This window comes from Helianthus annuus, chromosome 14 (assembly GCF_002127325.2).
Source record: "Helianthus annuus cultivar XRQ/B chromosome 14, HanXRQr2.0-SUNRISE, whole genome shotgun sequence".
NCBI classification, from domain to species: Eukaryota; Viridiplantae; Streptophyta; class Magnoliopsida; order Asterales; family Asteraceae; genus Helianthus; species Helianthus annuus.
In genome coordinates this window covers 155372278-155444366 of record NC_035446.2, presented here as the reverse complement: position 1 = coordinate 155444366, position 72089 = coordinate 155372278, and the positions used below count along the sequence as shown (strand labels likewise).

General features: G+C 40.3%; 4 protein-coding genes and 3 long non-coding RNA genes across 25 annotated transcripts; 5 read left to right on the top strand and 2 right to left on the bottom strand.

Moving 5' to 3' along the window:
• Positions 1–27: 27 nt before the first annotated feature.
• LOC110907633 lies at positions 28–705 on the bottom strand. The gene has a single exon (XM_022152585.1). It carries the CDS (start codon positions 703–705, stop codon positions 28–30), a length of 678 nt encoding a protein of 225 aa, XP_022008277.1.
• Positions 706–5114: 4409 nt separating this feature from the next.
• On the top strand, positions 5115–8672 carry LOC110904488. 5 transcript variants are annotated; one of them, XR_002572553.2, is made up of 5 exons: positions 5115–5545; positions 6329–7143; positions 7316–7623; positions 7905–7970; positions 8134–8672. It is a non-coding gene; the product is annotated as an uncharacterized LOC110904488 (long non-coding RNA). The 5 variants fall into 5 exon arrangements; XR_002572551.2 differs by having other exon boundaries at positions 5115–5570; XR_004879695.1 differs by having other exon boundaries at positions 5116–5545; positions 6965–7143.
• An 8895-nt stretch (positions 8673–17567) lies between these two features.
• LOC110907632 (2S seed storage protein-like) lies at positions 17568–18848 on the top strand. The gene has a single exon (XM_022152584.2). It carries the CDS (start codon positions 17600–17602, stop codon positions 18824–18826), a length of 1227 nt encoding a protein of 408 aa, XP_022008276.2. The 5' UTR covers positions 17568–17599; the 3' UTR covers positions 18827–18848.
• An 11287-nt stretch (positions 18849–30135) lies between these two features.
• On the top strand, positions 30136–30687 carry LOC110907631 (2S albumin-like). The gene is made up of 2 exons (XM_022152583.1): positions 30136–30402; positions 30523–30687. Exons 1-2 carry the CDS (start codon positions 30136–30138, stop codon positions 30685–30687), a joined length of 432 nt encoding a protein of 143 aa, XP_022008275.1.
• Positions 30688–38674: 7987 nt separating this feature from the next.
• On the bottom strand, positions 38675–42897 carry LOC118486738. Of its 15 annotated transcripts, XR_004879694.1 has the most exons (13): positions 42652–42897; positions 42231–42321; positions 42087–42148; positions 41720–41958; positions 41573–41637; positions 41373–41461; positions 40329–40488; positions 40172–40238; positions 39649–39743; positions 39502–39574; positions 39328–39381; positions 39100–39171; positions 38675–38917 (listed from the first exon to the last, which is right to left on the bottom strand). It is a non-coding gene; the product is annotated as an uncharacterized LOC118486738 (long non-coding RNA). The 15 variants fall into 15 exon arrangements; XR_004879689.1 differs by having other exon boundaries at positions 39100–39381; positions 39649–39693; positions 42652–42895; XR_004879692.1 differs by having other exon boundaries at positions 39100–39381; positions 39649–39693; positions 40351–40488; positions 42652–42895.
• Positions 42898–48473: 5576 nt separating this feature from the next.
• On the top strand, positions 48474–51238 carry LOC110904487. The gene is made up of 3 exons (XR_004879679.1): positions 48474–48558; positions 50462–50741; positions 50823–51238. It is a non-coding gene; the product is annotated as an uncharacterized LOC110904487 (long non-coding RNA).
• An 8460-nt stretch (positions 51239–59698) lies between these two features.
• Positions 59699–62542, top strand: LOC118486587. The gene is made up of 5 exons (XM_035983130.1): positions 59699–60526; positions 60596–60772; positions 61028–61222; positions 61291–61629; positions 62538–62542. The coding sequence occupies exons 1-5, from the start codon at positions 59779–59781 to the stop codon at positions 62540–62542; spliced, it is 1464 nt and encodes a 487-aa protein (XP_035839023.1). The 5' UTR covers positions 59699–59778.
• Positions 62543–72089: the final 9547 nt, after the last annotated feature.

Genomic DNA, 72089 nt, shown 5'->3' with positions numbered 1-72089 from the left:
AAACTAGCATAAAAAAAAATTACACAATCAAAGATTATATTTTTTTTCAATCCGCTCCTTTTGAGCCAACGCCATTTTCAAAGCTTTTCCCGTTAAGTGGTCATGCGGTTTGGAGTAGAACTCAAAGTCGTGAGCCCATTGTCGATCCCGCATAATCTCCGTAACTTCCCGATTCTCCTCCAAACGTTTGTTACCGAGTTCGTGTATGTCTTGAAGTCGCTTGTTTATCTCCGAAAATGCGTTACTCATATCCGTTCCCATAGACATCGACGACGACTCGGGTTTTTTCGCCCGGCTTTTTCTTCCGGGCGGTCTTGGTAGCTCCTCCACCGGCTCGTCATCCGGAATATCCTCGTTCAAGCCGATGTTTCGAGCGTCGGAGGTTGGCGTTTCGGGTTCACCCGACTCGTTTGTTTTGGACCTCTTTGATGGCCGTGTATTTCCCGAACGACCACTAGGAGTAGATACGACGGCCCATTTGGGGCTATGGCGAAGGATTTGCCAACACTTCATGTACGGGAAATGGCCATTAGCGTTCGTATACTCGACCAATGCCTCTTGCGTAATGTCTTCATCGCTACTTCCACTTTTCCACCCGGAATACAAGCGTTGGTACACGGTTTGAAAGTTTGTGCACTTCTTGTTTATATCGGTCCACTTCCCCGATATAGAGTCCGGTAGGCGGTATTCCTCTCCTCTACCCATGAGCTCGAAAAAGAGTTCTCTTATTCGGTTTCAAAATACGGTTTTACTTTGATTGTTTGCTACAAACAAAACAATATAAAATGTTAGTTCAAAATTTAAAAAATAAAAACTGAAAATAATAAAAAACAGAAAAAAAAAAATAAAAAACAGAAAGTAATTAAAAAACAGAAAATAATAAAACAGAAAATAATAAAACAGAAAATAAATAAAAACCTGAAAATAAAAAGAAAACAGAAAAAAAAAATTAAAAACAGAAAATAAAAAACCGAAAATAAAAAAAAACAGAAAAAAATATAAAAACAGAAAAAAAATAAACATACCTATGACCGGGTCCTCCGAAACATCGATGAAAGCGCGGGTTAACGCATACTCCTCTTCGGGCTCCCACGTTTGCACATTTTTTTTTCGTTCGGGTATTGGTTTCCACTTTCTTTTTATGTGCCCGTTTTGCTTTTTCTTTTCCTTTTTGCGTCTCCGGTTGCGTATCCGGTACCTCGGGTTGCGTCTCCGGAACAACATCGGGTTCGTCTAGTGGGGAGCCGAACGCTTGAGCCGACCCAAACGCTTGAGACGACCCCATCCCATCCATGTTTTGACTTGGGTTCCACCCGTAGAGATTAGGGTCCCATGATAGCGGTTGGTTCAAAAGATTCATGAACCCGGGACTTTGTTGATTGTAATCGAGAAAACCGGAGCCGAAAGGGTTGGGTCTAGTGGGAACCGGTGCCACGGGACCAGTGGCGGATCCAGGGGTGTTTTGGGGGTTCCCGGGAACCTCCTCGGTTTGGAAAAAAATGAAAAAAACAGTGGAAATTTTGTATGATTTAAAAAAAATAGTGAGAATTAGTGAAAATATACCAAAAAGAACCTGGTGGAAAAAAATCTTGGATTCGCCACTGCACGGGACGAGTAGGATTGCCACTTTGGTTTGGGTCCGCACTAGATCGGGGAGGAATGAAGCCCCGGTTGAATGGATTCATTGTATAAAATATTTAAGAATTGTATAAAATATTGAGAGAGATGAGAATGTTTGAATGTGTATGGTAAAAAAATAATGAGATGAGAATGATTTTAAAGGAAAGTTTAAAAAGAAATTGAATTTTTTTTTTATTAAATTCGACCGTTTGTAACGGTCAAAAAAATTAAAACAATTGTTCATCACGCCGCTATAATGTTCGCGCTGGCCAAAAAATTTCAAACATGGCGCCCGGGGGGGGGGGGGGGCGCTGTTCGCGGCGCCATAATGGCGCTATGGCCCCTTCTCGCGCCCCACTACACATTGCCTAAGCAGTAGTTGCAAAAGCTTTTTTAAAGTTGTACAAAAAAGTTTATTTTTCAAAAAAGAATCCGTACTAAAATATCCAAATACACATTATTATTATTATTATTATTATTATTATTATTATTGTTATTATTATTATAACTAATTTTAATAAATAATTACTTTTGAGAGGTTGGAGGCTTGACAAAGGTGAAATCAATTAAATAAGTTCTGGGTGAAATTCTTTTTATCATGACAAAACACAACAGAATATAACTAGGAGGGCAATGATTATACCTTTTGAATTAAAGGGACCCTTTAAATCCTGGTTTATAATGATAAACATGATTGTGGTATGATATCTTTTCAAAGGCAATTGCATTCCTTTCCGTTTGTCCTGACCCTTTTATGCAGAGATTTATAAAATACAAGTTTACTTACTAGTAAATAATTTCCAAAACACCATTTTACTAAGTATTCTCCATTAATGTCCTCTAAAAGTGGTCATGCATGTTAGGCTATCGGGTGCGCCTTTCACATATCACACCTGAAAAACTGCCACTTCAATGTCTCATCAATTTTAACACCCCTCACATGGTAGTGGAAATCATTGTCACATAATCACACATCACATATTAAAAACTGTATTTCATGCAAATATGTAATTAAAAAAAATAAAGTAGACGGGTGGTTACTGTGATTAATTGGTCCATAGTTTTTCAAAGGTATATGGATGGTTTCTATGGTTTGCATTTTGCAACACATTTAGTATCAAACTTTTGCTAAAAGTACATGGATGGTACATGTGGTTTACATTTTGTAACGTATTTAGTCCTTGACTTGGACCTGCTGAAACCTTTAGATTTGTTAGCTGAGGACTAAATGTATTATAAAGTGCAAACTATAGGGACCATCCGTTTACTTTTAAAAAGGCATGGACAAAATCTAAAATTTTGGTTAACCACAAGGACCATCCATGTACTTTACTCTAAAAAATAGGAAATTGTTTTTATTGTACTCACAAGGTGCACGATTTCGTCTATGGCTAGTTGAAGTCATTGTTTTTACATTTATAATAACGCAAACATAAAATACAAAAATATATAGTCCTTATCATCGTTGGGTAGTCGAAGTGTGTAAATATGTTCCACCAAAGTTACCGATCAAAGCATGTGGTTAAGCTATTACGAGACCTAAACATATATTATTCTCCTTTATATTAGGCCGTGGGGTATGGGGCGGGAGTTTGGGCGTGGGTTGGGGTAAAACGCCCAAGTCACTACCTCGGGTGGGCGGGAGTTTTGGCGTGGCCCCTTGGGGCTTGGGTTTCAAGCCGGGCGTGGGGCGGGGGAGCAAGGTGACATGGCGGTTTGTGAATGGCCCAAAGAAAAGAGCCGTTGGGCTAGCTGTTGGCCAACGGCTATAATTAAAAAAAAAATTCTTCCATTTTTTCACTATAAAAAATCACATTTTACTTCCATTTTTACCACATTCAACCACATCTTCTATACATTTTCAATTCTCCTTCTACAAAACGAAAAAATGTATCCTTACAACTGTCCTTTTGACCCGAGCAACCCGTATGGATTCCAAGAAAATAATCCTAGCCCACCACCCACTCGTCCAATAGATCGTCCGTTTTTCATACACTCTCCTACGCCCGAATTAGCAAGTTATGCATCGTATATCGGGAATCGTATATATACTAACTTCCCACAAACCGAAGATTCAATACCTACCCCGTTTTCACAATCGCCATCGACCTTTCACTAACCTCCATCGACCTTTCACTAAACGAGTCCGTTCCCGAAACTCAACCACCCAAGGAGGGTCCTTCCGCATCGAAACCCATAAAAAAAAGAAGTCATAAGAAAAAAACCGAGGAGGATAAAGTAGTTGAAACCGCCAAACGAAAACAACAAAAATGGAGCTACGCTGAAGAACTTGAATTGGCGAGGGCTTGGTGTGAACAATCTCAACATTCAACTTTAGGTATTATTAACCTTAGTTTGTATTAATGGAATGGTTATTTTTTATATGAGTTTGTAATATATTAATATTTTTTTTATTAAAATAGGAAATTCGCAACATCAAACCGCCTTGTGGGAATGCGTTAGTAGGAAATTCCACGAAGAAATGGATAGGGAGACTTATCGTGAAAACGATAGCTTATCCTCAAAGTGGACCGAAATAAGCACCCAACTTACAAAATTTAGTGGGTGTTTAAATAAAGCAAAGCAAAACCCTAAAAGTGGTGAAACCGAAGCCGACATTTTGACAAATGCACTGGTCGGATACAAATCAAATGTGAAGACCGACTTCCGTTTCATGCATTGTTGGGAGATTTGTAAATTTCATCCAAAGTGGGCGACTATCCCCATTGGTAGCGAAACTAACTCGTCCTCCAAAAGGTCAAGAGCCTCATCCCAAGCCCAATCTGATGCACGAGATCAAGAGTTTGAGAACCTTTTGGATGATTCGTCAAGCCCAAACCGGCCTGAGCATGGAAAAAATGCCTCAAGAAGGCGTGCTAAAAAACAAACGGCGTCGCCTTCAGCCGGGAGTTCTGGCTCGCGTAGGGGAATATACAGCAACCAGTTGGATGACATTTCATGCAAGTTGGATACATTCAACGTATTCCAATAACAAAGGGCCGAAATACGAAGGAGCAAAGAAGCTAGAGATGCCCTGAAACAAAGACGTGATGATTTGAAAATTCTATCCCAGCCGATTGATCACCTACAGGGTGACGAGTTAGAAATAGTCTTGGCGTTGAGAGAAGAGATAAAAAACAAATATAAAAGTTAGGAATTTTTTTTTGTAATCTTCTTTTTTTGTAATTTTCTTTATTTAAAATTATTAAAAAAATTAAATTTGTGTTATTGGGTCAGCCCAGCCGGTTAGCCCACAAGCCCACCAAACCCACGCCCACCAAACCCCCGCCCACCATACCGTGTGTTCTTGTGGGTTTAGCAAGTCTGCCACCCCGTTCCACATGTCATCCAATACCCAACCTAAGCCCCAACCCCCGTCCCACCATATCCTATGTTCTTAATAAACTAAAGCTTTGAACAGTAAAAGGTTACTTTTGGTATTTCACAGTGTTTGGCATGTGCTGAGACTAGGTTATTGGACCACATGGTCTTAAGCAACAAACACATGTGAAGAGGTCTATTTGCAGAGAAGAGAGAGAGCGTGCGAGAAAGAGAGACGAGCGACGCCAGTGGTTCCGGCGCCACCTTCCACCGACGACTATTCCGGCGACGCAACCTCACTTTTTGTTAAACTACAGTTGTAGAGGAGTGACGGCGGCGGTGCTAGGGATTGACGCAGAGAGGACGGTGGTGATGTTATTGGGCCATCAAGCGGCGGCGGTGTTGTTCTCACAACCAAAGTTGTTGTTTCGATAACACATAAATTACTTTTCAATTTGATTACATTCTCTCTTTTTCAAACCCTGTACAAAATGTATGATGGTGGTGTCGACAACGGTTGTGTCGGCGAAGGGAAACATCGGCGGTAGATGGTGTATTGGAAGACTATTGGAGATTAGGGCTCATTTGATCTGAATGGAGGGAGGTAGCTTCTGTTTTACACTTTTCTGGTAATATCTGTTTGATTTCTTTGTTGCTAAGTTGTTATTTAGTGTTTTCGTAGTAATTTAGCAGAATTAGCTGCTTTGTTTCATTGGGTTATATCGAATTGGTGATGTAGTGACATCTTGCATGTTTTGATTTGTTATAAGTTTTGTTCAATTGTAGTTTATGGTGATTCGGTGGTTCATTTATAGTTGAGTTGAGCTAATTAAGAACCCTATGTATTTTCGTTGGCCGTAAAGGTGTATTCTTGGTTTAAAAAACAATAGGCGCTACAAAAGCGACTAGGTCTAAAATTGAGGCGCAAAGCGCAAAAGCGGTGGGCTTTTCGTACCCGAGGCGTAAGGTGTTTATATAAATTTTTTATATATCCCATAGGTTTTTAGCTTCCTTTAACCAAAATAAAGCTACAAATAAGGCTTTTATACTATTTTACTTGCATGTACAAGTCAAAAGACCTAGGGTACAACATTTTTCTGCAGTAAAATGCCACAGATACATGAGGCGCACGCCTTAGGCTAAAAAGCCCCCCAAAAAAACCCCTAAAATATTCGCCTTTTGGGAGCTTCTTATAATTGCACAAGGCGCTGAGCGAAAAAGCCCCTTAAGCTGCGCCTCAGGCGCGCTTTTTAAAACCAAGGGTGTATTCTTCTTCCACTAGCGCCTTAGTACATATTTTAGTTTTGCTATGTCGTTTTTTTATTTTCGTTTCATATTATAAAATCATTGGTTTGAAAATTAACCATTATGTGGATTTTCTTTTTAGGCATGCGTCAAGTACCCGACAACAAGCCATGTGTGGCATAGGGGTCGCTTCTCGCCTAGGCGAGAAGCGCAAAAAAAGCGAGGGACTGAGGAAAAAAAAAGCGCAATCAAATAAAAACATTAAAAAACAAAGTTATGAACCGAAAAAAGGCCAAATCCTCAAATTCCAAAAGTTTTCAAATATCATAAACCTTAAAATAAAACCCACATTATTACGAATCACCAAAATATCCCAAAACCAAAACTGTTAAGACTTGAAAACAATAAAGTTCAGATTCCAAAAGTAGATAAAATTCAAGACCATCGCCTGTAGCATAGTTCCCATGGATCAATATGTAACTGAATGATGAAAGAATAAATAATTCTTTAACAGAATCACATACCTGTAGTATTTTTTTACCGCCAGAAAAAACAGAACTGTGAATGCTGTGGCTGTGTATACGAGTTATCTATTATATTAAGATAATATATCTCTTAAGTTTTTGAAATTTAAAATATCTTTAAAAAATATATACATATTTGATGAGATATGATTCTAAAATATTTAAAATTAGCTGTAAATAAAATCTAGTTTGTTTTTAAAGATAGGGTTTTTTTTAAAAAAAAAAAAAAAAAAGAACGTTGCTTTTTTATCTAGGAGACAAAAGCGGTCCAAGGTCGCCTTGCTCGCCCAGATCGCCTAGGCGCACTGGGCGATCGCTTTTAACAACAGAGGTATTGTCAAAGTGCTTTACTATGGAAATGAGTATGGATTAGGAAGCTTATGACGTACTTAAATCAATTCCGACGGTGACGAATAAAGCTACAACGCTCCTTGTAAGTGTTATGATCAATGATCAATGTTGTTATGGATTCTATAGTTTAAGGATCATGTTGTTATGAAATTGACTATCTGATTGTTAATTGTGATACATATAGATCATGATATATGAGAACATGTGATTTGTGAATGAGTTATGCTATAGTGTGTCATCTTTGGTTGTTTTAGGTTTGTCTAAGTCAAAAGAGCAGAGGTTTGGAATGGTATTTTTTAGTGTCCTTGACAAGAAGTATGGGAATGGAGGTATTGGAAGACTACTGGAAAGGATTGAGTGGTTCACCATAGGTCTCGATAGGTTGGGAAGAAGAAAAGTTTAGTGTATGATAGCGGTTGTGCCCCAAAAAGTGAGAGGACAAACTGGGATATGCATGAATACTGGCTCATCGATCAGGAGCTTCAAAATACTGGAATTATGCAGTTTTGTCATTTGTCGTTGTCTATTTTCTTTTGGAATACAATTTGTTATGATCTCATTTGTAAGTTCCTTACTTTTTTATTCAGCAACTACCACTACATAATATATTTAGTTTTCAACACCCAAGGTTCAAATTTTTGATGTTACTTACAAAAATGTTGTTGGGGACTTGTGGTATGTAAGGGTAATGGTAATAAGAAAAGGCGTGATAAGTTTTAGATTATACACACATAACCAAAAACTATTAAACGGGTCATCTTCGTTGAACGAGTTAAATGATCAGTTTTATATGATGAGTCATCTTCATTGAACAAAAATGCATATTCTTTGTTGATGTGGCAGGCAATCATCTGGGTTCAATGAAAGAGATTAAAGGTGGGTTCAGTTGCTGTTGAAATAAATATGCAGGTAATCATCATCTGGGTTCACTTGATTGTTATAATATATTGGTGTTAAAGATGTGTTTTTGGAATCTAGATTAGGGAATGGTTGATGGGTTTTTTGTTATTTCACTTGCACATGAAAGAAAAAAACTGTTACTAATTGATGCTTGCATATTTCAATCTGGCAGACGGCAGGTGAATTAGAAAAAGATGCCAAAAAGCCATGGCGAAAATTATCCTTCCCTCACAGGACCTCTGCCAGACTTGACTTAATGGGCTGCTGCTATCCCTTGTAGATTAAGCTTTGCATTTTTCGGATGTTAAAGCCTCCGTTGTGTACATGTTCTATTTGTTTTAACACGCCGCAACGCGACGGCAAGAATACTAGTTTTTTAAAAAAGTTAACGAGTATAAAGTAATTACCGAAAAATCAAATGAGGTGCTAACTTAAATATTGATTAAAAAAATCGAAAAATATCAACTTTTTGTTGTCTTCGTCGAATATCCCACACCACCGCCTCATGACCTGCGTACTTCACGCGTGTTCACACATTTAAGGCTTTGTGTTCCACGCAGGGGCGGATCTATAGGGTGGTAAGGGGTTGCCCGGGATACCCCTCAACTTTCTTCGCGAGGTGCAATTTTTCTTTTATTATCCGTTTTATTTATCTGGGATACCCCTAAGCAAATGTGCAGGATACCCCTGAGTATAAATGAAAAAAAAAAAGAAATGAAATTTTAGATCTGACGGAAATGAAAACTTCCAGTACGGGACTTGCAGGCGGCATCTTGAAGAAGAAGATGAAGTTTTATTATTAATATAATATAATATAATAATAAAATAATATGCATTGGGAATGAAAAGGCATATTCTGCAAAGATGAGAAGTTAATATCATTTAGTTTATTTAGTTGATTGTAAACTACTTTTTTGTTGTTGTTTATTTATTATTTTACATGTTCATTAATACTTTTGTTTTTTTAATAGTTTTACTATACAGACGTATTTATACCTAAATAATACATAATTTTAACTATATCTTATCTTAAAACATCATATTATAATTTATAAATATTATTACTAACTATTTAATATTTTTATTCAACTCGTTTAATACACAGATCTATAACCTAGGGAAAGGGTAAAATTTAAGTTGTGAGAACCATTAGAACTAAGCTTTCCAAAAGGTTTTTTGACAAAAAAAAATTTCTCAAAAATCTTAAAAAAATCACTTGTTCCAACAAAAAAAATGTTGCATACGAAATTTACATTAGGTGTAAAAAAAATTTCATCGCCGTAACAAAATTTACATTAGGCATAAACAAAACTTACATTAGACGACGTTACTACTAACTCGACAATTTTTTTGTTCTGTTTTTTTTTTTTTTTTTTTTTTTGCTTTTACAGATGTGTTTTTAATATTTTCATATACGTTTGTGCAAAAAAAATTGTGACCCAACTCACACGAGAAGTAGGATTTCTCATGATTCTCACAACTCGTGGTGGTTCTTAATTGAACCGAAGCCTATATATATATAATCTAAGGGACCAATTTTATTAGCCGCACAGACCCCTTTAGGGGCCATCGAATTCTTAGGAATGGGTCTAGATAAAAAAAAATTGGGATACCCCTGGATATTTCTTCTAGTTCCGCCACTGGTTCCACGCATGGTCCAAATACGATGAAAGTTACGTGGACTTCCACATAGTACAATCAATATAGGAGTAGGCGAGTAGCTATGCTCTACGATTAATATGGAAGTAGTTAAGCCTTTGATTATAGACTTCGATGTAGGAGCATCGGTTTAATTGAACCCGAACCAACACCCGATGGTGACCCGTTAGAGTTGGTTGGAAAGTGGTTTTTATTCGAAGGAGATTAAAATGTTATCTTTATTTATATTTTGGTTTTAGCATTTTGAAATTGTTTCCTTTTTATTATAGTTTCCTATGATATTGACCGTGATCAACATGATTCTATCACTCAGGTTAACCGTGATCGTATATATTCGTTGAAAGAGGGAATAAGATTGGAAACCGTGATCCATGGGAACTTCAGATCAAAGGACTTCTGACAACGAGAAACACAAGAGATCAAACGACTCAGGTCACGAATACGAGATTTGGAGTTGTAACGAGAGATGCACAAGACGCAAAAGCAATTGTAGTGGCTTCGTCTTGGACATAAGTGATGACGGAGAGGAAGCAATGTGGTAGGTTCATGTGACTAACTAGTTTTTGGCCCGCCTATGTTGCGGGGCACTAAGCCGAATATTTCTCTCTAATGACATGTACGTCTGTGTTTCGGTTACTTGTACATACTACTCATAACACGATCTAAAAAAATTACATCGAGCCAACCAATTAAAACAAAACACTACCATACTTTTGCTAAAAAAACTAAAACGATGGAAACACTACCATACATCGAGCCGCCTGACACGAATAAAAATTATATCGACTCAACTAATTAAAACAAAACACTACCATAATTTTGTAAAAAAAAAAAAAACAAAATACTACCATAGTTTTGTCAAAAAAAAAAAAAAAATAAATAAATAAATAAAACAATGGCATGACTATAATTTTACACTAGGGGCAAAATTGTAATCTAACAGGGAAAAAACAAACACGATGGCAAAAACTGTAAATTTAAACTGAGGGCAAAATCGTAATTTTGCCGAGAGAAAAAAAACAAAACCAATGACAAAATTGTAAATTTAAATGGGGGCAAAATCGTAGTTTGACTAGACCAATGGGGAAGTGTGAGACGGCTGCCTGACACTAATCCCCTCCGTAATTTTTGTAGTACGTATAACTGTTTTTTATGTTTTTAATTTGGATCTTAAATATCTCAATTTTTTTTGTTTGTAAATGTAGTTAAATTAGCTGTAAGTTTCAAACGGTTTGGATTTTGTTTTTATGTTTTTATTTTAATGCAGCTTTTTGTATAAATCTACTATTTCTATGTATCTAATGAATTATTATGTTTATTGTGGTATGTCCCAAACATCAACCTGAGCTCCTAAATTCATTTTTTGGTTTTTTGAGCCCCTGAGCTTATGAATTTATAACAGTTTGAGTCCCTGCCGTCAGTGTTCCGTCAGTTTGACCGTTTGACAAGTGTGAAAAGTCCTTTTTGCCCTTGACCCTTAACATCTACACTTAATAGCAATGGCAGATCAGTTCCATCATCTTCCTCACACTTCTCAACAAGATCTCCCAACTCCCAACACCTTCATCTTCATCGATAACAATCCATCGTCTCCCAACTCCTAACACCTTCATCTTCCATCATCAGTTCCATCATCTTCATCTTCATCGATAACAATCCATCATCTTCCTCACACCTTCATCTTCCATCATCAGTTCCATCATCTTCATCTTCATTGATAACAATCCAAGGTAAAATCGACACTATGTTTTGTGTGAAAATATTGTTTGTATTGGTTTTGTTTGATTCTTGTGGGTTTTTGTCTCGGGAATCAAAACAGAGGGTTATCTTCATACGGGTTAGATAACCGATAACAGAATGAATACGGTACTAAATTCATTATACGGTTTGATTCTTGTGGGTTTAGGGTTTAGGGTATCAAAACAAAGGTTTTGAATGTGTTTTGGTTTTGATTCTTGTGGGTTTAGGGTATCAAAACAGAGGTTTTGAATGTGTTTTGGTTTTGATTCTTGTGGGTTTAGGGTTTAGGGTATCAACTGAGTATATTGTTCAAAATGCATCAAAACAGAGGTTTTGAATGTGTTTTGGTTTTGATTCTTGTAGGTTTAGGGTATCAACTGAGTATATTGTTCAAAATGCATCAAAACAGAGGTTTTCAATGTGTTTTGGTTTTGATTCTTGTGTGTTCATCATATTGATTTTTGGTTTGATTCGATGATTTGGGTTCCTCATATTAAGAACTGATCGGATCATTTTCAGATTGATGTGTTCCTCATATTGATTTTTGGTTTGCTTCGAATGTGTTCCTCATTTGAATGTGTTTTGTTATACAGAATGGTTGCGGATGTAAAGATACGCAAAACACCAACTACGAAGGCGAGAACACTTGACAACCTCCTAGAAGATGGTGCGGTGCACATAAGGAAGTGATTGATATGAATGAATATAACCCCAGTGTAGCTCTTCGATTTTCCTTGAAATTCCAGAGCTCGCTAATTACATATCTACCACTTGGGTTATATTCATTCATATGAATGAATATAACCCCGGTGGCAGATATGTAATTACCTACACTGGGGTTATATTCATTCATATCTGCTACATTTCGAAGTGCACCTGTCAGTAAAGATCCACAATTACTTGTCCCCGACGATTATACCCTCCGCCCTAAGTAGTTTTGCCTTCGAATTAAAATCAACAAATTTACACTCTGCCCCTTATATCTTCCTAATTTTTAAGATGCATTTCTTGTGAATACTAGATATATGGATCAAGTTATTCTACAAAGGCTTCTAATTGTAAGAAGTGTAAGAAGGATTTATAAAGTGACAAGTGTCCAATAAGCTAAAACTAAACCCACTACATCACCACCAAAAACCTAAACACCCACCCCCCCCCCCCCCCCAAAATACTAACCCCCCCCCCGGCAAAAAAAAAAAAAAAAAAAAACTATACCTCACAAAAAAAACCCCCAAAAAACCTAACCCCCTCCCCCCCACCCCCCAAAAACCTAAAAACAAATCTAAAAAAACTAAATACCCACCCCCACCACCACCACCCAAAAACCTAAACCCCCACCCCCTCGGCAAAAAAAAAAAAAAAAAAAAAAAAAAAATTGGGTGGGTGATGTGGGGGGGGGGTTGGTGGTGGTGGATGTTTAAGGGGTTATTTTTATTATTTTTTTTTGTAGTGATTTTTTTGTGTAGTGGGTTTATTAGGTTATTGGACACTTGTCGCTCTGTAAATCCTTCTTACACTTCTTACAATTAGGATCCTTTGTATTTGATCCTAATCCCTAGATATATATATTAACTAAACTTCAAATTCATTAAAAACAAATGTTGTGGGTATTATACGAACTTGAGATAAATCATAATTATAATAATGGCTCCTTTATTTATTTGAAATCTTTAATCATAGAAATTATTACTGAATAAAAATAAAACAAAATAAGCGGGTGCAGCGGCTGCGCGATGCAGCGGCGGCAGGTATACGGGCTGCGCGACGAAGCGGCAACGAGTGCAGTGGCGAAAGGAGCCTTTAGCGACGAGTAGCATTAGCAGTGAGCAATAGCATTTTAGCGACGGGGTATTAGTGCCGATTCTTTAGCGGTGACTGGTCGCCGCTAATACTATTAGTGGCGAAAAACAACACTATTAGCAGCTACTAGAGCGAGTCTCCGCTATTGCTCCTTAATTTTCCTTGTAGTGCTTTGTTGGACATGAGTGTAACATTATTGTGGTTTCACAACCCACTCGGCCACTCCAAGCTCATGAAGAAAGCTCAGCTATCTCTAATCTAGAATAAGAATTAGCAAAAGATATCATTGTCACTTTATTTAGTGTAGTGAAAAAGCGAAAGGTGAATGTGAAAAGATGGACGAGTTAGACAAACTTATAGATTGATAAATTATTGCAATAGTACTCGTACCGTTTTCGTAATCACAATGAACACATTAAGGGAGAGAGGGGAGAAAACTTATTCAAGCATTTAAACTACATAGGTCCAAAGTGAACCAAACCAAACCAAAAACAACAATATAGATAGTAACCCTAGAAACAAACCGAATGTAGCAGCTCCTGTCCCATTTCAGTCTTGGCTAACCTTTTTAGTTGTCGGTCTCCTCAACCGATTTTCTCACACTCCTAATCATGACTTCATGAGCCAAGAAAAAAACTCGAGCTCAATTTATTTGAAAATCACGATGGGAACTTTGATACTTTATACAATATATACTCTAATACGCATACTATGATACTAAGGGGACTAGGGGTGGAATCACTAGTGATGGATTCCATCACTCCCACTATCCAATCAACTAATGCCATGTCATCAATCCAATTTCCATCACAAGTGATAGAAATGTAGGAGGGATGGAATCACTAGTGATGGAATTCTATCACTCCCTCCCAATTTTTTTAATTTTTATTTTTAAATTAGAAATTAACAATAAAACACTAAAATTAAAAATTTCATTAATTTTAAAACATACTACTTCAATTTCACATACTAGAAACATACAATTTGTAAAAAAAAAAAAAAAAAAAAAAAAAAAAAACCTACTACTCGAATTTAACATACTAGAAACATACAATTTAAAAAAAAAAAAACCTACTCCTCGTCCGAATCCGGAAACTCCAAACCTAGAGAACCTACTAGTTCGATTAAATCGTATCTCAACCGAAGGTGAGTTTCTTCGTTACGCAATTGTAAATTGATATCTTGTGGAACTTGAACTTGTGTAGGAGGATCCGGTACCCAATCCGGGGATATTGCACGTCCGTCGTGTTTGATCAACATATTGTGCAATATGATACACGCATACACTATGCTATGTATTGCTTTCTTGGTCATCGAACGAACCGGTCGGTGTAGTATACCCCATCTACCCTTTAAAACACCAAACGCCCTCTCAACATCTTTTCTTGCCGATTCTTGCAATTTTTTGAACGCCTTTTCTTTAGCCTCGACGGGAAATGAGGGAGCTTTCACAAAAACAGACCAAGACGGGTAGATACCATCCACAAGATAAAAGCATCGTCTGTAATGTCGACCGTTAACATAGAAAGGAGAGGAAGGTGCGGTACCATCCGTTACGCTTTGGAACAACGGCGACGTGTGCAACACATTGATGTCGTTGTTTGAACCTGGAACACCGAAGTACGAATGCCAAATCCATAAATCATTCGACGCCACCGCTTCTAGTATGATGGTTGGTCTTTTGATGTCTCCCCTCACATACGCCCCTCGCAACTCTCTTGGACAATTTTTCCACTCGATATGTGTACAATCGATGCTACCGAGCATCCCGGGAAAATGTCATCTAGCCTCGTGTGCGGCATAAATACGTGAGATGTCGTGGCTCGTCGGTTTTCGTAAAAACTCGTTATAATACAACTTAATGACCGCATTGCAAAAAAATTGCAAACACTCACGTGAAGTTCTTTCAGACATAGCTAGGTATTCATCATATTGATCGGGTGAGTTACCTGTCGCTAGTTGGCGAATGGCGGACGTGCATTTTTGAATCGGCGTGAAACTTGGTTTGCCCCTCGCATCGTAACCTTCTTGAAACCATCCCTCGCTTGCCTCGATGTCTCCAACAATCTTTAAAAATAATTCTTTGGGTAAACGAAAACGATCTCTAAACGTTTCGGAATTGTATAGCGGGTTTTCCACAAAATAATCGTTCATCAAAACTTCGTTGGCACGTATACGATCACGGCCGACCATCTTCTTCTTTGGGCGGGACGACTCGGCATCAAGCTCGTTATACACCGACACAAAATAGTTTAGTGTGTCGTTGTCGGAAGACGACTCGGAATCGGTATCGCTAGACATCGGAAACGTCGAATCGGTAGGGAATTCCATTTGAGAAAGATATAAAAAATGTGTGAAGTGGGTTTAAATTGGTTAAAAGATAGAGTTTGGTGTGTGAAAAAATGGTTAAAATGTGGATATATATATAAAAAAAATGGATTATTATTATTATTATTTTTTTTTATTAAAGTTACCGTTCAAACCCAACGGTCATCATGCAACGGTCGAATTTTTAAGTTTTCAACGCGTTGTACACATTACGCGTTAAAGTTATTACGCGTTAAAGATGGGGCGGCGGCGGTGTGCTGCTTGGCCATCACGCGTGATGGGGGGTCTATAACGGACCGCCCCGTCCCCTCTAAGATCCTCGTGATACTATGACACTCTATACGCATATTTCAATATTTCAATTACGCAATTTCACACGATTACAAGTTTCAATATGTCAACGCATACTACATTACACGGTTACACGCAAACTCGATACTCGGGATACTCGATTACAAGCAATTACAATTACATATTTCAAGCATTACATATGCATTTCAAGTATTTCATACGTACTCGCTACGCATCTCATACGTTATTGCATACACAACGCTTACACATCATGCATACATGCTTAACATATTTAAACTAACTAAGATAACCCGAAAATATCACACAAACATGTTACACACAAACTGGAAATCACATCGTGCAAGACAACCCAATTCGTGCGAACTAGACTGGTTCAGGGTGCCTCGCACAAAACACATTCCATTCGCACAGACACGCCTGATTCGAACGAAACGCCCTTTTCACCCTGATTCCACATCGCCTATAAATAGCGCACTCATTCTCACCTCATAACTCTTGCTACCCACTTCGCACAAAACACTCCCTACTCCAAACCCGTGTTTTCTAATTAAGATTTCATCTTTTCACACCAATTCTACTACGTTTCACAATGATTTCCACAAGTTTTCATCTACTTCATCTCTTTTACTTTAAACCTCATCTATTTTATCTCTTTTCATAATACCAAAACTTCTTCATTTTCATCTTTAGATCAAAACTTAATAGCATTTTGGGTTTAGCCTTGGCTTCCCGAATCAGGAATCTGGTTATTTCAAGCTCCTAATGTGTTTAATCCAAAGTGGTTTTTGATTTAAAGGTCAATGGGTACGGATGAGTTGGGGGTGGGTTGGGTCTTTAATTATATTTTTTTGTCTAGACTTTAGTTATGACGTGGATATTGTAAGGATGTTTTATGGGATGAAATCAATGATTTGGAAAAGTTTATGAGGATGTTTGTGGGTGTTGTTAAATGTTAATTAGATGACTAGCCAATAATAGAAGACACATTTTTAAACATTTTTGGGTATTCTACGGATACATAACCGAAGTAGTACACCGGCCTCTTACCTCACAATAATGTCATAACAAATCCAGTACCATCAACTTTTTCCTCTCTCCTAGCATTGTTTACTTTTAGTGCTGGTGATCCAATAGTAAAAGCAATAGCAGTCCAATAATTCAATTATAGTGGGCCAAAATGTGTGGTGTGAGGCGATATTTATATCCGTTTATTTTGGATTCTTTTAAAACAATCAATACGTTATAAATGATTAGGGGACCTGGGGTGGAAAACAAATCCCACGTGATGGAATTATATAACGAGTTATGAGTTCCCAAACACCATCACCACCACTCAAATGTACACCACATCAATTTTAAAACACGTGGTATTTTTGATGGGTGATGGGGTATGGGTGGTGAGGGAAATTGTTGTGTGTGGTGGTGAGTGATGGCCATTTCCACTAAAAAGGTTGTGGGTGATGCAATAATGTTTGATGACATAGCGGAACTTGATTGGAAGTTGTGAGTGAGTGATGAGTGATGAGTGATGACCACCCTTACCCCTTACAACTGTTATTGATAGGAAGCCAATATTTTCAATAATTCACCATAAAGTTGTGGGGTATCTCGGGGATACCCGTAGATCCGCACTGTTCGACTTGTTGCTTTCATGCACACGTTACACATATTTGGCCATACAATTCACCACTTAGCTAACCTTCCTGCAAATCGAGCAGTTACACTATAAATTAAGCAACTTCCCCTTGTTTGAGTAAGGCAGTTTTATCGGTTACTACTACTACTACTACTACAACACAATGGCAAAACTTGAAGTTGTTGCAGTACTCGCTATGGTGGTGATGGTAGCATTTGTTGAGGTTGCTAGCTACCGAACCATCATCACCACTGTCACCGAGAAGGTTAATGATGGTTGTTACACTTATGACGACCACACTACTTGTTGTGTATTTGGGGACTTCTCTTATTGCTTCCCGACCCTGAAAAAGCTGAGCCACTGCCAGATGCACCTCCTCGATAACAAGCCCATGGTGGAACAACAACGCCTTAACCTGTGCTGCAACCAGCTTAAGGAAGTGGAGGAGGATTCTCAGTGTGAGGCGATCAAACAGGTGGTGAAACAAGTTCCGAAGCAGCAGCATGGCGGACAGCTACTGCAGGTGTTGAAGAAGGCTCAGATGCTCCCCAACCAATGCAACATCAAATGCTCAGTCGGAACCGAGCAGGTTAATGATGGTTGTTACGCTTATGATGACCACACTACTTGTTGTGTATTTGGGGACTTCTCTTATTGCTTCCCGACCCTGAAAAAGTTGAGCCACTGCCAGATGCACCTCCTCGATAACAAGCCCATGGTGGAACAACAAAGCCTTAACCTGTGCTGCAACCAGCTTAAGGAAGTGGAGGAGGATTCTCAGTGTGAGGCGATCAAACAGGTGGTGAAACAAGTTCCGAAGCAGCAGCATGGCGGAAAGCTACTACAGGTGTTGAAGAAGGCTCAGATGCTCCCCAACCAATGCAACATCAAATGCTCAGTCGGAACCGAGCAGGTTAATGATGGTTGTTACGCTTATGACGACCACACTACTTGTTGTGCATTTGGGGACTTCTCTTATTGCTTCCCGACCCTGAAAAAGTTGAGCCACTGCCAGATGCACCTCCTCGATAACAAGCCCATGGTGGAACAACAACGCCTTAACCTGTGCTGCAACCAGCTTAAGGAAGTGGAGGAGGATTCTCAGTGTGAGGCGATCAAACAGGTGGTGAAACAAGTTCCGAAGCAACAGCATGGCGGACAGCTACTGCAGGTGTTGAAGAAGGCTCAGATGCTCCCCAACCAATGCAAAATCAAATGCTCAGTCGGAACCGAGCAGGTTAATGATGGTTGTTACGCTTATGACGACCACACTACTTGTTGTGTATTTGGGGACTTCTCTTATTGCTTCCCGACCCTGAAAAAGCTGAGCCACTGCCAGATGTGTAACACCCCGTGTTTTCCAAAAGTCAAAGTCAAAGTCAAGTGTTGACTGTTATTGGAATTAAAGATTAGTAAGGTTAATTTCATTTTAGTTTCATTTTGATTTCCGTATTATTTGGAGTAAGTGTTGTATAATCAAACTAACCGACCGACAATCGAACTGTGAATCAACGACCGACTGTGAAGGATAGGAAGTAACAACGCAATAAAGCTAGTCAATCAATAATCAAACTAATCGAATCAATCATCCAACTCAAGTGTGTGGATTTTAATGCTCTTATACGTGCATGTGTGCCTTATGTGTTACTTGTGCATGTTTGCTTTTATGTTAAAGTGTGTGTGGTGAATCGATCAAATCAATCAAGACTCAAGGTGAATCAAACTCAATGGAAATCGAACTCGAAATGGTTGTAAGGATGCTTGTATGTTAGATATAGTAGTTGGGACTAAAAGTAATTTGATTAGGAATTCTATCATGCTCAAATCATCGTTCATCGAAGTCGAAATATCAAAAATCGTCGCGAAACACTCAAAAACCAGGCAAGCCGATCGAACAGGGCAACCTGATCGAACAGGCTAGCCGATCGAACAGGACCGTTCGATCGGACAGCTGCTCGATCAGGAATGCTGTTCGATCAGCTGACCTTTCCTCTTTTGGAAGCCTATAAATAGGGCTGTCCTTGTCAAACTTTCCACTTTTGGAAAAGCTCTGACCGACCAGCCTCTTCTTCTCACTAAATCCAAGATTTCTCTCAAACCGGTAAGTATTTCACTCTAATCTTTGTACGTTCGTGTTCATTAATCGATTCTCCATCTTTCTATCTTTCAAAATCTGAATTTCATCCATGAAATCACCAAGATCTAGGTGTTCTTGAGTGATGTCATCATGGTATTCTTGGTGTTCATCAAGAACTTCATGTTCTTGACTTCATTCAACCATGAATAAGCTAGATCTAACCGATTTCCACATCAATAACCTAAAATCTTCCATAGATCTTAACATTTCACGGTGAAAAAGGATTGGAAGATGGGTTTTCATCTATCTTTCAACTCTTTTACACTCAAAAAGGTGAAAACGAGACTTGAACCGACTTACAATCAATCTAAACAAACACATGGTTCAAGATTCGGGTTCTACCACGAGATATACCGATTCCGGGTTAAATGTTAAACTTAGGTTCCAAACCGTTTCTGACCGAGTTTGGGTGATTCCTGCTCGAGTCAGTAGACTAAGTAGGGACTTCAGTTTCGTGGTTCAACTCGTAGTCAAAATATCTCCAAATCACACCAAGTAACGGGAATAACCAAGTGTTAGGTGATAAGTTAACCAAATCGAGAAGCTGGCCGAACGGCTAGGCTGTTCGATCGAACAGCCCAACCGAACGACTATGCCAGCCGATCGACTAGGCTAACCGATCGACCAGCACTTAGACTCACCAACTCACAAAGTGTAGTATTGACGAGGTACTGTTCGATCGACTAAGCCACTCGATTGTAAACATTACTGCTCGGATCATGAGATACTATACTTTAAAAACCCTTGGACTTTTGAAATGCCACCCGATCGAGCATGCTAACCGATCGAGTGACATCTTGCCAAATCTGAATTTACTAACCGATCGGTTGGGCTAACCGATCGAACTGCTGTTCGATCGACCAACTTGAAAGGTAGTACAAACCATCATACACAAACACATCCTTCACATCAAAGGAAGAAACAATCCACTTGAAGGAACCAACCGATCGAGCCAGCCAACCGATCGAATGGATGTTCGAACGGACTTACAAACCAATCGAACAGCCCACTCGATCGAACTGCTGTCCGATCGAATGGCCTACTCGATCCAAGTACATTGTTTACTTTTCCGCGTTACTCATCGTTGTGTTATCGAACTATTCAGGCTAACCTATTCTCAGTGCTCCCTTCAATCCACATCAATCACTGTGAGTATACTCGATCCCTTTTTGCTTTCAGCACTTTTGGGTGTTACATACGTAATCTATCAAATTCACAAACAACACAAACTATTTGAACGCTAACCTACTTGCATGTATTACTTGTCTAAATGATTGCTGTTTATTATGTTTACACGTGGAGTGCTATCTGCCTGCTTTAGCAACGTAGTACTATAGTTTGGACTCAGCACCCGTTCACACGGGGGTTGCTAAGGACAATTACTTGCATGGATTACGGTGGTAATCATGTATTGCGAACTGTCTCGGACAGTCAACCCGAAGTCATTGGTATCGATGGTCCCATGTTGATAATTTACATGCATCGTTTGCCCTTGTGTACGTGCTTGGTTATGCGTAAACTATTCGAACTCTATATGCTATATCAAACTTGTGTACTCACCTTTACATTATATGTATTGACTTTTATTTTAACGTATGTGACAGGTGTTTAAGCTACTAGCGTGCTAGGGAAGCGAGGCAATAATAAGCTTCTAGGAGTCTGTGACCTTAGGACAGTGCCCACGTACCTGTTCCAGGGCCATAATTATCTGTAGATCTTGCACTGGCACCTGTAGTCAGTAAGATCCCCAGTAGTCGTCTAGAAGACTTAAAACAATATTTACTTTTGGTCTGTAATAATTAAGAATCCGAGTTGTCGGAACAGTTCCCATATTGTTTAGTTGATTTCTATGATAACTTGTTATTATTTGGGACACGGTATGGGACGTGTTATATAACTGAATTGTATGATAGTTGTTGTGGAAACTTCTGAACAATCTGTTTCGCTCAGTGCCACGCCCCGATGATTCCGCCATCGGTTGGGGTGTGACAGATTGGTATCAGAGCCATAACTATAGGGAATTAGGTTAGACACGATCTAGTCCGGATCGCTGTCTTAGAGGCCTAGACTATAGTTAGGAACCAAGAGACCAAGTTTATGTGCTTATTTTATGTTGTTTCCTTCTATTCTATCATTACATCCGAACTCCGAGCCAAATTTTTGTAATTTGGACAGGATTAGGAGTGAAACCCGCAAATTCCTGCCTAAGTTACGAATTCTTGCCAATTAATTTTGTGCGATTTTCTATCAACAAACGGGGGAGAGTTATACCAAATTCGGGGTTGAAGCCCATAAATTGATAAGAAACTTCCTCTAAATTTTCTTAAAACAGGGAAGAAATTGCTAAGCTAGGGGTGAAACCCTAACCTTGGCAGTTATTCCGACTTTATTTCATCTCGCCAAGACAATTGACGGACTCCAACGACCTGAACTCACGAGTATGGCCTAGAATACGCATGCGTAATGCCCAAGAATCGAGGCAGAAACATGTCCCCTAGAGTCGAAAGTGACGACAAGTCAACTGTGAATAGTTAAATTGCCATGGTTAGTCAAAGTCTAGTAGCCACAGACAATCCATTTTCCGATTTTGGAGTACTGCTTCGTCGACTTTCTGTGATTTACCTGTTTACGTGTTTTAAGATTTGTTGGTTACTCCATTTGTTATCAATCTGCGTGACCTTTGTTGCTATCCTATCTCGATTCAAATCCCTGTGGATGCGATCTAAGCGAAACCAGTATGCTATGCTACGCAATACGACTAAGTTAGACGATACAATGTGATGCTATCCGGTATGCGAAACGAACGACACTCGACATGTGGATATAGGTTTCTGTTTTCTGACTGCTTCTGTGATAAAATTTCATACGTGTTTAGGAAATTAAGTGCTCTATTTGCTTAATTGCTTCTGTGCTTTAGTTGCTTCTGTGCTTATGTGTCTCTGTGATTATGTGTTTATGTGTTTATATGTGTTACGTGACGTGAGATGCGACGTGATTCTAAGCTTTAGTAAACTAAGACGTGCGAGATTCGAATTCGTTGTGTTGAGCCCTATGGCGATGTCAATTGCAGACCATGTCGTCATCATCAAGGCCTCGTCAACGTCTTACTCGTCGGGAGAAGAGAGATCGTCGTCTTGCTGCTATCCTCTCTAAAACAGTAGCAAAGGCTGTGAGTGAAGTATTCGAGAACGCAAGCAAGTCATCTGAGGAATCCCGAACCCTCACGCCCAAAGACTCCAACAAAGCTACTTTTAGCTTCAAACAATTCAAGGCATGTGGGCCAAAAGAGTTTACCGGTGAAGATGGCCCTACGGCTCTGTTTCATTGGTTTGACTCTGTGGAAGTTACCCTTCGTCAAAGCGGATGCCCAGATCACCTCCGTACTCTCAATGCTACCGGTGTCTTCCAGTCACGAGCTTTGGACTGGTGGACCGCAGAAAGGAACAAGCGCGGAAACGACGCTGCATACGAGCTGACGTGGAAGGAGTTGAAATCGATCATGATGGACGAGTTCTGTCCTCCCCACGAACGCCAAAAGTTGGAGGATGAGTTCTGGAGTATCAAGCAGAAGGAGGGAGACAATGCTGGTCTCACCGCTCGTTTCAAGCAATTGAGTATCATATGTCCCGACCAGGTCAAGACTTCTGACATGACCATCAAGAAATACATCCGTGCTCTTCCGGATTGTGTCGCAGATTTTGTTCACGCCGCCAAACCCGCAACGATCGAGGAAACCTACCTACTCGCTGCTGAGATTAACGACAAGCGAGTTAAGGCTGGTGTCTGGGATAAGCCATCCAAATCGTTGCATCAAGTTACTACTGCATCAACCGACAACCCTACTGCTCAAGCCTCCAAGTCCTCAAGGAGAAGAAAGAAGAAGAGTTGCGCTGCCGCAACCACTGCTACTCCACTACAGTCTGTACCCGCGCAGCAGCAACAGCCACAGCGTTCAGCGCCAGTGATCAATGCGCCGCCAGCAAAGCGTGCGTACACCGGCCCCCACCCACTCTGTGCTACATGTTCCTACCATCACCCGGTGGGTGTGGCCTGCCGATTCTGTGCCCACTGCAACGTTTACGGGCATTTCACTGCGAGTTGCCGCTATGGTCCCCGTCAAGCCCAAGCTCAGGCCGCTGTCAACCAGGCTTTACTCCCTGCTCCTCAAACTCCTCAAGCTGCACAGGCCCCAGCAAACAATGTTCGGACCTGCTTTGCATGTGGTGACCCTAACCACTTCGCGAACCGGTGCCCGAACAGGGTGGTGAAACAAGAAGCTCAACAACCCCAACAACAACAACAACAGCCTCAACAGCAAGCCGCTCACGCCAGAACTTTCAACATCAACGCACGCCAGGCTCAAGCTGATAACAACGTGGTCAATGGTACGTTCCTTGTGAATGGTATATATGCATCATGTCTGTTTGATACTGGAGCCGATAACTGCTTTGTGTCATTTGAATTTGAGAAACTTCTTAGACGTAAGCGCTCTTATCTTTCGACACCCTTCGAAGTAGAAGTCGCTACCGGAAGAACCATTGCTGTCAATTCTGTGCTCCGTGATTGTACTCTCAAACTCAACAATCATATATTTCCGATTAATCTCATTCCAATGCAACTCGGAAGTTTCGATGTCATAGTAGGCATGGACTTTCTTCGTGAAAACCGTGCTGAAGTTGTGTGTTCCGATAAGATGATTCGTTTTGTGCTAGCTAGTGGTGATATACTATGTGTGTACGGTGAAACTACTGCAAAAGATCTCAAACTCATGTCCTGTCTTCAAGCTCGCAAATATCTCCGCAAGGAATATCGAGCCTTCTTGGCCAACATTATAGTAGCAGAGACGGATAAGAAAAAGAAAGTTGAAGTCAAGGATGTTCCTGTTGTCCGAGAATTTCCTCAGGTGTTCCCTGATGATCTTCCTGGATTACCTCCAAGTCGTGATATCGACTTTCGAATCGACCTTATACCAGGAGCCAACCCAGTGGCCAAGGCTCCGTATCGACTCGCTCCATCTGAGATGCGAGAACTCTCGAACCAACTTCAAGAGTTACTTGAAAAAGGCTTCATTCGCCCGAGCACTTCTCCATGGGGCGCACCAGTCCTTTTCGTCAAAAAGAAGGACGGGTCGTTCCGAATGTGCATCGACTACCGGGAATTGAACAAGTTGACCATTAAGAACCGATACCCCTTACCAAGAATCGATGATCTGTTTGACCAACTACAAGGTGCTCAGTGTTTCTCCAAGATTGATCTACGTTCAGGCTACCATCAGTTGCGGATTCAAGAGGAAGACATACCCAAAACCGCTTTTCGAACCCGATACGGCCACTACGAATTTGTTGTCATGCCTTTTGGTTTGACCAACGCACCCGCGGTCTTTATGGATCTGATGAATCGCGTGTGTAAACCGTTCTTAGACCGTTTTGTCATTGTATTTATCGACGATGTCCTGATCTATTCCAGATCGAGGGCCGAACATGCGCAGCATTTGCGATTGGTTCTCGAGTTGCTTCAGGGAAACCAACTCTACGCCAAATTCTCCAAATGTGAATTCTGGTTGGAGGAGGTCCAATTTCTGGGTCATATTGTGAATAGTCGGGGTATACACGTTGATCCTGCAAAGATTGAGGCAGTCAAAGGATGGGTTACGCCAAAGAATCCGTCAGAAGTTCGCTCCTTTCTCGGATTAGCTGGTTACTACCGACGATTCATCGAAGGATTCTCAAAGATTGCTGTACCGCTTACCGCCCTTACTCATAAAGACAAGCCTTTTGTGTGGGGAACCGCGCAGGAGACTGCTTTCCAAACCCTAAAACACATGCTGTGCCATGCACCAGTTCTTACACTGCCGGACGGAAGCGATGACTTCGTTGTCTATTGTGATGCTTCAAACCTTGGACTTGGCTGTGTTCTTATGCAACGAGACAAGGTTATAGCTTACGCATCTCGACAGCTTAAAATTCACGAGAAGAACTATACGACCCATGACCTCGAGCTAGGCGCAGTTGTCTTTGCCTTAAAGATTTGGCGACACTACCTGTATGGTACAAAGTGTACGATCTTCACCGATCACAAGAGCCTACAACATATCTTTAACCAGAGGGAACTCAATATGCGTCAACGCCGATGGGTAGAACTTCTCAACGACTACGACTGTGAGATCCGTTATCACCCAGGCAAGGCGAATGTAGTTGCAGACGCCCTCAGCAGAAAGAATTACGTGATAGGTGTTCGAAACATCCAGGCTCAGTATAACCTCGAAGCTCTCATCCGCGAAGCACAACACGCATGCTTTAACGAACGCACGTTGAAGAAAGAACGAATCTATCACGATGGAACTCAACTCGTGAGCAAGGCCAACGGGATATTCTATTATCTGGACCGAATCTGGGTTCCGAGGAGGACAGATTTGCGAAAGATCATCATGAACGAAGCCCACAAATCCCGATATTCCATTCATCCCGGTGCGGATAAAATGTACCAGGACCTTCGTTACAAGTACTGGTGGCCTGGGATGAAAAGGGATATTGCTCTATATGTTGGTAGCTGTTTAACTTGTGCAAGAGTCAAGGCTGAACACCAAAGACCTTCAGGCTTACTCGAACAACCGCCGATACCCGTATGGAAGTGGGAGAGCATAGCTATGGATTTCATAACTAAGCTTCCGACCACGCCATCAGGTCACGACAGTATTTGGGTTATAGTCGACCGTCTAACCAAATCAGCCCACTTTCTGCCAATACGAGAAGACTATAAGGTGGCCAAACTAGCCCAAATCTACACCGACGAGATCATTAAGAATCATGGTACGCCTCGAGACATCATTTCGGATCGCGACGCTCGGTTTACATCGAGATTGTGGGAAACCTTTCAAGCAGCTCTTGGTACGACGCTGAATTTGAGTACCGCATTCCACCCGCAAACCGACGGGCAAACTGAAAGAACGATTCGTACTATTGAAGACATGCTCCGTGCGTGTGTTATCGATTTTGGTGGTAGTTGGAGCAAACACCTACCATTGGTCGAATTTTCGTACAATAATAGCTATCACTCCAGCATCGAAATGGCACCTTTCGAAGCCTTGTATGGTAGGAGATGTCGCTCGCCTATTGTATGGCACGAGGTCGGTCATTCACAATTGACTGGGCCCGAGATTCTGCAAGAAACGACTGACAAGATCCACCAGATAAGGGAAAATTTGGTAAAGGCCCGGGATAGACAAAAGATGTACGCCGATAAACGACGCAGGCCCCGCGAATTTGCAGTTGGCGACTACGTGCTCCTAAAGGTATCACCTTGGAAGGGAGTAGTCCGATTCGGTAAAAGAGGGAAACTTGCGCCTCGATTTGTTGGACCTTTTAAGATTCTGGAAAGGATCGGTAAGGTTGCCTACAAACTCGAATTACCGGAGGAACTCAGCAATGTCCACCCGACTTTCCATATTTCAAACCTTCGAAAATGCGTAGCCGACCACGACGCAGTAATACCACTCGACGATCTTCAGGTCAATGAGACGCTACACTTCGTGGAAAAGCCTGTCGAAATCATGGACCGACAGACCAAGCAACTCAGACGCTCTCGCATTCCTATTGTAAAGGTACGGTGGGAAGGCAAACGAGGCGCGGAGTTCACTTGGGAACTCGAAAGTGACATGAAGGCCAAGTACCCGCAGTTATTCAGATAGATCTGAAGCATCAAATAGGTAAAATCACACGGCGATGTACGGTTCTCGGCCTAATTTCGGGACGAAATTCCCTAAAGGAGGGGAGACTGTAACACCCCGTGTTTTCCAAAAGTCAAAGTCAAAGTCAAGTGTTGACTGTTATTGGAATTAAAGATTAGTAAGGTTAATTTCATTTTAGTTTCATTTTGATTTCCGTATTATTTGGAGTAAGTGTTGTATAATCAAACTAACCGACCGACAATCGAACTGTGAATCAACGACCGACTGTGAAGGATAGGAAGTAACAACGCAATAAAGCTAGTCAATCAATAATCAAACTAATCGAATCAATCATCCAACTCAAGTGTGTGGATTTTAATGCTCTTATACGTGCATGTGTGCCTTATGTGTTACTTGTGCATGTTTGCTTTTATGTTAAAGTGTGTGTGGTGAATCGATCAAATCAATCAAGACTCAAGGTGAATCAAACTCAATGGAAATCGAACTCGAAATGGTTGTAAGGATGCTTGTATGTTAGATATAGTAGTTGGGACTAAAAGTAATTTGATTAGGAATTCTATCATGCTCAAATCATCGTTCATCGAAGTCGAAATATCAAAAATCGTCGCGAAACACTCAAAAACCAGGCAAGCCGATCGAACAGGGCAACCTGATCGAACAGGCTAGCCGATCGAACAGGACCGTTCGATCGGACAGCTGCTCGATCAGGAATGCTGTTCGATCAGCTGACCTTTCCTCTTTTGGAAGCCTATAAATAGGGCTGTCCTTGTCAAACTTTCCACTTTTGGAAAAGCTCTGACCGACCAGCCTCTTCTTCTCACTAAATCCAAGATTTCTCTCAAACCGGTAAGTATTTCACTCTAATCTTTGTACGTTCGTGTTCATTAATCGATTCTCCATCTTTCTATCTTTCAAAATCTGAATTTCATCCATGAAATCACCAAGATCTAGGTGTTCTTGAGTGATGTCATCATGGTATTCTTGGTGTTCATCAAGAACTTCATGTTCTTGACTTCATTCAACCATGAATAAGCTAGATCTAACCGATTTCCACATCAATAACCTAAAATCTTCCATAGATCTTAACATTTCACGGTGAAAAAGGATTGGAAGATGGGTTTTCATCTATCTTTCAACTCTTTTACACTCAAAAAGGTGAAAACGAGACTTGAACCGACTTACAATCAATCTAAACAAACACATGGTTCAAGATTCGGGTTCTACCACGAGATATACCGATTCCGGGTTAAATGTTAAACTTAGGTTCCAAACCGTTTCTGACCGAGTTTGGGTGATTCCTGCTCGAGTCAGTAGACTAAGTAGGGACTTCAGTTTCGTGGTTCAACTCGTAGTCAAAATATCTCCAAATCACACCAAGTAACGGGAATAACCAAGTGTTAGGTGATAAGTTAACCAAATCGAGAAGCTGGCCGAACGGCTAGGCTGTTCGATCGAACAGCCCAACCGAACGACTATGCCAGCCGATCGACTAGGCTAACCGATCGACCAGCACTTAGACTCACCAACTCACAAAGTGTAGTATTGACGAGGTACTGTTCGATCGACTAAGCCACTCGATTGTAAACATTACTGCTCGGATCATGAGATACTATACTTTAAAAACCCTTGGACTTTTGAAATGCCACCCGATCGAGCATGCTAACCGATCGAGTGACATCTTGCCAAATCTGAATTTACTAACCGATCGGTTGGGCTAACCGATCGAACTGCTGTTCGATCGACCAACTTGAAAGGTAGTACAAACCATCATACACAAACACATCCTTCACATCAAAGGAAGAAACAATCCACTTGAAGGAACCAACCGATCGAGCCAGCCAACCGATCGAATGGATGTTCGAACGGACTTACAAACCAATCGAACAGCCCACTCGATCGAACTGCTGTCCGATCGAATGGCCTACTCGATCCAAGTACATTGTTTACTTTTCCGCGTTACTCATCGTTGTGTTATCGAACTATTCAGGCTAACCTATTCTCAGTGCTCCCTTCAATCCACATCAATCACTGTGAGTATACTCGATCCCTTTTTGCTTTCAGCACTTTTGGGTGTTACATACGTAATCTATCAAATTCACAAACAACACAAACTATTTGAACGCTAACCTACTTGCATGTATTACTTGTCTAAATGATTGCTGTTTATTATGTTTACACGTGGAGTGCTATCTGCCTGCTTTAGCAACGTAGTACTATAGTTTGGACTCAGCACCCGTTCACACGGGGGTTGCTAAGGACAATTACTTGCATGGATTACGGTGGTAATCATGTATTGCGAACTGTCTCGGACAGTCAACCCGAAGTCATTGGTATCGATGGTCCCATGTTGATAATTTACATGCATCGTTTGCCCTTGTGTACGTGCTTGGTTATGCGTAAACTATTCGAACTCTATATGCTATATCAAACTTGTGTACTCACCTTTACATTATATGTATTGACTTTTATTTTAACGTATGTGACAGGTGTTTAAGCTACTAGCGTGCTAGGGAAGCGAGGCAATAATAAGCTTCTAGGAGTCTGTGACCTTAGGACAGTGCCCACGTACCTGTTCCAGGGCCATAATTATCTGTAGATCTTGCACTGGCACCTGTAGTCAGTAAGATCCCCAGTAGTCGTCTAGAAGACTTAAAACAATATTTACTTTTGGTCTGTAATAATTAAGAATCCGAGTTGTCGGAACAGTTCCCATATTGTTTAGTTGATTTCTATGATAACTTGTTATTATTTGGGACACGGTATGGGACGTGTTATATAACTGAATTGTATGATAGTTGTTGTGGAAACTTCTGAACAATCTGTTTCGCTCAGTGCCACGCCCCGATGATTCCGCCATCGGTTGGGGTGTGACAAGATGCACCTCCTCGATAACAAGCCCATGGTGGAACAACAACGCCTTAACCTGTGCTGCAACCAGCTTAAGGAAGTGGAGGAGGATTCTCAATGTGAGGCGATCAAACAGGTGGTGAAACAAGTTCCGAAGCAGCAGCATGGCGGACAGCTACTGCAGGTGTTGAAGAAGGCTCAGATGCTCCCCAACCAATGCAACATCAAATGCTCAGTCGGAACCGAGCAGGTTAATGATGGTTGTTACGCTTATGACGACCACACTACTTGTTGTGTATTTGGGGACTTCTCTTATTGCTTCCCGACCCTGAAAAAGCTGAGCCACTGCCAGATGCACCTCCTCGATAACAAGCCCATGGTGTAACAAAAACGCCTTAACCTGTGCTGCAACCAGCTTAAGGAAGTGGAGGAGGATTCTCAGTGTGAGGCGATCAAACAGGTGGTGAAACAAGTTCCGAAGCAACAGCATGGCGGACAACTACTGCAGGTGTTGAAGAAGGCTCAGATGCTCCCCAACCAATGCAACATCAAATGCTCAGTCGGAACCGATACTGTTTGACTGTTTTACTCCGTTTGCATGCATGCATATAAGATATAATAAAGCCATGCATGATCTCTGTTAGTTTTCTTTCTGTAATATTACACGTACAAACTCGATCGTTTTCAGCGTGTATTATTATTTAAGTTGGAATAAGTCTCAAGTTGTCCGTTTTACTCGCCGGAGTTCCTCATGAACGTTGGTGGTGAACGTGTGTTTGTAATTAAGTCTTGAAGTTATTGAATGAAATCATTAGTTATGGTGAGAATATTTGTGTGATCAGATACCAATTTGTGGTTCAACATTATTAACCATACCTGTGGTCGGGCGGGCCCTGAGGGTGGGCAAACCGCACCCCCGGTTGGGGCCTTTTTTTCCATGGGCCTAAATTTTCTAAAATGTATTATGCATATTTTAAACATGAAGTTATAGTCGGTAGAGACATAATAGTTTGGATGAGAAAAAAAAAAGAACTAAAGTTAGTTTGATTTGTATTTATTGTGACCTTCAATGTGGTCTTCAGTTCTTCAATGGAAGATTGTGAATAAGAAGATGGTGAGCAGGTGAGAGAAGGAGAAGTAATAATACTATAGTAGGCGATTTAATAACACTAAACAATTATTTTATTAGATCACGTGTATGTGTAGTGGGCTTGAATCTAATATCTCATTTATGCGTATGAAGCGACATGTGGCAGTCGAGTTAGCATTGGGGTATTTGATGGTATTTGTTTTTTTTTTTTTGAAAGGTAAACTTCAATAAAACACTAGCTACCTCAAACCAAGGCAACCAAAAACAACTACAACATTAAATATTTACAAATTTACACCAATCATTCCATGAAGTTTCTATATCTTTGTTCCTAGTCTTGAACCAAAGGAAACCACGCTTCTTAACATCACCAAAAATAAACTCAAGCTTAGCTTCTTTGTTCTTGAACCTTGCATCGTTCCTCATTCTCCAAATCGACCAACACCCAATTCTTATAAGGCCTTTAAGAGCTTCAACCTTCTTGCCACAAGACCCGCATGGTTGTGAACTTCCAAGAGATCCCTAAAGGAGAACGCCACTAAGGGTTGACATTTAACCCACTTCCCGATCCACGACTAAAGCATAGAAGCAAAAAAACACGACGTGAACAGATGTTCCACGGTCTCAACCCCTTCACCGCATAAACCACACTCCGAACTGCCGATATCAATGCTACGATTTAACAAGGCGTCGGCGGTAGCAATCCTATTCATATCCGCTCTCCAAATGAACACATTGCATTTCTTCGGGATCCATGATGGTATTTGTTTAAAATGGATGTAGTGGAATAATGCCCCAACAATGATTACCCTGTTGTTAAACAACGACCTACTAGCCTAATAGCAAACAATAAGAGAAAGAGATGTAGGAAGAAAAAGACTGATATTTCATTGATAGATCTGTCTAATACAAGAGATACAATGTAGTATATATAGAAGAAGAAAACTTGGAGAAGAAACCAGTTTATTTTAAGAGTTGATAACCATAATATTATAGTAATATATTTATAACACTCCCCCTTGGTTATCAACTTAATACGCTTGAGATGTTGCCTCGTTAAAAACCTTGCTAGGAAAACCCAGTGGGACAAAACCTCAGCTAAGGGAAAAAGAGTGCAGCGCGTATTTTCTTCTCATGATACTTCTGGATCATGTATGTTGCCTCATTAAAAACCTTACTAAGAAAACCCAAATGGGACAAAACTTAGTGAGGGAAAAAGAGTGCAACTTGAATATGTCTCCCCCTCATTTTAACATGTATCCTTTAAGTGACGTATGTCCATCTTCCTTGAAAATTGATCAAAGCTTTTGTAGCCAATTATTTGTCGCTCCATCCTTTAATGTGCAATCATTTATGTTGAGCAATGTTGTACAATCTTCTGACGAGACTTTAGGTGTCTCCAAAAACATCATATGTCAATGACTGTGTTTTGTCACATTCCTGCATCTATAAGACTAACCAAGCTTGTTTTGATGGGTTAGTAAAATATAATCAAATATCGTTTATACCTGAAATATTTCTTTGAACTCATTTCAATATCTATTCGTTTGACAAAGGCTATATCATGACAATTAGCTCAAGTGAAAGATATTATAACCATACATAGCTAGCAAAACATATTAATGCACATATGCATTTCACGATGGTACTTCTAGAATGAGAATCTCTACTTTGGTAGGAGATGATAATAAGCATTTCTTATAACAAGTGACTTAAGAACCTTTAACATCCTTTAAGGTTCAACTATGCCCATATTAAAATATCCCAACATCATCTTCTAGATATACTTGAGGGATTGATAAAATATAATTACATATATACTCGAACTGCAGTTCGAGTAATAATTAGACTGTGCCAAGGTCATTAAAAAAATTCTCCATCTAAAAGCTTGACAGTTTCTCTCGATGATGCCTACACATCATCACTGTAAACTGCGATTATAGTGAGCTTTTAAAAGCAGAATATTGATAAAACATGGCTAATTTAATCAAACTTATATCCCTCTTTATGCGAATATCTCGAGTTGTACAAAACTCAACCCGACTATTTTAGTCCATACATATTTTGTCAACTTCATATAGTATGTCCTTAAGGTTTTTATATCAATGCTTCTAGCATTATCAATCCATGAAGGAATTCTTCCCATCTTATCCAAATATGCATGTGCATTCACTCTTCATGAGTTGTGTTACATAAACTTACCCATATAACACATATAGATTTGTATCATATGCACAAATGCCATAAACACTTGCTTTTATCTCCAAAATCCATATTGTACCATGCGTGTACACTATTACGTTTTCTATGTATGTTTCTTGGTGCACAAGTATTACATCGTTAAGACATTTCAATTAACTTTTTAAGACACTCAATTGCTTTAGAAACTCATCAGGAGTTTCAGTTATATCCAACATGTAAAAACTCATAACATATTCAAATCCGAATATGTATACAATGATCACATTGTTCTCGAAAACTTACTTTACATGACTTATATAATTTAATCCTTGAGGACTTTCATGTAAACTTTCAGTATCAAGTGATACACAATATTCATAAGACACATATCAATTCTCTCTTTATATTACCAGACTAATAAGATATTGGAAAGTCATTGTATCCACCACTAAAGAATGAGTCTCCTCATTAATCAATTATTTGCAAAAATCTTGTGCCACCATTTTTCTTAAAATAACTTCATGTTATTTTCTATTCATAACTTGCATAAAAGACCCATTTGTATCCAACACATCTTACAACTTCAGTTGCATGGACTAGTGATCCAAAAACTTTCCATTTCAACAGAGAATTCAACTCTGCCTTATTTGCATCTTTTCATTTTGGCCAATCATTTCTATGTTTACGTTCATAGGCAGATCTCAATCTTGATACTCTTCGTTTAATCATTATAAGCGCTACATTATATACAAAATTATAACGACGTCGATTTTTGTTTCGATTCCGTACATATCTTAGACATGATACAACTTATCGAGATCTCTTTATTTCCAGGTACCTGAGGTTCTTCTTGAACCATCATGTCTACTGTCTCTTCAGGAGACCTTTTTAATATCACCTCGACTTGACCATCTTAATTAGTTGCTCCAACTTTCGAGGAATTGTATTACTGGAATCAACTAGTCTACCATGCTTCAAGCGTGCAATAGACTCATTAGAAAATATGTGGTTGTCCTTCTGGGACACAAACATAAATGGAGCATAAGCAGTTGATTATGTGACTTACTTAGTCACTCTATTTAGGTCAGTGAACTCGTCTGGTAATTTATTCTTTAATATTGGTAAATGAATTATACTTTAAACTTCTAGTTCATAGTTTATAGTCCGAGGATCAAGATGACATGATAATTCATTTCACTTTTCACTTTCCAACTACTTGTTATCTCCCCCTAATGTTGGGAACATTCATTCATTAAAGTGAAAAACCAATGAGCCATAAACAAATTTCTCACTAATGGCTTTAAGTATTCAATCGTAGACGATTATTTATACCCAACATATTCTCAAACTTTTTAGAAGTCCCATCTTTGTGCGGTATGGTGGATGAGTTTCAATATATGTCGCACAACCAAAATCTTTGATGAGACATATTTGATTACTGACCAAAAACCAAATATATGGGGAGAACTATAACTTATTCGCTTGATGTGAATTAATGGTACTATATATAAAATTACATGTACCTAACTGAACTTTTGCTCCTCTCATGATCATTGGCTTTGTAATAAATAGTAGACGTTTAGTGATCATCTCAACAAAGCAATTCTTGTATAAACATAAGCTATATGTATTTCAATATTTTCTTCCAATAATCATTAATAACCTGGGAATTGAATTCATCGTTATTACCAAAATAAATATACTAATCTGTATTAATATGCTTGCTATCACATTAGCTAAGCAATAATCACACAAATTTCTGGTTGTGGATTTGATAACCATTTAGACGATGCATCGATTTAAAAAACACTAAATGGTATCATGTTGGTATATGTGTATCCTTTAATCACTTCCAGAATATTAAGGGATACACACCCTCCTTTATTTGACAAAATATAAAATTTTCCTTAAGAGCAAACATTACATGCTAATTATTAGCTTGAAGAATCTTTTAGCTCTTCATTATGTGTCACATCATCATTGACTCGGTGTGGTCTAACCGGTCATGCCAACTAAGTAAATAATCATGATACATAAACTTCTAGTTTATGATCGTATGTGTATTAGTTGCATTATGCGAGAGAACAACGCATTATCATTGCAAACTATCATGTTATATAACTTTTATCCTTTTCACATTTTGTTCTCATATAATCACTCCCATAATTTACCACTTCTAGTGGTCTATCTCATTATGACCATTATTACAATTCTGATAGTCGGTCTCATTATTAACTTGGCTATCATAACAATAATATTCTGATGGTCAATCTCATTATCAACTTGGTTATCATAGCACTTCTGATGATCGATCTCAATAGTGCATGATAACGACATTTTCAATGATCATTATACAATCATATTCGCTTCAGATGAATAGAATCGGAACAACCTTCATAGCTTTCCATTATTTACTGGGTCACATAGATATGAAATCATTTCAAACTTTATGTGATATTGCTACTTAAAGAGCATATCTCAAGTGTAGCAAATTGAAAACTTCATCTAGATTTTCCTTAAAAACAAGCTTCTTTTCTCATTATGCAATTTGAGAAAAAGTTACAGGACCAAGTCGTATAAGATTTATTGGTCAATATCTTACGACCTTTTATAACTTTTTAATGAAATTCGTAGAGTATCCCACTCCGGTTGTCTTATATAAGCATATTTACACACTTTCAGATAACAAACTACTAACTTTGGTTTAACAGAACTAGTTAATATTATATTATATACATACATAAATAATACCATACAAAAATAAAATACATGACATACCAAGAAATTATATTATACAATGCATAAGATTAGAACATATCTCCATATAATAAGGTTTAATATAGCTTTATGAAGATTTGAAGAGTATGATATGGTGTCAGTAAACAAATATTACAAGATAAATGTTAAATTCATGAATAAATAATCCACGTTAATGAATCTCATATGGACTTAAAACATATGTCATTTATTGACATACAAATATAATAGATATATAAAAACCATCTTCTCATTTAGTAGTTGATTTTTTTTCATAAAATGACATCTTAGAACCAATCTTCATTCGACAACCAGTTAATCTAATTTATTTAACTTGTTAAAAATTTTAATAACAATAACTAAAATTGAATGACACGGGATGTGTAACTTTACAGTTAAGGAAATCTAAATATTCATTTATAGTGATGCATAACCTTTGTATTAAAGATATCTAAAAATAATTTAGAAAGGGATTAAAAGAGTTAATTATATCAAAATATCCAGATGGTTCTTTTGCAGGTTTATTATCAACATTCACCAATTGCTTATCTCACATCAAGAATTTATTTGTAATTATGGACCATGATTTATAAATTCTAAATAAAACAACAAATATAAACTTTAAATATACCATTTAACTAATTAACGTGGAATATCTCATAAAATTATGCAATAAATTTCAGTCTCATGGATATAAGCAAACGGATATGCTTTTACTCTTGAATTTCAATTAAAACCACTAACTTTCTTAAATACATGCCATTTTTTAATGATAGTTTGAAAAACATGACCTTTAATAATTTTTACATCTAAAGTCAAAAGAGAATCTGAAAACAAATACGGTACACAAGAATTCAAAAAATCATGCAAGCCACATATATTTTGGATATAGTATATATTATAATGGAAAATAATAAATATAGTTAAATCCTAATGTAACCGATCATATACAGTTAAGCCGTGTGGGTTGACAAAGTAATTAAATAGATACTATGGTGTAGTTGTTTCTCCTATATATGCTATACTAGTCTAAGTTCCCGTGTGTTACACGGGTGGCTTCACAAAAAAGTATTATTTAACATTGTTGACATAAATCTTTTAATGAGAGAAACGTTACAGTACTAACATAAATATAGAATTACACATAATTGAAATACATGAATACGAAATGTGAATTGAACGTAATAGAATTTGCTTGATTTTTTGTCCAGATTAATGCACTTTGGTCATTTTTTATACGTGCTACGCAATGTGACTTGGACATTATGTCTTCGGCTTGTCGGGTTTATTTTGTTTACGCGTTACACGACCATGCCCGTTTGCCACAGATTAGTATATAGACTGTCATAGTTAACAGCCAGCAAACTAATAGACTACATCATTGCACAAGTTTATATAAATAAACAATTATAAGTTTTTTTTTCTTACATAGCAAAAATATGTATTATTTTTTTCCTTATAATGGATATGAATTATTTTTTTTATCTCTAAGACACTACAATGTAAAAAGTCATGTCCATAAATAGAAAGCATATAGCAACAAATTGCAACCACTAACCTCATCTATATATTAGTTAAAAACAGCTTACAACCTGTAATAATTATAACTTAAGGAAAATATGTAACAAATTGCCTACAAAACATCTACATAGGAACCAAAGGAAGGCACCACGATGATACTCCAGTGGTCCATCAGTGATCCAAATTTGCCGTTCAAAAAAAAAAAAAAAAAAACAGAGGCTTCCTTAAAGACCATCCGTACAATACTTTCCTGGAATAACTAATGAAATAGTAAAAACATAATGAAATTGAAAATAATAAAAATGAAAAAACCTAAATGAATTACCATAGCTTACAAAATAAACATGACTACAACAGGTTAACAACTTACGGCGCCAACCCGCTAATTAAAAAACCCCTTCGAATATTCCTTTTACTCTCGATTTGAACCCAATGAACACATTTTCACTCAACTGTCAGTGGTCCGTCAGTGATCCAAATTTACGGTTCAAAAAAAAAAAAAAGCAAAGGCTTCCTTAAAGACCTTCCGTACAATACTTTCCTGGAATAACTAATGAAATAGTAAAAACATAATGAAACTGAAAATAATAAAAATGAAAAAACCTAAATGAATTACCATAGCTTACAAAATAGACATGACTACAACATGTTAACAACTTACGGCGCCAACCCGCTAATTAAAAAACCCCTTCGAGTATTCCTTTTACTCTTGATTTGAACCCAATGAACACATTTTCACCCAACCGTTGATCTATTTCTTTTGTTCTACTTCCACCTTTCACTTCAAAAAAAACGCCCTTACACGATACGATTAACACCAAATGAAGAATTGGAAAATAATATTATCTTGAACAACCAAGTTGAGCATCTTTCAAACCAAAATCCTACAACTACAATGTATACCATTTTCACAAGTGCAGATTATATATAAATGTTTGAAAATTAATTTTGAACAGTAAATTAATGTCTATTAGTTATACAATTGATTAAATTGTATGTAAATACACCAGTTAAATTATATAACCAAAAAATGGATTTACCTCCATACAGTTAATAATTTTTTTAAACTTTGCATAACCATCAATCGTTACACAATAAGTTATACACGTCAAAGTATCTCTACACATATGGAACTAAAATATTAACACATATTTCCACAAATAACTTTGCACCAGCTTTGGTCCAGCTACGAGTCCATATGCCTTTGAAGCCCATATGCCTTCATTTAATTCCGGCCTGGAAAGCTGGCGTTTCTGCAAACCTGAAACACATAAGGCAAAATAAAAACAGATTATTAGTGAATTAGCATAGGTATGAAGAGATTTGCGTTTTTTCGTTTTTCGTTTCCTAGGGTGAGTAGTAGAAAAAGAGCCATTGTTCTTTTTGTTAGTCATAATTTCCTTCTTTTAAGAAAGAGAGTGAACATGTGACTCCAATGAGTACCTGTAAGGAGCTAGGAGCTGGTGATTGTTTTTACGATCCGTAGGACGTAGGACGGAAAGACTTTCATAATCTCTTAAATCAAAGTAAAAGCGGGGAATAACATCAGTTTCAGGTGTGGAAGTGTTCATTGAAGGCTGGCCTTTTCGCATAAAGGTGTTGTCGTTGACAATTTTCATGTACAAATCGGTCGGAGCTTACATAATTGCTATTTTAATGTCTGCAGTTTACCTGGTTAGGCAAGACATCTCCAACATATTAGTTAACTTGATTTGAATCCTTCCACTACAAAACAACCAACAATAATCTTATTTCTTAACCGACAACAATATACTACCTCTGCTAACAGAAGGGAGTCCAAAAAACAAAAAGGAATCCTATATTTGCCACACAATTCAACTGTACCTGATTAGACTTATTTCAGTCTACATAATCTGCTCCATTGGCAACCACATTCTCGAATAACTTATCCTGCTTCCTATAAGAGCACAAGATTCGAGCATCACCACTTCAGTTTTGGACTCATGTTGTTTTTGTTATAAAAACATATACCTGCTTCCTAATGCTTTTATCAGCAATATTCTTGCTTTAAGATGCCTGTTGTTTAGTGCCTTCAAATCAGTTCTTATTTCCTCTACATACTATTCCTATATGACCAAACAGGGACCATCAGTGTACTTTACTCTTAACTTTTTACATACAAAAACCATTTGAAATAGGTCAAAAGACCCGAATACATTTTAAATTGTTCCTTATAACCAAACACACTTTCAAATTGTCAAATAAGCTAAAGATGCCCTGTTCTTTATGACCAAAATATATCTCAAACAGGCCATACTCGCAAATTCTGTAAATTGAGAGAATGAAAAGCTTGAATTGAATTATTCCCAAAATGATACAAGCCCTAATTATATACAGACAAAAGCTAACTAACTAACTAACTGTTCTCTAACTTCCTAGCTAACAATAAACAGAATAATTAAAGGGTAAAATAGTAATTTGACTTTATTAAGTCAACAAATTCATAATAAGAGAATGAGAATTCCAACATAAGTCATGACAGATAAATATGTACCACGATAGGACTTTCAAGCTGCATCAACGTCACTGCAGGCAAAATTTTTTCCTTGAATCTTTGCACACTGAGACAACACAATGACGCACACACATACACATACTTTAATGATTCAATATGAAGAACAAATGTATTGAATAACACTAATGAAAGTCACCTGTACAGGATACACGACAGACCTTGATGAATAGATGCATCACCGATAGGAACGGCTTTGACAAATTCATGTAGTAGATTGGATAACGATGTAGACCGTGAGCGAAGAAGATGAAAAGATGAATTTACCCATAAACCCACCTTCTTAAGCTTGTTCATTGCTGGACATGGATTACAATAGAAATGAAACACATATTTAAAAAAAAATATAATTTAGACTAAACTAAATGCAATATAGTAATTCTAAAAATTATATAGGTTATATATTAAGACTAAATTAAATTGCACACCATGCTATTTTTAACAGGGAACAACTTATATGCACAGACATGAGGCTAAAGACCGATTAAGAGGTAAAGACTTATTAAGGTCTACTGAACCTAAAATTAACAAATTCAATTAGGTTGTGACACATTATTAGTGAGAAACCTAGTTATAAGCATCTGCTATTTTATTTTTATGTTTATATCAGCTCTTCATCAATACCATCTTCTTCCTGCAGTTGTGGAAAGCCAAAAAAATTGAAAAACTTTCACATACACACAGTACACAGTACATACACAACCGATTGTTCAGATTCTGTTTGAAATAGGAATAAATCGAAAGCATTACCTACTATGTGAAGAAACCGCAAACCAAACCGTTCATTACGTTTGAGAACTTCGAAACCGATCAACAGAAAGATATTAAAAAACCGACCGTGAAACCAAACCGATGACCGGTTTAGACGGTTTCACGGGTTTAAACCAAACCGTGAACACCTCAACACCCCTAGTTCCAAGTAAACATATCCCTATACCTCTAAACAGAAACGTTAAAAAAGGTGAAATTTAAAAAAAAAACATAAACATGACACCCGTATCTACACACATACTCAACAGCCAAACAACATCCACAAATACCAAATGCTTAAAAATACAACAACATTAGTCTAACTAAACTTGACACAACAAAAAACAATGTATGTTATGGAAAGCCTACAACCAAGTAAAATTTGATGAAATAAGGACTCGAAACTTTAAAAATTTACCTGCTTAACACTTACCATAATTAAAAAATGCTGAGCAACCTCCTCAAATAGTGCCTCCTCAAACATCGCTAGTTCACTCCAACAGACAACCACAATAAAAAAACCTGGAAAAAAAAATAAAAAAAAACCCAAGAAAATATCAACACAAATCTTGGAAAATCAGGAACCAAACAAATACACCGCAGAAATAGATAGTAACCAAATTTCACACATACCACCAACAACTGAATCAGAGAACGAAGATAATAGCGAAGACGAAATCAAACCAAATCGCAAGAACCTACACAAAAACATCTTTAAAGACGAAATAGCTACAACAAAAGCAAAAAAAAAAAATAGAAACAAATTCATATGCTACTGACCAAATGATACAATGAAACCTTTCCGTCGTTACCTCACCTACCCTCACTATCTTTCTTCACTTTCCTCATATCCCCAATAGCAGAACTTTGCAACAGCTGCAAAAACCACCAATCATCCGTATAAATTCTTGTAGGGTGTTCTTCAGTGGGCTTCATACTGAACTATTGTAGCAGATGATCAATGAATTAACAATTGCAGCAGAGCCCTGCAACTGATGCAAAAACCTCCAACACCTGCTCTACACACAAAGTCACAAACGAATTTCTAAACATAATCAGTATTACCAGACCAAATTTTAAAGTTGGTTTAACAAACATCAATCACAAACAAAAAGGAAAAATACAGAAGTTTTAAAGAGAGAACTACTTGAGCGAGTTGATCAAGCATCTCAGGTTACACAACAGAGACAACCGTTTTCGGCGATAATTCTGAACCACAAAGAGACAATATAAAAGAGATGAACAAATTGAAGTCAAGGAAATGGAAAGATTTTGAGCAAAAACTTATTACCATTCGATGTTTGGGAGTATTGTAGAATGAAAAATTGCTCCAATTTCAGTTGAATCTTGTTCTCCAACCCAGATTCACATGCCCACAAACCCTAAAATTGAGATTTGGCAGCGGCTAAATGGTGATTGAACGACAAAATAAAAAACGATTTCACAAATCTATACATATATCAACAATTAAAATATTAAACAGTGATTAAAGCTAAGGAATCAAAGGATTATCATATTACATCATCAAACATCGAAGAAAACAACTATTAACCAAGATTTATAAGCAAACTAAATTAGAGGGGATGCAATGTACACATGTAAGAATTACCTTATTTGGTTTTAAGCCAACAAGTAGAACTTAAAATCTTTTGCAGGTAAATATGAATTAAAAAGCTTTGCATATATATATATATATATATATATAAACTTACAAGAGAAAAGGAATCATTTGGCTGACATATGAGGAACGAGGTGGAGCACAACAGGACGGTAGGTTCTTTCATAAACTGATGGGAGAAACCCTAAACACTTTTGCTCTTGTTTCTCCGTTCATAATACGACAATGGAAACGGTATTTGAGGAGCGGCACAAGAAATTAGGGTTTTGGCGAAAGCATTGTCGTGCTGATAACGTGTTGTGAAACAACGACCTACTAGCCTAATAGCAAACAATAAGAGAAAGAGATGTAGGAAGAAAAAGACTGATATTTCATTGATAGATCTGTCTAATACAAGAGATACAATGTAGTATTTATAGAAGAAGAAAACTTGAAGAAGAAACCAGTTTATTTTAAGAGTTGATAACCATAATATTATAGTAATATATTTATAACATACCCAATTATTATCTTTTTTTTAAAACAAATAATATTAGGTGTAAATTTCTTATTGGTTGAACAAAGTGAGGAAGCATTTTAGATAAACGCCAAACCTAAAATCTTGCAAAAGCCGCCCCCGAGAGCGGTGTGGGAGACCATAGATGGCATTTGTTTGGCCATTCACGCTGTTTCTACACTTCTTCTTTAGGTTTTACTTTTTCAAACATCCGATACCTATGATTTTTATTACACACACCACTACACTTCTTCTTTATATTTTACTTTTTCAAACATCCAATAACTACGATTTATATGGACAGGATAAGTGAATTTATACATTTATATTTCTTTAATAATATACTTGGGGCAACTAAATATATGGTGGAGATACAATAAGAAGTTTATTTGGATAAGAAGGCTAGGAAGTGATCTTCACCATCCATTTAGTTAATCAAGGGCTAAGATTAAATCAGGGAAATTGAAATGATGAAAAGAGGCGCGTGAGTTTGTTTAGGGGCATTCTAGTCAATCCAAGCCAATAGTTTCTCTCTCATCCAATTCCCCCCATTTTTTAAACGTTAATAACTCTTTCATACGACATTATTTTTTTTATAAAAATTGCACAAAAAAAATGAGCGTTTTTTTATCTTTAAAACGAGTATACTATTGCTATATTTAAAAAAAAAATTAAAACCCAGTTGCGTAAAACACAATAGAAAAACCCTCAGTTACGTAAAACGCAATGAAAAAAAAACCTAAAAAATGACATTTTTCTAAAACGCAATGCACCAAAAAACACAAATAAATGACTTATTTGTAAAACGCAATGGTCAGAAAACACAAAGAAATGTGTTATTTCTAAAACGCAATAGCCTAAAAACTTAAAAGAAAGTGTAGTTTGTAAAACGCAATGGACTGAAAACACATAAAAATGTGTTTTACCTAAAACGCAATGCACCAAAAACATAAACACATGTCTTATTTGTAAAACGCAATGGCCAGAAAACACTTAAAATGTCTGTTTTCTAAAACGCAATGGACTGAAAACACCTAAAAAAGTGTTTTTACCTAAAACGCAATGCACCAAAAACACTTCAAGAATGTGTTTTTCTAAAACGCAATGGCCAGAAAACACCAAAGAAAGTGTTCTTTCTAAAACGCATTGAACAATGACAATAGTTCTGTCTGTGCTGTGAACTGTCCGGACCAATGTAGCTCAACCCCAGCCAGGGGCTCTGCCCCTTGGACCCCGCCAGGGGCTGCCGCCCCTGGACACCCGCTAAGATCATAAAACGCAATGACTAAATCAAAAAATCATATCGTAAACATGAAATTAAAGAATTTCTTACATGGATCGAAGTGATTTCTTCAACAATTGAGATTTTTGAATGATTGAAACACTTATCAACGCTCGAATCGAACGGATCGAATGATTATCTTCAAAATCACCGGAAAAAACAAGATTTTGTATGAAATTAAACCGAGTTTTCTTAAAAAAAGCTGAAGAACACGTTGAGTGGGTGTTTGAATCATTGATTGGTGATGAAAATCGCAATATAATGTAGTGATTATTGATATAGAAAGTGAAGAATAGGTTGAAGATGGTGGGTTTTGAAGTTACTGGGTTTTGAAAAGGAAGAAGAAAAGGGTTGGATTGACTAAAATACCATTTTTCTTTATTTTAAATGTTGCCACATGTCCTAATCCTATTGCTTTCTAGACTTCCTAACCAAAATAAACTTCTTATTTGATATTTTCCCACTAAATATATATTGGTAATGGTTTTCTTATCACTTATAATAATATTTTGTTTTTATTATATGTATCACATAGATGATGTATTTTTACTATGATAAAGTACGTTTTAGCTTTACCCGGCTCGGCTTGAAAATTTAATTCTTACGTTTGATAGAAACTAGTAGTGTTTCCCGTCGCGTTGCGACGGATCAAAACGAAGTAAACCTGTATTATACTATTGTGCTTTTAACAGTAACATTTGTTGCTTATATTTGCTGAATATAAATTCAAGATAAAAGAGCATTAAAGTAACTAGAATCACATAATATTAGTTAACTTAATCAATACCACCGTCCTCAATGAACATTCGACGCACGACTGATGTCGATACTTTCTTTCATATGGTTATGAATATATAGAAACAAAACATTATATTAATCTTCCATTTGTGTGTTTGATGAGAGGTTATAACAAAAATTTCATCATGAGAGGTTTGTGGCTGTGATGTTTGTGCAAAAAATAATCTCTTCAAATTAAGAATCACATTTGCTACACATTCCCAAACTGATGACCCCTTAAGTATACAAAGTATGCCTAATGTACAATTCTCAATACATAGAGTACGACCCATATGTGCTTCTAGCCTCATGAATCCATGATCATTACAAAATTTTGCATCTTTCCCATCAATCTATCTGTGTTTTCATTTTCCAAATATCAAAACTTTATTCAAGAAGGAAAACAAACACAGAAAGAAAAACACCCTAGAAAAATGCAACCTATCGAAACCCACATAAAGATACAACCTCGAGCTCTCAGATCTCATCAAAGAGCATAAAATTGAACAATCAAAATAGAAAGTTAACAATCATAGTCAACGTGAAAAACATCCGTTAACGGTAGTTCCCGGCAACGACTATTAACTGCCACCGCCATGTGAAACCACAAAGAGGATATTCTACTGGTGGTTGCAGGTGACAGCAGTTCCGTATTTCTCAGGTAAGCAAGTGGTGATCATCATTGGCCCTCAGGGTAAAGCAGCGACTCAACCGGAGAGGCATCACCTTCTTTACCGAGAGGCAAAGCTACAGTCGACGACCCAACTCAAGCGTATACCACCGGAAACGCGATAAGGATACACCTCCGCCATTGTCACCGACAACGGTGGAAGAAAAACAGAGCCACACAAATGGGAGCGACGTGGAGGAGGAGAAGAGTTTGAAAACCCTAGGTGGGAACGTGTGAAGTAATTGAGAGAGGTAGAGAAACATGTCTTATAAACACCAAGGGGCAAATGTGTAAAAAAAGCAAACGCCGGTAACAAATCCCCAAATACCAGAATGTTGGTAGCCAAAACCAAAAGATCCCAAAAGTTCCTGGCGCAATACCCCGTTATAATTTGATATATATAATAATAAGGGTATAAAAAGCGTGACCTCATATGAAAATAATTTGGGGCTTATCACTTGTTTATCATCATTTTAGAAAAAAAAAATTGGAACTTTATACACTTGGGACCTTTTTTTTCAAGCCTGTCCTCGGCACTCGGATCCTTAGGGTCGGCCCTGATCGCTATCTTCTTTATTGCACTACAGGGTCAAGATAGAGATCAGATTAATTAGCGTATAAACTAGAATAATACACGCAACAGGCATGCATACATACACACGTATATGTGTGCTAAAAACACATTAATTTTGGTCTCCACCCTCACGGGGTGGCGCGCGCAGTGGCGGATTCGGGAATTTTGTTGAGGGGTGTATAAACATGTCCATCCAATAATGTATATGGATGTAACTAGGCTTGGCAAAACGGACGTGTCGGGTCGGGTTGGGTCACGGGTCAAACCAGGTTCGGATTAGAGCATGTTAGTTTATAGCAAGTCAAATTTTGACCAAATGAGTTTAGATTCGTTGATATAAATATCTTCTCATCTTATTTTTTCTTATTATAAATGTTTGTATATGACATGTTTTACAGGGTTTTCTTTTTGTTTGAAAGTTAACTATCATAAACAAAACTGCCCCGCCCAAAAAACTATGACAGGGCAGCCAGCGACACAAAAAGAGTCAAACTGAAAACAAAACCAAACTTAGAAAGGGTAATTACACCACTTTATCCAATCAATACACTCCCAAGCTATATATTTAAACCAAAGATATCCTACTGACTAAACCGAAACTCAAATATCTTCAGCCGAGCAACTCCTGTTATTAATTCTCTTGTCGTTCCTAGCTCTCCAAATGTTCCACATGACGATCATGACCAACCCCATAAGAATGTTTGCTTTAGCTTCGCCTATCCTAGCCGTCTGATGGAGATCTAAGAGATCTTTAAAAGAAAACGTGAACAAAGGAGGCAACTTACACCAAAAACAAAACTTTGCCAAAACATCCGTAGCCAACCTACACCATATAAACACATGATCTACCTTTTCAGTTTCATCTTCATATAGCACACAAGAATCTGAATCAACATTAACATTTCTCCATCTAAGAACGACCCGAGCTAGTAGGAAGTCTATCCATCATCACTCGCCAAACAAAAATGTTACACTTTAAATGAATCCATTTGCACCACTTTAAATGAATCCACTGTACAAAGCAACACATATTTCACTGTCCCAACCGAGAACCCATTCGAACCATCTCCAACCCATTCCCGGGCATTCGAAACCAATACCAAGCTGATAACATTTTAACATTCCATCCATTCTCTAATTTCTACCGGCAATTCAAAGGACCTTCTCCATCTCCACTTCCACACCATCGAATTACCCTCGACCACCACACAATCTTCAACAATACACCCCTTCTCCAATTCCAAAGCAGAAATATTCGGCCTAAGGTCTATCCCCCATCCACAGCTCCATCCAAAATCTAATACCATCACCTTTACCAACATTACCTTTCATATAACAATGAAACTTCTTATCCCCTAGTTTTATCGTAAGCCTTTTTCAAAATCTATCGTTAAAAGAAACGTCTGACTTCCTCTTCTATATAACCAAGACATCAACTCATTTATAAATCGTATAAATAATAATTGTATTTCTTTTAAATAAAAAATATATATTGCTTTTTTAAAGTATATAAATAAAATTTTCAATTATTTAACTTTTACTCATTATCCTCGGACAGTTCTGTTCCAACGAATATTGTTCCAATGGCTATTTTTTCGAACGAATATTGTTCGAACGGCTATTTTTTCAAACGCTTAGGTTCCAACACTATTTTTTTCAAACCTAAGGTGTAACATCCTGGATAATTTCATCAAGTTATAAGACGACACGTGTCCCAATATAGTTCGGATTGTGGAAGAAAAGGGTCAAAGTCGTCAACTTAAACATTGAAATCAAGTTGAGGGGTTAAAGTTGCAAAAATGCAAAACTTTGCATTTCTGGAAGCTCGCAAGAGGTTAAGCCTAGGCTTTTAAAATCATTGCGGGCCTAACGTTCTTACGGACCGCAAGCAAAAGGCCTTACGGTCCGTAAGGCCTTCCCTTACAGCAAGTATCTTGCTGGCAACAACCTTCTTCTCTTGGTGCCACATATCTCCGATTTGTGCCACCTTTCTCCTCCTTCCACCACCTGGTAGGCCACCAATCAACACCAGGGAGGTTCCATTAACACTTGGCATGATTTAGGGACTTGAGATCAAGTATAAATAGCTCATCATGTTGAACACTTTAGTCACGCCTTCACAAAAGACACTAAATCTTTCACTTGGAACTTCTCTTGGGATTAGGAGCAGCCCTCTAGAATTTTTTATAGTCCTCTAGCCTAGTAAGTCATTCTCCTTCGGTCAATTTCGTTTATTTGATTAGTTTTCAACCAAAAGTCAAACAATTTGACTTTCGGTTTGACTTTTTAATCTGACCCTTATGGTCAAGTCAGAGTTCGAAACGAACTTCCCTACGTGATCGTATTAACGAGGGTATCAGTCTCCTATGGTCATACCCTTTTATTATCACGTTAAGTAGGCGAAATAACAAGTCAAGCATGTTACGAATAAAAGTAAAAAATATAAAATTTCCCATTTTGCGATAAACGAACTTCCAAGCATCTAAATCATATGTTTTGACATTATAACAGTTGATATGAATTTATAAAACTTATTTTGACATGCCCAACTCGTTAATTTCCGTTTAGCCTTCCATTATATGTTGAAAGTCAAGCAGTTTGACTTTTGCTTTGATTTCGATTCTGGCCCGTTTGGTCAACGTTAAAACCCAATCGAGGCTTATTATGTGACCATGTTATTAAGAATAACCCTCCAAGGCTATACTATCTGCTCACACCGTTTGAAAGGTCAAAAGACGAGTCAAAGTATATATTTCAAAATGTAAAAAATGCCCTTTTGGTGAGAAAATGGTTTTTAACCTATGAAACATGTAAGTTGACCTCAAGGTCAAATTTTATAACATTATGAAAATATTTTTTGATAAACCGGACGTGGAATAGGCCCATTCGACCGCCTGATACCGCATTCACGTATTCGACTAGTTTTATAATACGAAATATATAAACTAGTTGAGGCAGGTCAAATCTTTCAAAATCATTCCAAATCAAAATGTTGGTCAAATAAGCTCGTATCCAATGAGACTTTTTACTCGTACACGTATAAACCAAATTCTATCCGGTCAACGCTTTAACTAGCGAAACCGAGCAAAATTCAAAGTTAAACGGGTCAAAGTCTATGACTTACCAATGACCCGTAAACTTTCGAACCGGATATTAATCCTATTCATCCCGAACTATAGGACCTTCTAGATAATCGCATATAAGACTAAGAAACTTTAGATACGGCTTTGCTTTAAGTACTAAATTTTCAGATTTAAATTTGCTTAAGCAAAAGTAAATATTCTTTGACCAATTTTATTAAAACTTGGGATAAAACTTATGCCTCTTGATAAGGGTATCGCAAAGGGCTTATTGCTTACAGAGGTGGGTATTCGTTTTAATTTGTATGTTTGCTAACGATTTAAACACTTTGGGATTGATGCCACCGTATCCGAGCGTCCCATTTCATTTAATTGCAAATGGCCATTAAGTAGGCATAAACCTGACAGTCCCATATATTTTTGGCATGTACATCGATCAAATATTGGTTTTCATACTAGTTCCCAACTGTACAAAAACCTTGTAAATGGGTAATAAGAAATTATCCCAACAACTTTTGAAATAACCTTTTTTATAAATAATTTTCAAAACGAGTCGTGGAATTGTATTTACCATGTATTTTTAAAGGTTAATCACAGGTGACGAACCCCATTAGCGGGTTGGATTAGGTTCGGTCTTTTAACCTTGGAACTTCGATGCCATAGCTTGGGCCTAAGATGTTTCAAAATCCATTTTTGTTTTGATCCAACCTTGTGGGATTTTACCATACATCTTGTATAAACTTTATTACATAAATTCAAGCTTTTAAATGTTTAATATTTTTATTCTGTCTTCCCCTAGTAAGTTGTGATACTGTTATCAATCGTCACGTATGAACCCACAATTCAGGCCCACCGGAAGGACGTGACATGTTGGTATCAGAGCTACATTTTGAGCAGACTAGACACTAACCTTTTGTGTCTAAGCTCAAATATCACAATCGCAGACTCCTTAGGAAACTCTAAGTCTAGACTTAACCTAAGACTACTCTTATCTATATAGTTATTGATGTTGAAATATTTGACAGGAAAATGCCACCAAGGAGACGAGGACAAGGCAAGGGACCCATGATAGGAAGAGGACCACCACGACCTCAACTGTCATTCCCACCAAACTAGTGGTTCGTTCTATGCTTTGAATTACTTGAATTCTCCTCGTACCAATCAATACCAACAAGATGAGGATTCCGACCATGAGATGCCTAACTCGGGAGCAGAACAACATCCCATAGAGTTATCTAGTGATACCACCTCATACCACGGCTCACCCTATCATGGTCCAGATGAATGGAACATGTATTTTAACAAGTACACCTTTTATAACACTCCAGAACACAATTCCCTACATACCTACAACCACTTACTTATGCAACACCTCATCCTTTGCAGGATGATGCCCTAGTGTTACCCCACCAAATGGTGGAACAACAACAAAGAAGACACCGTACTAAGCCTAGGATGTCGGTATGACCAGGAGTACCTCTTGGCACTTCCCCTATACCCCATCTATTGGTCAACTTGGACGTATGCAAGAATACCCTCAGATGTGTGGACCTTCTTACTCCACCCCGGCCGATGATTCAGTACCCCCAGGGTTTTGAAAACCCTATACCAACGTACCCGACCTCATCTGGGTACGAAAACCCTTTTGCATTAGCCCCGACGGAGTATACATCTCCACGGTATGACCCTTTTGTTCATGCAGTTGTACAAAACTCCAACAAAGCTTTGTTGGATATGCTTTTAAGGGTGTGTTTGGTTAGCAAAATTTAATACAGATGGAATCTGAATTTAAGTTCCAAACGTGTTTGTACAATTTGCTGGTATTCTAGTTATTCATTACATTTGGATTCTGAGTTCCTTCATAATCCAATTTCTTTAAGATATTCTAATTCCATCAACCATATTTTGTTTGTAATCTGTGATTGTGAAATCGCAAACTATAGAATAAAAAACTACTCTAGTTAAAAAAATAACTTGAAGGAGGTGTTTAACAAGTCCTATAGCCACAAGTCCTGCACTGCATCCCATCCGAACAAGATTGTAGATGATGATGTCCTCTCTAAACTTATACCTATTAATTACAATGCTAGAAAGAGATGGAGATGTGTTATAAATACAACAATTTGCAATTAATATCCCGATATCTTCACATCTTACGCCCCATTTTGCTAGAAGCATATGTGATGTTCATCTCGACTTCCCTTCTAGCAGCTTCTAGTGATGGATGATACTTTTCTTCAAAAAAGATCTCTGCTAGATAAGTGGAGTCACCAAGGCCAGATCTTTCTAATGTTTTCTTCATGAAGTCTAGTATTTCTTGTGAGAAGTATCCACTTTGTATTGGTTGCTTCATGGAATGCTACTTTGAGTCCTTCCGAGAGATTGTAGGTTGTAACATACGAAATCAACTAAATACATTTTGTGTGTCGTTCTTTTTATCCTGACAAAATACAACAAAAGAAGACTATATACAACTAGGAGGGCAATGATCATAACTTTTGAATTGAAGAGACTCTTCAAATCTAGGTTAATAAACATGATTGTGGGATGATATATTTTTAAGAAGCCTTCCTGTTTAAGGGTCCTGAAGCTTCTATACAGGGATTTAACACCCCATACATGATTGTGAGGGGTGTTAAATATAGGTAAATATTTCTAAATAGGAGTTAAATATAGGTAAATATTTTTGAAAACAGCATTTTACTAAATATTCTTCATGATTGTGGTATTGAACTATCAGGCATGTCTTTCGCATATTACATGTAACAAAACTGTCACCTTAGTATCTCACCAGTTTTAACACCCCGCACATGACGGTGAAAAAGGTTATCATATGTGAAAAATGACCTGATCATTTTTAAAATTTTTAAATGGAATTATATTTATATATTTTAACAATTTGTAGCTAAAAAGTAAAATATAAATGTAACTTTAATATATAATGAGTTACGTCTAATTTGTAATCAGTTTTAAATTTAATTTTAGCTTTATAATGGGCATAGGTTTATTTTCAACTAGACCCTTATATTCCTGAGTTTACTTAAATATTGCAGTCTATAACATTTTTTGTAAGGTAGGCGGTCGCCCCCTGCGGGTTGTAACGCTTCGCGTTTATTTACTTTCCATAATTAAAAGTTGTATTCATATTTCTATTTTTAGAAACCTTGTAATTCGTATTTCTTTTCCACATTTGTAATCCAAGGATTCTATCATAAAGGAAATACATTTTCATTCACACTTGTTTATTCATACATACATGATACTTAATCAATCTTGAATACGTGTTTTATATGCAAAACCGAATGATATTTTATGTTATTTTATGCCCGGAATAATATTCATACGTGTTAACAAGTACACGTTTTATTTACGAAACCGAATTGTACTCCTTGTTTATTTACATTCTGAATCATACCCATATACATTCGTAATATTCACATACTCATATATACTTTAAAATGCCCAAAAAATGCAAAACATATCAAGGAATTGCATAAATGGACAAGTGACCAAACAACATGGGCCAAAAACAAAAAAAAAATATTATCCAGGGGAGCCTTAGGGACCGCAAGACACCTCTTACGGTCCGTGAGAGGCTCTGGGTAGGCAGGATTGGTGATAGCTCGCGGGTTTTGGCCTTAAATCACTTCCCAACCACTTCTAACTACCAACTAACCCCAATTAACACCCAACAACTCAACCCAATTATAAATACCACTCTTCCACACTCTCCTAATCCTTTACACACTCTCAAATCTCTCTTAAATCATCAAAATTTCTCCAATCTTCCAAGTGTTGGCAGATTATCTACTTGTTTAAAACAGTAAGTTTTGAACATCTTTTCTTCTACTTTCTTCTTGTTTTCTTATATCAAACTCCTAGGTTTACCTTGGTGCAACACCATATGAGGCTCCAAAGTGAGTATTATTTTTTGCTTTATAAAAAGTTTAAAAAAATGTTTCAATTGTAGTTCCTCTTGCGGTAGTTATGAACCAACCTTGTTCCCAATCAACACTATGATTATTGGTCTTGCGTATGGTTGATTTCCACAAAATTAGAGGTTTAACAACCTACTCCCCTAAAGGTTTCAAAGTGCCTACAAAAGTAATGAGACCAAACCAAGCCTACAATCCTCAATGTTGAAAAACTTGTGTTTTGGTTAGGTGTGAACAATGGAAACCTTGGTTCTCCACTATGATTCCACCACCTCACTTGATTAGTTAGCCATACAATTTAATTCACCCAAATGACTTCCAAGAACAAAGTGAACACGACTACTTGATGTGTGAAATATGTGTTAATTAAATTCAACAGGTCTTAAAAGTTGGAAAAAACTCGCAAACCACACAATACCGGCAAGTGTACCGGTCGTAAGTAGTATGACAAGTAAGTCCGAGTATCGAACCGTGGACACAATCTTGAGACTCTCGATACTAAACCTCTATCGAGCCCTAGCCTAATAAATTGTTTGTTTGAGAGAATGGTTTTAACTAAATACTGAACAAATCAAATAAATAAACTTAGACAAAACGGAGCAGAATACTCGGGATACTGGAGAAAAACTCGATACTAGGAGAAAACAGCTACCTAGGTCTAGAATGCTACCCGTAACTCACAACTCTCGGATTTGGACAATGGAATGGCTACCGAGTTCCTAAAAATACGACTAACTCAAGAAAACCCTAAAGACTGCTAGATCACCTCCCAGTCTCACTAACACCTCTTGGACAATCCTAAGATGGACGTGTAAATCACCGGTTACTAGATCGGATCACCTCCCGGTCTCACCTCACTAGAAAATGCTAAGGTACCCAAATGACTCGCTCACCTCCCGGTCTCGCTAATCACAACACACCCTAAAGTATGAAGGAGTTATCTAATTGGTTGATGATAATAACTCAAGTTTGCTAGGAAAACTAAGGCAGCTAAGTAAGGATCTCATCCCGGTCTCACCTTTACCCAAAACTTAAGAACTAGACAAACCGACACTCTATCTCCTCCCGGTCTCAAGAGTAGCAAAACACTAAATTCAAGGACTCACAAGGTTGCATATAGGGTTATCTAAGACAAGAAACCTCTAGATTATACCACTAACACAAAGTCTATGGAAAATCACGTGTAACTCTAGATTTGAAACTACCAAAGTAACAAACGTCGAGAAAACGCAAAGCAACAATCATGCAATTCAATTACTAGTAGCATTCATACGCATTATCATCAACAACTCATAGATATTTTACCAAAACATTAAGCCAAAAATTATATTATCCAAAACCGAAAGTTATGAGTCACAAAATATTCATCAATACGACCTAGGTAGCATAAATGTTTAGCTACTTATGTTCAAGAACGAAACACAAATAAATTTAAAGTCATAAAATTCAGCAAACATGTCTAATATATCAAGTTTTAACAACTCAAAGATAATAAACGATGTCTAACCGAACAAAAGCAATAAACTTTATGCCAAGTTTCTTCAACACAAGCCTTCTCTTTCTTCTTCTCCGCTTCAGAATTCTGCCTTCTTACTCTTCTGTTCGTCCCCTCTTGTCTTCTGCCGTCACCCTCTTTTTTTTTTCTTTTTTTTTTTTTTTTTTTTGATGTTTAGCAGTCTACGATCGTATCCCCGAGTGGGGCATTAGGTAAATCAATATATATTCTAATGTATTATTGGGTTGTCGCCATTTAAGTCCCCAACAACAATCACGAACGAACTGGGCCTCCATATATTAATATATTGCAAGCTATGTTTGGGCTGATGCTCATTTAATTCCTACAACAAAAAAAAATCCAATTAAAGACTAACAAAACTTCAAATATTAATGTTGACGTTGATGCATAAAACTATTTTTTTTTTGTTTCATAAGAATTTAATTGTCTCATTTGATTATATAATAACAATATTAGTTATCAAACTAGAGTTTAAAAGATATTTTAACATTCACTCGTGAGCCTCTAGTTTTAACTTAAATACATCATTTTAGCTCGTTTTCTATGAGAATCATCCAACTTCAAATATTTACAAAGTATGAGTAGAATTTGATAAAAACAACCCTAAAGCTATTTAAAAGTGTAGGAAATATTATATAAAAATCTGTATATTTTAGAGCATATCACTACACAAATTCTTCAAACATTTGCCATGATTGTAACGCATTCGTCTAGTCACATCACTTGGTTGTTTAGGTGAACTAGACACTTTCATTTTGTTCATATTCATGACCAACCGAAATCATCAACTAAGTTGATGATTTTGTGCTTTGGTGAATCATATAATGAGGTTTAATGGATGCAAATCATTCTACCTCCTCGCTTGACTACTATATGAATAACATAACTATAATACATAATATATACTTTTAATATAATCTAAAAACCGAACCCTAGACATTAACCAATTCATGAATTGATGTTAGGAGTTATGGTCATATTATCTTAAGTTAGGATTTCTCATATTTGGATTCCAATGGGTGAACTTGTGCCCATGAAAACACATAATAATAGTGTCCAAATTGGGTATTTTAGCAAGATTACTTTTATGTAATTTCCATACTAAGATAAGCATTTGCATACTCATTCCCAATCAAAATCCGTCAAACTTATGCACCTTTTTATCCTTGTAGGATAACTCGGTGCCCCCAAACTCCAAATCGCTATCAACTCACTTCCGTGGAAATCTCTACGGAAACCGTGAGTATACATGCCATCCTTCCATTTTCACACTTTTAGGTCCAATATATATTACCATATTAAAACTCATACGAACATACATATGCAAATACATTATTCATACAAACGAATCCAATATACATATTCTATACGTTCATACTTTAGGGATACATGCATGCTAGAAGTCATTCTTGTACTACACTTTGTCATTAACTTCTTACAAGCTTACCTTAACATGTATAGCACTATTGGAGTATCACACCGCCCGCTTTGGGTCATTGTTAAGTATTCAATCTTTAACGGTCTTATCGTTGTAACGACGAGATTACGCTAATGGACACTTTGGGTTGACAAGTATGTGATGCATGCTAATTCATGACTCCTCGCATCCATATCAAGATTGTCCTCCTCTCTTGGTCTCGTATGCTTCGTACGATTATGTTGTCTTGCTGTACATGATCATTTACCTTGAAGTTTATATGCTTTATATATTAAAGAAAAAAAGTATAAGATATAACCTGATTACGTAAGCTTGTTAGAAAGAAAAAAAAAACTAGATTTCTTATTTTTAAATATGAAACGTATTAGTATTTAAGTTTAGATGAAATTCTTATAAGAAGAAATATGTTACCACTTCGTTAATATTTCAACATTTACTAGTCAACCTAAATCCACAAAATGATTTGTCTTTGACATTTTGAACCGACACGATATATATTTGACTTTGACCCTCACATAACTATTAATGTATTTTTCTATTTTCTCATTCATTCGTGCATTTTGAGGGTAGAAATGTCCAAATAAACTTTTGTGTCTGTATGACTGTAATATGTTTTGTGGATTAGATCAAATACAAAGAGAAGGGTAATAAATGTTTTAGGCGATTGATCTTAGATTTGAAGGGAGGCCATTTGATGAAACAATGGTTAACCGGGCAGGGTTAACTCACTGGTCTCGTCAAGAAGGGTTAATCCCTTCCTCTCGAGGATCGCTGGCTGGATCACCGGTGGTTGATCTCCTGCACAAGGAAACAAGCCGTGACTCGTAACAAGGAGGATGGGGTGGGGGGTGCTCCTTGTTACCACTCTCCGGCGTGAGAATCAGTAGTTTGCTTGGGAAGCAAAGTAAGATAGTAGTAGTGAGAGAGTTGTGAGAAGATACCTCAAACCTGGTTTGGGGTTGGTATTTATAGCCGAGGAGTGGAGGAGGATGATGATGGATGGACTGACGACGTGCTGCCCCTTTTCAGGTGTGTCAGGCTCGTCGGTTATGGAGGTTACGCCACGTCAGTCCATTGCTTACGTAGCTCTGACAGGTAACTGTCATTGGTGCCACTTGCACTGTGGTGTCAGTACCACTTGCTTGAGTACATAGGATGCGGTGCAAGCCGCATCGCTACGTGCGGTAACATCTGAAGTTGCCGCGTCTCCTACTTGTGATCAAGGAATACGCGAGATGCGGTGCTAGCCGCATCGTCGTCTTGCCTGCATCCCTTGTCGTGACGAAAATGTCCGTATGGTGCGGTGTCAGCCGTACCACTACGTTCATCTCCTTCTATGCCTAAGGTAAGGCTTTCCTGTATTGATAGAAGTGTTCACTGGACGCGGTGCGATGCCGCGTCGCTGTGAATACTTCCGTTTTCGTACACCAGATGTGATGCTATGTCGCATCACTCTACCGTTCTCCTGTTCCATGTAAGTCCTCCTTTGTTACTAGATAGATTGGATTCAACCCTTGTGTCGATGCGTTCCCGCATGGGCACAAGTGGGTTGTTAGCTAGTGGGGGTTTTGATAAGGGTAATGGTCACTCGCGGTCGATGCTGACGCGAGATCTGGGACCATACCCCTTCAAGTCCCCCCAGTCTAGTGTTGCTGCCACATACAAGGTGTATGTGGGAGGAGTACTGGACTATGGTGTTTGGAAGGTAGTTTGGAGTCTGGAGAAGATCCTAGACCATGTGTGGTCTTTTCTGTATGTAAATGAAGCTGGAGGTCCGGAAGGGTCATCTGACGCCTCTTCCGTATCGGTGAAGGAATCTCGTCTGATGCGAGATTCTCAGCCGATTTATGTCACCAGGTGGTCTGCCACCTGTTGTTGTGCCGAAGGTCTCTTGGAGACCTTGTTAGTAATGCTGCACAAACTTCGAACCAACCTCTGAGATGGTGGTTCGAAGGTATGTGGAGGTTTCCCATCCTTTAAAGGTGGGCTTTTCTTCATACCAATTGTTGAATTGGTGCATGAAGAAGAAAAGAAACTTTTGGACCAATCTTTGAGACCGGGGTCAAAAGTTGTTGATGCTTGTAAGTGCTTTGCTCGAGCTCTATGTTCAGCATCGAGTTATGAGACGACAATCCCTTTTTCGTGGGGTTTTCGTGTTTATCGTCATAGCTCTCTAGTAACCGCACGTTCTTTGCGGTTACCTCGTTGCGTCATTGTTGGCCATGTTTGGTCGAACAATGTGTATTCATACTATGGGTAAATAAACATGGTCATAGGCAAATGTATGCCCCCATTGTTTATTCTATGCGGCCCATAATCGGGTTAACAAAGTCATAAGCAGACTTGTTACCGCTGTTCGGACGCTTGTTGTTCGACGAGAGTTTATTTAGAGCGCTGTTCTGCGTTCGTTTTGTAGCCACTTACCTTCCCGCTCCAATACCGAGTTTGCTATGCAGTAGCATTGTTCGGTGATGTGGAGTGAGCTTGGCTCTTCCGTAGCAACCACTCTGCGGAAGCTATGGTTATGTCCGTAGCTCCTCGTGAGTGTCTGTGGTTTTGTATTACCACATTTGCTCGAAGTAGGTGTGGGTCGGATGTAGCTCTTGAAGGTTCAGGAGACAGGGTTGCTGATGTGCGTTCGCGTGCATACCCTTCCTTCCTTTTGTTAAAGACGGTGTTCATGTACCCTCTGCGGTTGTGAACCGGGAAGGAGAGATTTAAAGCTTGAAGAGAATGAAGGCAATGCAGTTCCCCTGTGTCTGAGATGCGGTTCAGTCCAACGGCCAGCGCTGGTTCTGAGCATCTGACACACCTGAACGGGCGCGTGTGTGGGAAGGCCGCATATTCCACGTGTGCTCGTGGGTAGTGCGGATAGGTATTATATCCCCTTATAGTGTAAAGATATATGTTTTTACCTATTTTTAGGGGTATGTTAAAAAACGACATGCGGTATGGGTTATGGTGCGGTATACCAGAGAAACCGCATGCCGCTTATAATTGGATAATGTAGTCGCTTTTTGTTGCATACGTGGCTGGACGCACGTGTGAGTTGGTGGAAGTTGGTGAGATCTTCCTGGTATGTGCTGAAATGAAAGGACGTTTGCACTGCCCGAGGCATTAAATGCACTGTAGCGAAGAGTGTAAACGTCTCTTGTGTCAGGCGCGTGGGCGGCCACGCGCGCGTGATAATCGTCAGCGGAAACGGCGCTCGACACGTGGTGTCCTATGATTCGCTCTTTTTGAACGTGATCATTCGTTTTCTCCCTCCGCATTAATTGCGATGGGTATATAAGGGGAAACCGTTCGTGGTTTCCCCTCACTTGTTCGAAAATTTCAAAAAATTTGCCGTTTGAGAGAGAAACTGTTATCTGTCTTCTCCGACTGTTTTTTCTGAAATTCCGGTGAGGTTGCTGGTGTTTCCGTTCACCATCTTTTCTTTCTTGAATATTGTTGATGGCTGAACCATCGAATCCACACAATGTGGAGGGTGAAAATCCTGAACAGCCGATAGTAGCTGAAGAAGAAGACGAGGGGGCTGCCGGTGTTGGTTTACCGGCGTTAAGGTGGACCAAGAAGACTTTTGACAATCTTATGCTTACTGTCCAAATGCCCCCTGAATATGGGGCTCAATATCCATCGGAGGGTGATACTGGTGCCGACGCTCCGGCCGGTTATGTGACCATGTGGGCCGACTTTTTTGGTGACTGTAATCTCCGGTTACCGTTGACGGTGTTTGTCGTGGATGTCTTGGAGTGGTACAAGGTCCACATTTCTCAAGTGAGTCCGTTTGGTATGATTCGGATTCGAAATTTTGAGTTCACCTTCCGTGCTCTTGGTATAGAGCCTACCGTCGGAGATTTCCGACGGTTCTATCAGATGACAGTGTCCATGGGGTTCTTTTCTTTCCGTCAACGAGACGGTACCCCCAAGCTGATGACTCCCCCCAAGGGGATGACGATGTGGAAGAAGAAATTCTTCTATATCAAAGCTGCTGCCATTGTTGCAGATATGACGTTTCGGAACGTGACCGAGACGATCATCGCGGAGACCATTGCGGTCCCTAGCTCGAAGTCAGTGGAATGGTTTCCTCAGTTGCAGACCATTGAGACCGTGAAGCTGACCAATACGCAACTATGGCTGTTGCGTATGATGCTGAGGAGGAGCAAGAACTCGAAACCCGTGGTGCGGGAGAAGAGCGGTGGTACGTACTTTTTATCTGTTTACGTTCCTTATTTTTGTGTGTGTTACTGATATTTGTGTTTGCTATCAGAAAATGCTCCTGCATGGAGGATGTTTGCCCCGGATTTCCTGGGTACGGTTGAGACCGTGGTTTGTGCGGATGGTGAAGAGGATCACAATACTATCATCCGTAGCAACTTCCGGGTGCCTACTGAGGCTGCACTGGCAGTTGAGTTGCCGTCAGGCAAAGGTATAATATCCAAGCTTTGTCATTTGTGTTGATAATGTTGGTTTATTGACGTATTGATTCCATGCAGGTGATCTTGGGGCCTTGGGGGACCCCGAAGCGAAAGGTGTGCCAAAGAGGAAACTGTGAAGGGCGTGCGCTTTCGCCAAAAGAAGATAAAGGAGGTCACTACTGTGCCTCATCTGGTGCCGCAGGCAGCAGGTATCTCTCATTCCTCTTTTCGTCGACACAAGGATTATGTGATAGTATCTGATACCCTTGAGGGTTTGGGTACAGCCGCGGAGTCACGTTCTGGTGCTGCGAAGAAGCATGCAGAAGAGACTTCCGCGGGAGGGACAGCTGCGGGTCCCCCTGCAGTCGGTGAGAAGAGAGGGCCAGAGCAGAAAGCTGCTGGCGGTGTTGAAACCAAACGTCGGAGGCTGGTAACCAGAAGGTCCGCTCCGACGCAGAAAAAACCTGTGGTTGTCACTGGTAAGTGTAGGCTAGCTTGTCTTAACTGTTATGTAACTAGTTTTGATAGCTATTTGACTTTTTTGCAGAGCCTCAAGATGAAGATTTTTCTATCTTCGATGCTCCGGAGTCCCCCCCGCGTGCCACGGGTGCGGGTGCAACGGAGGTGCCGTCGACACCCCCTGCCAAGGTGGTGTCGGAGTCGACTGTGCGGACAAATGGTACCGCAGAGAATGTGGCCACCCAGATTTTTGATACCGTGGATTCATCCAACAATCTTATTAGTCCCCCTGATGGGGATAATTTGGATCTGCGGTTTTCTGATGCTGGGAAAGGAAAGTCTGATGCGGAGGCGCAGAAGACTGATACTGAGCCGCAGAGCTCTGCTGCTGGGGCGAAGGTTACCGGTGCTGGTACCGGTGGTGCGGGTTATGATGGGCCTCCAATTCAGCCTGGGGAGACTGAGTTGGAGTATTATTACCGCACATACTCCCAAGGTCGCAGTACTATGTATCACCGACCCCCCTGGACTGTTATGCAGGGGGATGATATTTCGAATGATCCTGCGGCCTGTAAGGAGATTTTGGGTGGTCTGGGGACCCCCTTTGAAATTGAGCGCGCCCGTGCCGCACCTCGAGAGTTGCGTATAAACCAGCTCTCAACAATGTTGGTAGGGACTTCCATTGTGGCTAATGCCATTTTGGAAGATTATAAGGTGCTGGGCCGCCGCGAGGAGGAGGCCACTCGTATGCGGGCGGAAGCAGAAAAGCTGGTCCAGGCTGCTCGTGCGGGTGCGGAGCAGCTGGAGAAGGACAAAGCTGCTTTTGAGAAGCAGAAGCAGACTTCTGAGTGGGCTGCCACTGCTGAGCTGAAACAGGTGCGTACCCTTGCTAAACTCCTTGCTGATGAGCGCAAGAGTTGGAACGAAAAGTTGTCCAACGAGCGCAAGAAATGGAATGAATCTTGGTCTAAGCAGAATAACGTTCTGTTTCATACTCGGCAGGAGTTGGCGAATGTCAAGGCGGCAAATGTTGCCTTGGGCAGCGAGAAAGCTGCGGCGGAGGCCATTTCTTTTAAAGCGCTGCAGGCGAAGGCCGACGCCTTGAAGGCCCTTGAAGAGGCCAAAGAAGCCGGGGCTCGTGCCTCAAAGGCCCATGAAGAGGCCGCAGAGAAGGAGAGCCGTGTTTCCAAGGCTCTTGAAGAGGCGAATGCGGAGCGCATTCGTTTAGGCAAAGTTGTTGAAAGCCTGCAGGTACGTTTCTTTAACTTTGTTGCTTTCGTCCTTTATTGTTTTGAACATATTTATCGAGTGAACCGTTTGCTGTTTTTGTAACAGGCTGAGGTTCAGGCCCGGGAGGTCGCGGTTACAGACCTTACTGCCCGCGTATCTGCTGCGGAGAAGCGGGCTGAAGCTGCTGCTGAGGCCAAGGATGCCTTAGTGTCCTCTTTTAACCAGCTGGAAGCTGACCGTGAGTGGCTGCGGACTCACTGCATCGCGCGTGTAAGTATCCTTTGCCTTTACATTTGCTTGGATTAGTAGTTCAAGACTTATGATCCTTTTATTGCAGATTGTCGAGGCTATCATGAACGCCCCGGAGACCTCATCTGGTCTAGACCTGGTTAAGGAACGTGCGCGCGATGCTGGCTTCAAGGCTGGTTATAACCGCTGCATTTGGCATATCAATGTATTATCCGCAGGCGGTTATACTGATCAGGCATCCGGGTTCCGTGATGTGGATACCGAGGGTCGTCTGAAAGCGGCCGTAGCCTCCTTTTATGACACGCCCCTTGCCTGTGTAGGGGAGCTGGACGAGTGTTTGGAGGTTGCGGACTATGTTGACCGCTTGCGGATGCTTTACCCTAATGTGGAAGAGGAAGAACCCGCTGGTGGTGCCGGAGGAGACGCGGGTACCAGCGGTAAAAAATAGGGTTTAGGTTGGCGAGTGTGCCTCCTTTTTTGTATTCCTCTTGTATAGAATAGGAACTTTATGTAAATTCAGTAAGCATCATGTGGATACTTGAATTTTTTGAATATATAGTTTCTTTGTTCAGTTTGTACAAGTGTTTTTAATTCTTGCATGTCTGAACGTGTGTATGCGTAATCTTTACCCATTTATGAACGGGGTCAAGTATACTCCATACTTTTGTTGTATGGGTATGCATCAATTCTGTTATTTACCGTGTGAGGGTTTTAGAATTGCTTAAGCTTTGTAAAAGCTTATATTACCGGAACTCTACTCATTTGTGAATGGGGTCGAGTGTACTCCATACCTTTGTCGTATGAGTCCGCGTCAATTCCATTGTTTGCCTTTTTGGGCTCAGGAATTGTGTTAAGTGTTTAACAAAAACTTGTGTATCCGGCCGGATAAAACATGCAAGTCTGTTTGCCTTTTGCTGGCCTATTACAATATTTGTGTGTGGTTACCACTTTGTATGGGTATCACGAATGAAGATTTTGCCAATCTGTTTTTGGGATACCGCAAAGTGGAACACGCATTTGTAATAGTAATAATGAACAATAATGTAGAAAATTGCTTATTTATTTATTTGCAAATGGCCTGCGGCCCGATAGGTTACATAGAGAAATGTAAGAACATGGCTTACATATAACAGCGTCGAAGCTGTTGTGCATTCCATGTGCGTGCGATAGGTTCGCCTTCTAGTGTTTGCAATCTGTACGCGCCTTTCCCTAAGACCTCATTGATGAGGTAGGGTCCTTCCCACTTGTGGGCGAGTTTGCCTGGGCGCTCGGCATTAGATGCCTCATTGTCGCGTAGGACGTAGTCTCCTGGGTTGAAAGTACAAACGCGGACGCGCGCGTTGTAGTACTTTTCAAGTTTGGATTTATATTTGGCCTCGTTAATGGCAGCGTTTTCGCGCCTTTCTTCCAAGAGGTCCAAATCGATCCTGCGTTCCATGTTGTTGTCTAGTTTTTCAATAGCCAACATTCTAGGAGAGGGGAGACCTACTTCTGCGGGGATCACCGCTTCTGAACCGTAGACTAGGCTGAAGGGTGTTTCCCCATTGCTTGTTTTTGGGCTTGTGCGGTGAGCCCATAAGATACTTGGGAGTTCATCGACCCAGCCACGCCTGGCCGTTCCCAACCGTGCCTTGATCCCTTCGACTAGGCTTTTATTGATACTCTCGACTTGGCCGTTCCCTTGCGGGTGTGCGACTGAGGAGAATATGTGCTCAATGTGTAGTTCCTCTAGCCATTTTTGAAATTCGTCGGCAGCGAAGTTGGTGCCGTTATCGGTGACAATGCACATTGGTAATCCGAAACGGCAGATGATGTGTTCCCAAATGAATTTCCTTGTTATCATAGCAGTGGTTGAGGCGAGTGGTTTTGCTTCTACCCATTTGGTGAAGTAATCAACCGCCACTATGATAAATTTAACCGCACCTGGAGCGTCAGGGAAGGGTCCCACAACGTCAATTGCCCATTTCTGAAAGGGCCATGCGGTTGTAACGGGGACTAAGTTGTTTTTGGCCGCAAGGTTTTTGGAGCATGACGTTGACAGTCGATGCACTTGCGCAACTCTTTGACGGCGTCCAGGTGCATGCCGGGCCAGTAATACCCGGCATTCATGATTTTGGCCACTATCATGCGTGGTCCAGCGTGTATGCCACATATGCCCTCGTGTATCTCTCGAATGAGGTATGTGGCGTCCTGGGGGTTGACGCATCGTAGTAGTGGCCCGAGGTATGACTTGCGGTATAAGATACCGTCTCCCATCTGATAATGGCACGCTTTGTATTGTAGTTTGCGTGCTTCTGATTTGCTTTCGGGAGTCACACCGGATTGTAGATATGCGATAATAGGTGTCATCCATGATGTTGAACCGTATTGAATGACGTTGACTTGGCGCAGGGGTACCGAAGGATTTTGCAGGATTTCGATGCGTATCTCCTTTGCCAAGTGTTGGAAGCTGGTAGATGCAAGTTTTGATAGTGCATCTGCGGACTTGTTTTCGCTTCGATTAATATGGCGAATATTGAATGAAGCGAATTTGGATTTTAGTTGCAGTACTTGCTCGAGGTAGAGGATCATGATATCCCCCTTTGCGGCATAGTCGCCGCGTACTTGGCCTGCAACTAACAAAGAGTCGACGTGGGCTTCCAGATGTTGCACGCCGATTTTGACTGCTAAACGTAGCCCCGCTAACAGAGCCTCATATTCTGCCTCGTTGTTTGTGCTTTTGAATTCGAGGCGGATTGCATATGTGAGTTCTTGGCCGTCGGGGCTGACGAGTCGCAGACCTGCACCCGCTCCTTCATCGTTGGAGGCACCATCTGTGAAGAGTGCCCATGTTTCTGAAGAGGGTGGCGGTGGTGCAGGAGTTTGTGCTTCTTCGCATTCTTGGATGCGATTCACCGGTACTTCGGCGGCGAAATCAGCCAAGATCTGGCCTTTAATTGCGGGGCGCGGTTTATAATGTATCGTGTGCGCGCCCAGCTCGATGGCCCATTTCGCTAATCGCCCAGAGATGTCGGGTTTGGAGAGGATCGGGCCGATCCTGTAATTGGTTAGCACTGTGATGACGTGGTTTACGAAGTAGCGTCGCAACCGTCTTGAAGCGTGCACTAGTGCTAGCACCAATTTCTCCATTATTGAGTACCTTGTCTCTGGGTCATTGAGCATCTTGCTGATGTAGTAGATGGGTGTTTGAACCCCCTTTCGCTCCACAATGAGTACCGCACCCACCGCGTTGTCCGCGGCGGATAGGTATAGTATGAGTGGCTCATCCTTGCGTGGTGCGGTTAAAGTTGGGAGTTGTATCAAACATTCCTTCATTTCCCGGAAGGCCTGTTCGGCCTCTGCGGTCCACTGGAATTGTTCTTTCTTTGAACAGCTCCGCAGTGTCTTGATGAACGGATAAGACTTAGCTGCGTGGTTGGCTAAGAATCTGTTGAGTGCCGCTAGCCTGCCGGCTAGCCGTTGCATATCCTTCATCGATGAAGGCGATGGCATGCGCTCGATCGCCTGGACCTTCTCCGGGTTTACCTTGAATCCATCTTTAGTCACGATGAACCCAAGGAATTTGCCTTCTTCCATTCCAAACGAGCATTTCCCTGGATTGAGCTTTATGTTAACGCTTCGCAGAGTTTGGAATGTTCTTTCGATATCTGTGAGCATGGTATCTTCTTCCATGCTCATGACGACCAGGTCGTCCATGTAGATTTCGATACTTTTGCTTATTTGGCCGCGGAAAGTGTCGTTCATCAACTTCTGGTAGGTTGAGCCCGCGTTGCGCAACCCAAACGGCATTTTTGTATAGCAGTAATTTCCGGTGGGAGTCCGGAATGCCGTTTTGTCTTCATCCTCGATTGCCATTTGTACTTGATGGTATCCTTTGTAGCAATCGAGGAAACACTTCCACCTGAATGGTGCGAGATTATCGACCTTTTCGTCGATTTCTGGAAGCGCGTAACCATCCTTGGGGCAGGCTTTGTTAAGGTCTTTGTAATCGACGCACATGCGCCAGCCCCCGGACGGTTTTTCTACCATGACTGGGTTGGACAACCAAGTCTGGTATTTAACTTCCCGCAGGATGCCTGCGGAGAGCAGTTCTTCGATCTGCTCTTGCATCGCCTGATTTTTAGCTGACCCAAGGTGGCGTTGGCCTTGGATCACTGGCTTGATACCTGGCATGGTATTCAAGTGATGTTGCGCAATATCACGTGGGACCCCGGTCATGTCTGCGGGTGTCCACGCGAAGATGTCTTGGTTCCTGAAGAGGAGCTGCTTTAGTTGCGCTTTGGTGGTCGGGGACAAGGCGTGACCCAATGTGACCTTTTGTTCTGGGTATCTCGCGTTGAGAACCCATTTTTCTGGCTGGTCATTGGGGGTGGGCCTTGCGACCTTGGCCGGACGTGCTTCGTCCGACATCATGACGTCCCTGCGGGCATAGATTATTGCGACCCCTGATTCGGTTGGGAAACCAACCGCAGAGTGGGGGACCGACGTAATCATATTGAAATCTCCTTGGGATTCTCTCCCGAGGAGTACGTCATATTTGGAGGTGTGAGGTAAAACCATGAAGTGTACCTCTTCTGTCCTTGTGCGGTTTCCGCTGGAAAGACGCACAGGAAAAGTAATCTGGCCTAGGGGAAAGACAGTTTCCCTGCGAACCCGGTTAACGGGTAATCTACTGCTTGCAACCGATCTTTGTCCTCCTGGTCGAACTGGTTGAAGCATTGTTCGTAGATTATATCAGATGTACTGCCCGGGTCGATGAATAGACGCTCGGTGCAGTAGTGTGCCAGTTGGCCTGAAATGACGACGGCGCGCCTATCGCGCGGTCCGCCTCGGACTTTTGGAAAGACGACTTGCTCGTCCTTCCAGTCACATTCCGGCCTTCTTGCCGCTTTCCGCGGCCTGCCCTTGCCTCCGTGGATCATGTGGGTGGAAGCCACATGCATGGTTCGCTTCCCGGAGGAGGTACCTTCGCCGTGAGGGGTAATGCGCTTGGTGGGTTTTTGCCCACCTGGCAAAAGATGTTACAGTTTTCCCTCCTTTAAGGCGCGCTCAATCTCCAGTCGGATACTGATGCAGCTGTTGGTGGTGTGGCCCGAGTCCTTGTGGTACTCACAGTAGAGTGTGAGGTCCTGATTTTTCTTGGACTTCATTGGTTGGGCCGGTCGCAAGAACTGTGGGTCCGCAAGGAGGACCTCACTTGGCGACATGGTGATCTCGGTCCAGTTGCGGTCCCGAGATTCTTTCTTGGACGCCCGATTGTCTCGGGCGGGGTTGTAGTTCTTTGGGTCGAACGTGTTGGTTTGCGGGTAGTATGGTTTGGAAATATCGCGATTTCCAACGTCCCGGTTGCGTTTATTGTTACGCTTGGACCCTTGTTGGGATGTTTCGGCTTGGGGTTTTGCCTTTGCCACATGCGGTTCGAGTGACCGCTGTGTCTGGGCGTATTTCTTGACCGCAGTCATGACATCTTCCCATTTTTTGGGCAAGCCCTCCTTGCCAGAGATGGTCATGATCATCTCTCTGTCTTTGACGGCCCGGATGAAGTGGTTTTGTGCCATCTGGTCTGCCACGTCACCTATCTCCAGGCACTCTTTATTATAACGGACGACGAATGCTTCGAGCGATTCGTCGTTCCTTCGCCAGATGTTCATGACGTCACACGAATCTCGTTCGTGGCGTCGCTGCTAGCAAAAATGTGCGAGGAACTTGGTACGCAAGTCCTCGAATGAATCCAGTGATCCCACTGGCAAAGAATCGAACCATGCCCTGGCCAGGCCCGTAAGGGTCTGGGGGAAAAAATTGCACCAAGTGGGTTCGTCCCACTGGCCGTTGATGCCCGCGCCTATGAAGACGTTCATGTGGTCGTCCGGGTCGGTCGAACCATTGTATTTCCCAACGTTGAATGCGAACTTTGTCGTGGTGACCTGGGCGTTGGCAATCCGCGTGCCGAACTTGGAATTTTCGGCCGCTGCCTTTGGCCTGTATGGTTCGTTCGCAGGGCGCTTTGCCGCCCTAAGGTATGTGTTGCGGGGGTGACTGGGAGGAACATAGTTGCGTCCTCCCGGTCTGCTACTGGTGTCATGCGAATCACCGCGGTAGCTATGGTCGTCAGGGTCGGTATGACCGTACCCTTCGGTGTATGGTTGCGGGCCCAATCGGCTCTGAATGCCGGGGCCGCGTCTGGAGGTTGATCGCCTCCTGTCCTCGCCATGGGGGCCAAGGCGGGTGTGTACCGGTCCTCTGGTGTGGGACCCGTATGAGGAATCATCCTCGTTGAGGGTGTAGACCGAACAGTAAGACGATCCCCTTTCTTCACGCCGGCTTCTTGAAGCCGGGCGTGAATAGATCCTGCCGTCGTATTGTAAAATACGCTCAACAGGGGTGTGCGGTGCTGGGGGAAGCCCAGCTCGTATATTCGCTTCAGTACAAGCGCGGTTGTATGCTGCAGTCAGCGTAGCTGCCTGCTGCTCGTACCAGGCATGAATGGTCGTGCCTGGTGGGATCACAGATGGGAACTGTGATAAGTCATGTCCGAACATAAAGGAGGGGCTCCTTTGTGTGGACGTGCCAATGTGTCCGGGTTGGGAGGTCGAGGCATTGACCCCTACCGGGTTTGGGATTGGAGGATTTTGGTTATCCGCAGTATTGTTTTGGTGATCAGTCATGATCGTGAGAGAGGAAAAAAGGGATGGATTAGAAAATGCTAAGAGTAGCGGTGGGCGCCAATGATGAAACAATGGTTAACCGGGCAGGGTTAACTCACTGGTCTCGTCAAGAAGGGTTAATCCCTTCCTCTCGAGGATCGCTGGCTGGATCACCGGTGGTTGATCTCCTGCACAAGGAAACAAGCCGTGACTCGTAACAAGGAGGATGGGGTGGGGGGTGCTCCTTGTTACCACTCTCCGGCGTGAGAATCAGTAGTTTGCTTGGGAAGCAAAGTAAGATAGTAGTAGTGAGAGAGTTGTGAGAAGATACCTCAAACCTGGTTTGGGGTTGGTATTTATAGCCGAGGAGTGGAGGAGGATGATGATGGATGGACTGACGACGTGCTGCCCCTTTTCAGGTGTGTCAGGCTCGTCGGTTATGGAGGTTACGCCACGTCAGTCCATTGCTTACGTAGCTCTGACAGGTAACTGTCATTGGTGCCACTTGCACTGTGGTGTCAGTACCACTTGCTTGAGTACATAGGATGCGGTGCAAGCCGCATCGCTACGTGCGGTAACATCTGAAGTTTCCGCGTCTCCTACTTGTGATCAAGGAATACGCGAGATGCGGTGCTAGCCGCATCGTCGTCTTGCCTGCATCCCTTGTCGTGACGAAAATGTCCGTATGGTGCGGTGTCAGCCGTACCACTACGTTCATCTCCTTCTATGCCTAAGGTAAGGCTTTCCTGTATTGATAGAAGTGTTCACTGGACGCGGTGCGATGCCGCGTCGCTGTGAATACTTCCGTTTTCGTACACCAGATGTGATGCTATGTCGCATCACTCTACCGTTCTCCTGTTCCATGTAAGTCCTCCTTTGTTACTAGATAGATTGGATTCAACCCTTGTGTCGATGCGTTCCCGCATGGGCACAAGTGGGTTGTTAGCTAGTGGGGGTTTTGATAAGGGTAATGGTCACTCGCGGTCGATGCTGACGCGAGATCTGGGACCATACCCCTTCACCATTGATCTTATATGTAGGTTACAAAATATACTTTTAACACTATGGTGTCATATATATGAAAGCAATTCATCCATTTATAAGCACGACACATACAATATTTAGAATATAATTTCATTGCAACGATTGACACAGCTTCAGAGACTCCCATTGTCATATAACTTACCATTTTTCTATTAGAGATTATCGACAGAATTGGCATTTTTGCCACGATTATTGAAGAATCCGTTTTCATCAAACTACTGAAAGTAACATGAGCCTGGCCCGTCTGGTGCACCACGACCCGGCATATCCAACGGAGCAACTGCAACTCCTCTTTGATTTAACAAATACCTAAAATTTGATATCCGTGACGTCACTTCATTTGGGTCTTTAGCAAGTTTGTCAGGATGGGTCCACACCCTCTCTTTAATAAAATAAGACTGCGGGGTATGGGGCGGGAGTTTAGACGTGGGTAGCGGGAAAACGCCCAAGCCACCACCCCGGGTGGGCATGGGTTTCGGCGTGGCCCTTGGGGCATGGGTTTCAAGCCGGGCGTGGGGCGGATTGGCCATCCTAGTTGGCTGAATATCATTGGCTCACCCGCCACGTCATAGCGGGCCATCCCAAAAGTTTTGAATTTTTAAATTCAAACCGTTGGCTTGGCCAAGCGGTCACCCCAACCGGTCACCCAAACCCCAACATCCTCTATAAATACCCCCAAACCCCAACCGGGTGGTCCACCCCAACCCCCACCGTGGTCCCAAAAATTCAACAAAACCCACCCGCTGCCCCAGCCGGTCACCACAAACCCAACATCCCACGAACCCGCTATGGCATCCTGGACCCACCACGAAGAACTTGCCCTAGTCACAAGCGTCGTTGACGCTATGAAGGGGCGGCTACCGGGCCAAACCAAATATTGGCCGGAAGCTTTCGCGGCCTACCGACTAAACGTCGGTAGACCGCCACAACATGAACGCGTGCCAACATAAATGGCGCGAGCTACGTCCCAAGCTCGACCGTTTCAAGGCTTACTACGAAGCCGTTCCCGGGGGCGAGTTAAGCCACGAGGACCGGGTGGCGGTGGCGAACATAGAGTTTCGCGGCAAGGAAAAAAGGCGTTCGACAAGATGGACCTTTTTGAAATTTATTTAACGCTCTAGGTTTCTTATTTTGTAATTTTTAGGTTTATGTATAAATAATGAAGTTGTATCTTTTTTTTATAAATGTTTGTGTGATTTTTTTAAATTTTGTATATTTTTTTTATAAACTACCCTGCCACGCGGTGCACCCAACCCAAGCCCAACCCACGCTCCACCATACCCCGCGGACACGTACCAGGCAGTGGGGGGGCTCCCATTCCACGTGTCATCACCCGCCCCAACCCACGCCCAACCCAAGCCCCACCATACCCCGCAAGTCTAACAACAGAACATTTGTAAGCATGTGATCATAAATTTTGTATGAATTAAAGTTCGGTTACCTGTTGTGTTGCTGCACGTGGCCATATGGTAGATTCAAGGTCTGACGCATCAATATGTTCGCCCCACGCACATACTTCACCACCAATAACCAATTTTGTTGCTCGGGTTTTATAATATTTGTAAGGGGTTCATTCATATAAAATTCTTGCCAATCAGTATCCAAGTGATCCAGATACCATTTGTCTTGGTTGCTTAATGCACCTTAATCCTGCTTTAACGACTTCCTCATTAGATTCGGTACTAACCTTAGATTCCTCTTGCGGGGTGTCGGGTCTTGA

What these genes read in the sequence shown, in the direction of transcription:
- LOC110907633 (XM_022152585.1), bottom strand. Translation starts at nt 705, where the DNA reads ATGGGTAGAGGAGAGGAATACCGCCTACCGGACTCTATATCGGGGAAG.
- LOC118486587 (XM_035983130.1), top strand. Translation starts at nt 59,779, where the DNA reads ATGGCTGAACCATCGAATCCACACAATGTGGAGGGTGAAAATCCTGAA. An exon ending in GGTGCGGGAGAAGAGCGGTG is followed by an intron (nt 60,527 to 60,595) that starts GTACGTACTTTT and finishes GTTTGCTATCAG; the next exon opens with AAAATGCTCCTGCATGGAGG. An exon ending in AGGTATAATATCCAAGCTTT is followed by an intron (nt 60,773 to 61,027) that starts GTCATTTGTGTT and finishes GTTTGGGTACAG; the next exon opens with CCGCGGAGTCACGTTCTGGT.
- LOC110907632 (XM_022152584.2), top strand. Translation starts at nt 17,600, where the DNA reads ATGGCAAAACTTGAAGTTGTTGCAGTACTCGCTATGGTGGTGATGGTA.
- LOC110907631 (XM_022152583.1), top strand. Translation starts at nt 30,136, where the DNA reads ATGCACCTCCTCGATAACAAGCCCATGGTGGAACAACAACGCCTTAAC. An exon ending in ACGACCACACTACTTGTTGT is followed by an intron (nt 30,403 to 30,522) that starts GTATTTGGGGAC and finishes TGCTGCAACCAG; the next exon opens with CTTAAGGAAGTGGAGGAGGA.